Source organism: Neopsephotus bourkii, unplaced genomic scaffold, assembly GCF_033783945.1.
Source record: "Neopsephotus bourkii isolate Nb327-2 ecotype Australia unplaced genomic scaffold, CSIRO-AGI_Nbou_v1 NB_1016, whole genome shotgun sequence".
In the NCBI taxonomy this organism is placed as follows: Eukaryota; Metazoa; Chordata; class Aves; order Psittaciformes; family Psittacidae; genus Neopsephotus; species Neopsephotus bourkii.
In genome coordinates, this window is record NW_026901505.1 from 379636 (window position 1) to 451724 (window position 72089).

The 72089-nt window shown below is 43.5% G+C and overlaps 1 protein-coding gene across 2 annotated transcripts; it reads left to right on the forward strand.

The window, feature by feature from the left end:
* Positions 1–21201: 21201 nt before the first annotated feature.
* On the forward strand, positions 21202–59317 carry GLRA1 (glycine receptor alpha 1). Of its 2 annotated transcripts, none has more exons than XM_061360315.1 (9): positions 21202–21484; positions 36971–37101; positions 40846–40913; positions 49462–49685; positions 52125–52207; positions 52828–52965; positions 53489–53703; positions 54377–54523; positions 57771–59317. In XM_061360315.1, exons 1-9 carry the CDS (start codon positions 21429–21431, stop codon positions 58083–58085), a joined length of 1377 nt encoding a protein of 458 aa, XP_061216299.1. In that variant the 5' UTR covers positions 21202–21428; the 3' UTR covers positions 58086–59317. The 2 variants fall into 2 exon arrangements, with proteins under 2 accessions (XP_061216299.1, XP_061216300.1); XM_061360316.1 differs by having other exon boundaries at positions 57795–59317.
* Positions 59318–72089: the final 12772 nt, after the last annotated feature.

Consider the following 72089-nt stretch of genomic DNA (forward strand, 5'->3'; position numbering starts at 1 on the left):
GAGACATGCTCTTTCCCTTGCTGAATATTTAAGTATTACACATGAAGTACAACTACTGAAGTAGGAGTTCTCGCCTTCATTCACACACACAAAAACTCTGCCTACAACCTCATCGGTAGGGAAGACTTCAGTAAAACAATTAAAGCAGGTTTGAACCCATTCAGCCAAAGAAAAGGACCGAACTTAAGTCTCTCAAACCAGGGGGCTCTCATAAGTCTCTCATAGCTGGGGGGCTGTAAGGAAAAAGTGCTTTTTAAAGTAATCTTTTACAAGCATGAAGATAAATTCACAAGTAATTACCTAATGATCAAGGATGCATTTCACCATTTTTACTTTTCTTTAAAAGAGGATTTTGCCAAAACTGGAATTTTGTGTATTTGCATGAGCCTGTAAAAGTACACAGACATTTGGCCACAAGGATTTGACATTTGCTTCTACAGAACAGAAGAAAGCTCACTATGTATGTAATCCAGTTTCATATGCATTTTTGCTTTCTTTTCATTGTTTATTGCTGACCACAGGCAGTACCCTGCATGGACGGACCTGCAGGCTGTCTCTGTATAGCCATTTAGGTGTTCTTATATCAGCAGCAAACAGGATGGGTTGGGAAATAGCAGGGAAATTATATTCACTTTAGTTGGAAGATGGAGTTCATAAACCATGATCCTGTGACACAGCTATAGGGACATTTCTGTTGCTCACCCTTAACCAGACCAGAAGTACACAAAGCAATGTGGGCTCGTTTTAAGTTTCAGTAAGCAATATGAAATGACCATATGCAATTTTGAGAGGTACAAAGAGGATCTGCCACTGCTGCTGCTTGGATACAGGCCACCTACACCCCTCATTTTCACTGTGACAAAGAGGTAAATGTGGTTCCTCCCTCCTTTACACAGGGAAATAGAAAGCAGAAGATTAAAGTTATTACAACCACCTCTTGTTTGAAACCAAGTTCAAAGGCTTGTCTTCTTTAATCAATTTTCCAGCAGACTAACAGGGCTGTACATTTCACTTTCGTGGAACGAAAGCACTAGGGCTAAATCAGAGTTTTTCCCTCTGTTCCCTTTCTCAAAGCAAAGCACAAGCAAAGAGCTCAGATGAGAAAGTTAACTGAACTGACAGTGTAAGCCACACCATTTTCTCTGAAGAAAGCAAAAAAGCAAGAGGTAATAAAACATCTTGGCTCCGATACTATATGCTGGCAAAGCACTTCTGGCAGTCAGATATAATGATATTCTGCAGTCTTGGGGCGTTGTGGTATAGCAAAGTGCTTCTGTCAGGGGAGCCATTTCTGTGGGTGAGGTGAGAAAATAATGGATGTCCACTTGGCAGAAGTGGCCACAGACATGTTAACTTGGAGCACAAAGATCTCCTCCCTGGGTAGCGTCCTGATGGAGATTATTAATGAGTGCATTAATGAGTCTGTTTCCACTGCAACGCAGCAGGGAAGGAGCTTTTAACACGTGTTGCAAGTAAGCCTTGCAATTATAGATTCAAGAAAAAAAAATGAAGAGGAAAAAGGAAAAGGAACATTCACAAATTAGAGTAAGAGCAGAGACTTGTCTAAAAATATTGTGCTATTGAACAGCATCCACAAACATGCACAGAAATGCCTTTTTTTCCACAGAGCTAGTCACAGAGAGCAAAAAGCCTGCAAATGCACCCAGATAGTTTCAGAAGCATTGCTAGCATGAAGCCGTCTGAAATGCCTAATTTCTTTCACCATCTTCATAATAGCCCAGACATAATTTAGTCTGGATTTCTTCCAGACTAGATTCACTAATGATACCATGGACTTTAAATGGCCCCTCAAACATCAAGAATAATGGATAACAGAAGATCTGGCCAAAAAGAACAGTTTGCAAGAAATTCAGAGGTCTGTATAAAACTTAAGGGGATACTGTAACAATTTTGGACATTCATCAATTTATTTTTTTTTAATGCTTACCTCCACAAATTAAGAACTAAATTTGTTCTTTACATTGTCATGATTTAACTCTACACATTCATTTTATCCCTCCTTTTATTATGAACCCAAATGCCCCTCCAGCACAAAGCACTCCTCTAGCTCTTGAATTCCCAGAAGGACAAGGTATAGGTCATATGTGAATGGAGATTGAAGAGAATCTGTGTTTATTAGGCTCTGATAGGCTGCATTATGAATTTGATTAGAAAATAACAACTCTCACACAGTATTGGGCAGAAGTTTAACTCAGGGTCCTGTCTGGGACCCAAAGATACAAAATGCATCTGTTCCTAAAGAAAATCAAAGCATTCAGAGCTCAATCACCTTCTCCCCCTCTACATTATCACATCATCACTACAAATTTCCTGCCATCCCACTCTGTCCCTTACAATTCCTTTGCCCAGGGACTGCATGGCAGCCCTGCCTTTACTACTACAAGGTTCCAAGTGTTGGCTCACACTCATTTCTGGTGCACTGCCTTAAGCTGCAAATCCTTGCCTTCCAGAGGGTGAACAAGCCCCTTGACTACTGCAACATGGCCTCTCTGGATGCTTGACCCAGTAAACCCAAGAACAAATACTAGTTGCCCGAGAGACATTCAGCTCCACAAAAGTTCAGCACCCAATTGCTTCTGCCCCCTGCCCCACTAGTCTGTGGGACCATCTCATAACATGAGGAATTTAGCTTTGTTTGTATTGCACTGGGATTTTCTTTCTTCTTCCTTTCTTCTTGTATAAATCAGCTCTTAGCCTCATTTTTCTTAAAGGAAATATAAGAAATTACCGAGTCATGCTCTGCTTTCCTATAGGAGAAAGACATTTTCTGCATTACTCTCCTGTCAATTTTCAAGCATTGCACAGAACTGGACCAATAAAAACTGTCAGCTCAGGGATATTTGTAGAGTTACCAATAGCCATTACCAAGAAGAAACTTGTCTCCCTTCCCTCCCACCACTGTACTCTTGGAGCATCTCTGGAAACAGCTCAGTGCTACAGAAAGACGTGACTTCAGAGACCAAGTTGATTAGGAGTTTTGTGTTAAACCAAGGATGGAGAGGAGGTAAAGAGAGGCTGGAGGAAGCTGTATCCTTCTCCTGGTACCAGACAGACATCTGAGCCAGTGCTGCACCCAAACCCTGCAGTGGTGCCTCTGCAGAGCACCAGGTGAGTTCTACAATGCTGCAATCAGTCTGTCAAGCCTCCTGCTCAGCAGCTCCCTGTGGTACAGTCACATCTCCAAACAGAAAGATGTGTCCACCACCATGCCAACTCGATCTCACCAAGTCCTCTGAACATTTAGAAGCTAAGAAGCAGAGACAGAAAGCTTTTCCTTGCTTATACATTTGCTGAGCAGATATCCTGTGACAGAACTGAACTGCAAACTCAAGGTGTTAGAGTCAACCAAAGCACTAGGGAAGGGTTTCCATCTCTCAAGCCTGAAAATACCAGGGATGCACAAACTGAAAGACTTTCTCCACCAAGCACCACGTGGTCAGCACAGAGACCATTCCACAGAGATGTCCTTGAGTATGACTTACTTCATTTGCAACTGTCAGGCTAGAGGTACAACCTGTCTGTCCTATACACCAGAGGCTTAAACCTATCTGAGGACAAGGAAGACAGTTTCAAGCATGTGCAAGAGAACTCCTGTAAGGACCCTGGCATACCCATCTGTGCTTCAATGCTACCATTACCAATGCTATGGAGAACCACAAGAACTCGGGTAACATCTGCACAGCTTTGCTACACAGTCCTGCCTACAACAAGCTTGTGTTCTGGCAGACAGTGAACATGTACTACAGCCCTATTCACTGCCACAGGGTAGAGGCACTTAGAAAGGCACCCTAACATGCAAGCTATCGTGCAGCAGTTCTGTTAATGCAGCAGCATGGAGACTAGCACCAAACCACTGCAAGATGTCCAACAGCTACCAAGATCCAAGTAAGTTAATTTAAACCTATCTATGCTGCAGCACAGGCATATTCAGAGAAACAGCATCATAGGGAAGTGCACGCAGCATTGACACCATCTGACAGAGTAAATTCTCTCACATTTACACCCATAGAGACAGGTCGGTGTCTGTAAGTACAATATGCAACAGAAGAAGCACTGAGCTGTATGTCTGTCTTCATACAGTCAGGCTCAGTGGATGAGAGGCCAGGAAGCCAACTTCACTAGGAAGAGCAATAAGGTTTATGAACTCTATTTCTCTGTTGCACATACAGCCTGGTTATAGCAGGGGTTTTGTCAATCACTTTGAAGTCATGTCACCGTCTTCAGAATCCTGCACAATTTCTAGCATTTATCTGCTGAGAAAATCTATTACTTCAGTAGAGCTGAAGGAATTCAACTGCATATCAACATCTCTGTTGAAGTTGATACCTGCTACCATAATGTTTCTCTGAGGTGAGGAGTATCTCCATCATGTGGAGCTTTCAGAGGTACCCTCCAGTTACCAGGCTGGGCCTTGGGAGACTTGATGCACCCGAAGAAGTGAGGTAGAAGACTTTTTTATGCCACAATCATATTCTTCATGCCTGGAAAAAACTATTTTGTGAAAAAGGCAACTTCTGCCACACCTCTAGCATTTCCTGCAGTGGGCTGCAGGCCTCTGTGGGTCTCCTCTGAATGATACAAGAGATGTAAGAGGGCTGTATCAGATGCTGTGGAAGGCATTCAGCTGTGACAGCAATGGGAGCTATACAAGTGGAAAACACAGAGCTAATCGAGTAGCCTCATGGATATTTATTTCATCCATTAAGACCCACAAGCCTTAGTGATGGTGTCAAATCAGGCCAAAATTCCAGGGAGAGCAGAGTGAGAACTTCGCTCCTTTCCAGGCATGAGTGACTGGACAAGTGCATACATGTGTCCGGCATTTCATGGGAAACCAAGCTTTAATGGGTTGGGAGACAACTCTGTTCAACCTGCTGAACAGAGACATTCCCCTCCCTCCCCCCATGCAGAACACTGTGACACCTGGATGGAACTTTCCCCTCCTCCTTCCAACTACTCCATCAGAGCCAGTTGCTGCCACACAGGCTCTCTGCAGGTCAGACAGCAGCCACCTCCTGGTGAGGGGGCTCCAGAAGAGGAGGGAACATAGGACAAGAAAACTCCCAAGCTGTGTTTTTCAACACACTTTCTGCAATCTTGCTAAGCCTCCTGAGCCTCTGCACAGGAAATACCTAAGCAGCCTAGCACTCAGAAAAGAGCAGAGCAGGAGCATGGTATTTATAATATTGAGCAATGTAAAGAAGGAAATCGTTCACCATCTCTCCCAGCACAGTGATATCAGACCAGGAAGTGGCAGTTTCAAAGCAGACCAGAGCAGAATCTTCACATGGCACTTTGCTAAACCATGAAGGTGGCTGCCACAGGAGGTTCAGGATGCGAAAGGCTTTCCAGCATTCAGAAAGCAACTGGACAAGATTAGGGGGGGGGAAATATCCCACCAAGACAAAGATATTGCATCTGGTTCAAGCAGCTGCCAAGCTGCAAACTGCTGCAAACCCTTGCCCTGATCTCTCAACTCATCCAAAAGCATCCATTTCTGGTACTGTTGGAGTCCAGCACTTCATAGATGGACCTTATCCTGGCTCAGAATAACTACTGTAGGATCACCAAGGTGATTTGGGTTTCAAGTTGACAAACAGGTATTCTTTACTGTGGCACCGGGAGACACGGGGGATAGCTCCTCCTAATGTTTGTTCCCGTATTGCTATACAGGTCATCCTTATGTGGTCACTGAGCATATTACATCATTTTCCAGAAAGTTTCCTGCATGCATACAGAAATGTGATGGTGGTCTTCAAGGGTCGTTTTTCTCAACAGTCTTCATAACCAGCTTAATTAACATTACAGACATAGCAATCACCCTGTCCTTCTACTTATCAGTTAGTTTAACTGTGCCCATCCTGACATCTGCTAGTCCCAGATACTCCCCATCCCCAGGTCCTGCTTTTCTGTTCTGCTTTTCTTACACCTTTTGTACTAAGGTCCTAAGGACCTGAAACTATGTCAGCTACATTCAAGCACCACAGTTATTTTCCATTACAAAGCCATCAAACTTAACATTACTTAGAACTGATTACATTTTGTGCTTTTGTGTCTCCTTGTCTCAAAGAAAAAGAGAGGACCAGAGCAGGATGATTTCAAACCAGTCTCAGGACATCCACTGATGTTCAAACACACCAGGGAGAGCTTGCAGAGCTTTCAAACTGCTAAACTGATGGCTGACCATTGAGCTAGTGCTTCATGGAGAAGTAAATATGCTAGAAGTAAACATGTAAAGGGTGGTTAGAAATTGCCAGAAGGGTAGTGTGAGCTAGGTTTGCAAGACAAAGAGCACAGTGACATACGGATGGGAGATGTAGAAGAGGAATGATATCAGCTTAAGTTTTATCTTACTTGCTTTAAATGCATTTTAAACAGGCACTGCTAAACTCAAGACGACTTAAACTAAACTAAGCTGATTATACTGTTATCAATAATTTGCATTTTAAAGAAAAGGTCGCTTTAAAAGCCAGCTATGAAACTCCTCAGAGAGACACTTCTTTGACAAAAGCAGTTCAAGTTTGCGCCGTGGTTTTGATGTCCAGTCCACATCCTGGCACATAGAAGCCTTAAATATCTCTGATGTTTCCTCTCTGCTCAGGGGGTTTTGAATAACCCTGCCCCTAACAAACACACTCCAAACATGCTCTGCTCAGACTCCAAGCTGGGCACCTGCAGCTCAAACACACAACTCCTGGCACTTGAAAGAAACACACCAAAAAGCCCCTTTCAAAGAAAACCCTCCAGGCGGCTGTGTTTGAAGAAGCAGAGACAAAAGCTTTTGCAACTATTTCAGTCTTCAGAGACTCTTCCGGGCATGAGACTAAATGGTGGCTTGTCCCTGGGGAAAGCAATTTTTCTCCTCTCTGCATCACTTTCTGCAAAGGACAACTTTATTGGCAGCTCTTCCAGGACTCCTCAACTCAGGCAAATGAAACTCAAACACGTGCTCCCTGCTGTGGGAGGTTCTGCTCCTCTCCTTGCTGCTCCATACCAGGGCAGTCACTACAGGACACTAAGCACTCAACTGAAGTCCAGCAGATAAGGGTCTCGCTGGAAAACAGTGTGATATTCAGCATAGCTGCAGCTGAGGCTTGGGATCACTTCCACACAAGACTCTTTTTTCACTGAGGGTATTCAACACTGACCTCTGCCAGCTTCTAAATGATTCTCAGAGCTACTGTTGCGGCTAGGACCATAACTCAATGAAGATGGACCTACACTGCTGAGATGCACGTAACAAGTGCAATCTAAGAGTCAGCATACAAACATGCCCAGGCATTATTCCTCTCATCCGTCCTGCTCAGATTCCTTTAAACCTTCTCCCAGTGGTTCTAATCTACAACAGGCTGTAAGAAAAGCACAGGCTCTTTAGGTGAGGTAATAGCATTGTGATCTTATTCCCTCTGTGCAGATGTCACTTTTCAACTTGAGTAATTCAGCTTTGAATAGGCCACTTTTTCTCTCTCAGGCCCTGCTTGTACCACACTCCCTTCTGTTTTGCTCCTAATTATATAGAATAATAAATCCAGCTACACAGTGCTTTTCTGAAGAGCAATTAGGTTTGACTTTCCTCAGCACTAATGAGTTCACTAATAGAGGGATTTTCCCTCTCCCTCCCTTCTTCTGATTCTTTAAATAGCATCACACACATCAGCAGCTTTCCCATGCTGCAGCAGGTGATGCCTCCCTGACCCATCTTCTTCCCTTCTCCAAGGGAATGAGAGGCAGAGTACTGCACTTCCCAACCTTTTCCTTCTGTCAAAGGAGACGGAAAGCAAAGATGGTCAATAACTGTTTGTTAACTATCACCAGAAGGATCACTCATCAGCTCACAGACAGAAATGCTGCCTGCCTGATCAGAACCAGCTATAGGGTTTGGAAAGCAGTTGAATGCTGGGGAACCAGTTTAGCTGCTGGCCCAAACAGGACAAAGACAGCACAAAAAGCTTATAAAAATTTGGGGTTTTTTCACCAAAACAAAACTTTAAAGAATCTCATTTATCTGCCAAATTAAATCTTTCAAGTGGCCTAGGGGAAAAGTGTTCCACCTCAGTCTCTCCTGAGTAAAGGGAATGTCTTGAAGGGGTAGATGTTCTCAGAAGATTAACAGCCTCTGCCTGTCCCTTGTTCAATAAAAGCCCTGCCTGAAAAGGGGAAACACAGATTCATTTTTTTCTCTCAATTTGGAGAAATAAGAACTGTGTCTTCATACCTAAGCAAACAAAAACTTTGTGACTGTGGAAATCTCACCCCAATTTTTGTCCCGAGCAAATTTAACCAGCATTTGCAGGGACAGATGTTAAACTTGACAGTTATTATTAACCTGAATCTAAGAAGAATCCTACTTCAAAAGGTACTAGAGGGAAATCACTACATGGGTGACTTTGCCTGCACTGTCTCTACAACATGGATATCAGACCCAGGAATTCCAGATTCATTCCATTTCCATAGGAAAAAAAAAAAAAGGATCTTATTTTTCAACTTACAGGTGGGAGTTTTGTCAGGAAAAAATCTACAAATTTAATGCAAATTCATAGATAGTTTCAGTTCTCCTCACTCAGAGTATTTTCATGCCTGTCCTGGGTCTGGAGATATGCCCACTGACCTGAAGAACATACAGGGGATCTCTGGGTATTTCTCTTTTGGGGTCATTTGAAGTATAAATTTAACCTAAAATAGTAAGTCTGAGGTAAGGAGATACGGTCCTTGTGGTGAGGTGGGGTGTTCAAAAAGATAACAATGATTCTGAAGATTTCAGTTCTGACTTTGCACTCTACATTTTTTTGCCTTAAGTCCCTTATTTGACAAAATTATTTTCTCATATCTCTCTGCAGCCCATTTATTATCCTCTTCTATTAATAAACCTTCCTTCCCCAATGAATCACTGCAATTTATCATTAAATTAGAAGATGAAATGGGGCTTTTTTTTTCCTTTTTTTTTTTTTTTGACAAGGAGATTAACTACTACCAACAGGATATTTCTCCATTATAAAGATCCATCTTCCTCATCAAACGCAAAAGCAGTATGGTTTAAAGCAGGCCTAAGGGGACCCAAGGCAAGAGGGACAACCAGAAGGGTGGCATCTTGCTCTATAGGTATATAGACCAATCTGGAAATGACTGTGAAAGAAAACACATGGCATTATGACCACAATTTACTCTGGAGTTTTCTGATAGTACAACTGAAAAAGAAAAAAGCTTAACTCATACATAGACGAGGCCACCAGGAACTGATGTGACAAAGCACAACCTATATAACAAAAGCCATCTCTCCATGCATACACCAGTAATTAATCTCACAACAGAGGGTCCATCAGGAAAAGCATTCAACTAAATATGAAGCAAATTTGTGCTGGAAAGCTCATGCTAGCCTCTCATATCATTTTTGTATCCAGTGGTTCCAAAGAGTTGACAATTAACAGACCACCAAAATTCAACATCAGTGCAAGCAGAAAATGTGTCCTAGCTCTGCTGTGACCAAGCAAGCAGACTTGATCTTTGCAAGCTCCTCATGGGTACGATCTGTTGTATGAGGGTAGTGGCAAAGCCATAATGTTTCCTGGGGTCTGTTTATGTTCCAGAAATGGTGCCAAAGGAGGTAGATCAAAGCTTGAGAGGATGAGATCCCCTGCACACCACATGCTCCTCTCCAGGAAACCACTTCACTGCAAGTGCTACACTTGGCTGCCTGCCTTTCCTCCTACATCCAGCCACCTTTACTGCAAAGGACAGACTTGGTAGGGTGTAAAAGAAGTCAGTCAGCACTAGGCACTGTAGAAAACAAAGATCTCCAGTGTCATTCCCTACCAATCCCCAGATTCAGCCTCTTCACAGGCCTCGTCATTTGATCTCTATCTCCAGAACTTAGGAAGTTATTCTTTCATTCTTAGATGCTAAGAAGATAATCCATATCCTGTCCCTGCAGGTCTGCAGTACAGAAAGAAGAAAGGATTAGGTTTTTATGCCACTGCATCTCTGTGATGAACTTTATACTGTAAGGAACGCAGGCAAATCAGGGCAAAACCAGCCCTACTAGTACCCTTTCTATATGTTATTATTACACATCAGCACTCCCCTGCTCCAGATGTGATCTCTTCTGAAAAAACACACTCCGGCTGGGCTATTCACAGGCCTGCATCCGATTCCCAAGATGAAGGAATTTGTTAATTCTAAGTAGGAGCTCATTCTTCAAATAGCTGCTGATAAAATTGAACTGATAAAATGGAGGTAATTTAAAGGTCAGATGAAATACACTTCATGTTCATCCTACTTAAAAGGAAAATCACCAAGATGCTTCATCAACAAAAGGGCATTTATATGGTTTGGGTTTGTAGTGTGGGGGGGATTTGTTTTCTTTTGTTTTAAGAAAAATTGCTTATCTGCAACAGGGACTCTAAACATCTGATAGGAAACCTTCCCACATTAATCTACTCAACAGCTGGCATCCTGATGCCTGCCTGGGTGTCCCCTTCTGGAAATTAAATCTCCTATCAGCTTTTTATCGCAATTTGGAGAAAAGAAATGGGAATCAAATTCAGTGTTCACATGAGCGGCAGAAGCAACAGCTGAAACTGATAGGACTGCATTAATTCAAGCATACAAGAGATGAGCCTGAGACAAGATACTGCAACATTTGGACATATTCTCCCCTTTTGCTCTGTGCCAGCCTGGTTCAGCTGCTCACACCTCGCTTTGCTTGACACTGGGCCCACAAGGCACACAGACTGACCATGGAACAAAATGTCATGTATCTTTTACATCTGTGTTGCATTAGGTTACTAAATGAAAGTAAATAAATAATTTTCCTCCCTTTTTTCAGTAGATAAACTGTATTAGAGAAGAGCATTTTGTACTGTAACAGAAACAAGCATTTCATGGTAGGCATGAGCTGATGCCACCAAGAGATCTAAACTCAAAGGAGAAAATCTAGGGTATTAAATACATTGGACCAGAGCATTTCCCCCTCCTCAGTGCCCCATTTTCAGATCAGAACTGAAAGACATGACTGTTGGAAGGCAGCCACTTTCAGGGTATTTGGCTAACATTGCCAAATAGCCCATTGGAACCCTGAGGTAGTAATGAGCTGAAGAAGGCTCTTGGCACCCAGATGTGTCAGTGTAATTACACCAATGTAGCCTAAACTCCACGTGCACTGTTAAACTTACTGTCATTCCCATCATTTACACTTTTTGAACATCTAGAGGCAGCCTGTGTGCAATGTCAGGTTCCTGGGTGTTTGGTCACTTGGACAAGCCAGCTGACCCTCTTCGTTCCACCTTTTCTTTCCCCATTTACAGGCCAGCAATGTTCTAATCCCCACAACACTGCAACTGTTGACCATAACCTGGCAAAACCCTCTACTGTCCTGCAAAGACTTGAGTGGCTGATAGTCCTTAAATCCACCTTGACAATTGGACCTAAGCACAGTTAGGCTTTCTGGAAGCATTTGAACATACAAAACACTAGAAGCACTTGGACAAAGGATAAACAAGACCACAAAGAGAAGAGAGCTGCAAATTGATGCATCCTTGTGCAAAGTGCCCTGATGCAAATGAAAAACAGCAGAAAGCAGAGGGAAACAGCACAACAAAAGGGGCCAAGAGACAACGGTTGGTATCCCTTTGATCACAGGAATCACTGGGATTTTTGCCTTACACCCTTTAGCTTGTCACACCTTTCTCCAGAAATCCTGCAGGAGATTTCAGGCAGTACCTTGAAGTGATTGCCCACTTTATACTCTTCTGCCTTGGCATCCTCTATTGGCTCCTGATTGAGACAGAAGACTAGGCTAAAGTTCAACTTACTACAGTGCTTCCAAAGTGATACAGTTGAATATGTTGAGGTACACCAAAGCCCAAGTAAACAGGGACTTTCCATGCCATGAAATCCAACCAAAACAGTTTTCCTCATCTTTTAGACGCCCTATTATTTGCTAACTGGACTCAGCAGTCTCCAACAACCCCATCGGGAATACACAGGGAAACAGTTACTGTCTGCAGGCCATGAAGGTTCTCAGCTATTAGAGTTCAGCTGATATGAGATCCAGATAAACTCCCATCACTGACTGAAGAGATGGGGCTCGTCTGGCTGCTCTATTTACTACTACAGCAAGAGACTGTTGCCATTCAGCTGCTCCTTCCCTCCAGTCTATTCTCTGCCTCCATCCTTTCCTTGCTCCTCCCCAAATCGTTATAATTAATATTAAATGTTACAGTTTTGTCCTATTAACACAAATTGCCCTTTCTAGAGGCAGATTAAAGAGTTTCCACTAGGGATTTCTTCTCTCCTTTACAGTTTTGCTTCTGTGATCTGTGCTGTCTGTGTCTCTCACTAGCGCCTGGGGGAAAGGAGTGGGAGGGAAAGAGAAGACAAACACTTATTAGCAACTCCTTTGATGAGATGGAGATTGTGAATTAAACTGATTATTAACTCCCATCTTTACCAATGAGACAAGATTTCCCTTTTCTCCCTCCTTCTGCTCCTCCTGTGGGAATAGTAACTGGGAATTGCACAGATCTCACGCATGAACTTTCACCTAAGTCATTTACTAGGCAGCATGGCATACAGACATGCAAGTGCAGGGGTGCACACGCATTCCCATTTGTATAACCCTCGCAATTTAATTATTGGAACAGGAAAGAAATACATACGTTGGCCCTGAGTCAGCCCTAGTTACCTTCTGAGGTAGAGATATTTTATCCCTGAATTTTTAGAAGGCATTTAGGGACAGACCTGACTCATCACACACATCACCTGCACACAGCATCACAAGGGCTGGCAGAAAAAAAACATACTACCATCATTAGCACACATATCATCACACTGAGCCCTGTGTAACACCACAGCCAAACTGCTCCAAACCCTCACTTCAACTCCTCATTAACAGTAGTGTCCAGAGGTACCACAAATCCCAAAGAACAAGAAGTGCTGGTCCCTGTCAAAAAATCCCATTTACCACCAAATTCTTTGGCCACCTACAAATTCAGTAACCTATCAAACTCCCCACTCACATCACTTGTGCTTTTCCAGAGACAGCTGGAAGACAGCAGAGATTCTCCTTCCTAAAAGCATGAGCCCCAGGGGAGAGTCTGGCCAGTTGATGTCATTGAGGGCTAGAACAGAAAGTAAAACAATTCTGAACCTGTCAAGCCAAGTGAAAAGGATCATGCACATTATCTGGTTTATTAAAACACTCCATAAGTAAATGGCTATTTATGAGGCTGTGATGGTAAATGGATAACTGAATGTAGACACTCACATCACTACCAAGAAAATCTGGACAATGAAAATTCACTATGAGAGCTCAAACTAAAAACCACTATTATTATGAGATTTAAAATTTATGAGATACAACTCATGCTTACAGTAAATAAGCTATTGATAACCAAGATTAATTTATTTAATGTACAGCAACCCTGTTATAAAAACTGAATTAAATGCAGAACTATCTGTAGACACATAGCATATATTTGAAATAGAATATTTCAAAGAAGCTTTTTCAGCAAAGAGAACTTAATCAGTCCTTTGAGCTTTCCCTTCTGCTAGGACAAGGGAAGCGCAGCTGTATTGATTTCTAGCACTCAGCATTGCCACGTGAGCTGTTTTATTGGGCCAACAAAATGCTTAACTGACAAGGTCTCAGAAGTCTCAGGTTTTATAGAGGAGCATAGACACACCCTCTATAGAGAGCTGATGTAATGTTAACTTGAATTTACCAGGCAATACATCATATACACAGTGCCAGGAACAGAGCCTATACTTCAGACTGCCTGAAGTCTCTTGGTAGCACCCTTTTTCATTGTTTATTACTTTGTCCACTTTCTTCTGCTACAGAAATTTCTATAGTGGATTTCTCTTCGGATTTCCACTAAAATAGTGCAGATTTTTTGAGGAAAATATGTTGTTTTACCGATGCTAAAAAACATTAACCTGTTCCCAGGAATTCTGAGTGAAGATTTACATTCAGTAGGGCTAGGAGATGTGCCTCTTGCACTTCCCAATGAGGTCTGCCCAACTTATGGGCCAAGTTATGAGCCCTTGGGAAGTCTCAGTTCCTATAAGCTCAAAGTAGTTTGCACAAGTTTTTACTCAGCTGGAATTAGACAGCAGCTAAGGCACATTCTTAGGACATCAAAGTCACACTAGGATATAGACATTCCTGTAATTTTTAAATTCTTATATCCAAGACATTTGAGGCCTTCTGGAATGCCAAGACTTGCGAGAGATTTTTCTAGGATTCCCTGAATTTGCCAGGAATGCCAGTAAATAAGCTCTGGCACTTTGACAGAATTCTTCCACTTCAAATAATGTAAGTTGCACAAAGAGTGCAATATGAGAAACATTTCCAATGCTCTGCTCATACAGAAGTCTGGTGAATGTACCTCAGTTCTGTTTCTCCCTAATATTTACACTTCCACATGCAAGCAGAAATGTGTACGGTCAGGTTTCCACATCTGCCACATTCAGACAATGAGCCAAAGGAGAATGCAACATCACCAGCTTCTTTGGTTCCCACTGAAAGATGCTCATTGATTTGATTTACTGCCTTTTGTTTCCAGACAACAGCTTCATAGATTTGGTAATCAAGCAGCAAATGCAAAGTGAGGCCACGTCTGGTCATAGGCATGGAGATTTAATGAGAGGATTGCGATTCCCCATGTCTCAGCCAAGCTGTTTCTCAGTGTTCCATGTCTTCCCTGAAACCTAACAAAGCCTTTTCTCTCTTCGCAGCCTCCATAAATCACTTTTGTCCAATTCAATTGCCTTGGTAGAGAACTATTTTCATGGGGAGGGAAAGCTATATAAAAGAAAAATGTTGGCATGGTGCAACATCATGAATGGGCTGCAATTTATTTTCTGACTTGTCCAAAGGAAATGCATAATACTTCATTTTTTCCCATAAAGATCTGTATTGATGTTTGGGGGGAGTGATATCAGAACTAACATTTTTACCCAAAAAATCCATGTTGCATACACCCTGAGTTTTACACTTCCATTCCTTTTAATAAACACGGGTCACTGATGCTTACAGGAACTTGCAAAGGCTTTGCAACTTTCTCTTGCAGGCATGCAGCAGGCAAAGGCAGCAACAGTACAACACTGGAAAATTTGTAAGCAGTGATATTTTAGTGCTTTTCCATTAGCTGAACTATAGAGAGATCTTTCAGATGTCTGATGTACAAATATTTCCATTGCCAAAGCTTAAAAAATAAAAAAGAATAAAAAGTTGCACCTTGTTTCTTTGGCTCTAGAAGATAAATTGCTACTTGGTCTTATGAATTAACTGGGGCATGTAAAAGGATGTTTCAGTATCTAAATACAGACACTGAGAAGCCACTTCAGAACCACTGGCTGTTGTCTCCCGACTTGCTTTCTGAGCCTGCTGTTTGCAATCAAAGTTTTCCTCTAAAGGGTTCCACTTCATGGTGTCTCTCACATACAACCCTATTGAATTCACAAGACAAATGAAGCAATGAAAGCATGCAATGTAATTTTTTCCCCTCTTTTTCTTATGGTTTTTGGTTTATTGTTGATTTATTTTTTTTTTAGTCCATGACAACAGGAATGAAGAGGGTGACGTGAATAGCTCTAGGTCTGCCCTTGTATGCTTCTGCCTCTCTAAACATGTCACAAAACCTGGCATTTGCTCACCTCAAAACAAATAGATGGTTTCTTTCATTTACAAGTGAGGTAGAGTAGAAAAGTTCCATTTCCCACAGCACTTGAGGGCTGCTAAGGCAGGAGCAATGGGCTTTGCAAAAAAAAAGCTGAAATAGTTAACTCCAACAACTGCACAATGTTCAGCACCAGACAAGTTCTGGCAAGGCTGGCTGTAAAAGCAGCTTTAGCTTACTTTATATTCACACAATAATGCAACAAAAAAAAGTTTCATTGGCCAAGATCTTTGAAAGAAACAGTACTTCTGACTTCTCTGGGATTGCCTCCTAATTACTCTGTACAGGTCAGGAAATAATTAACTGATGACCTGCAAATCAAGCTTTTATTGAAAGCAGTGATGGGGTTTCTTAGGGCTATAAGGTCCATGAAGCTTACTTTCTTTTATACATAAATTATAATGATGACAAGGCTAGGATATTCAGCAAGGCTATTCACAGCTCAAGTCAGGTGTCATATGACATACGTAACATTGAAATTAGTTAATGCTATGGGGAAAATGACCATTTGTTCTTCTTTATTTCCTCTTCTTCAAGGATTACTGCCTTAACCTGATTAATGCACCTGACATGAGAGGCAAACAAGCATTCAGGGTTCAGGAAGACCCTAATGGTGCACTCAGCAAGTACTTCACTTGGCCTTCTGCACACATATAGTCACAGTCTGTCATGAAGTCATCCTAGCACAGGGCTTCACACCCCTCCCGAAGAGTCTACGATCATAGGTTGGGTACCACTAGACTCATGGGTACTGTATTTCCATCAACAAGAAATCAATGCATCCCCTAGTGTACTTGTCAAGAAATATATTGTCCAGGACCATGAAGGCCAATGACAATCTAAGTAACTGTTCTTTCTGCAGAAAAAGACATAGGGCATGAATCTTCATGTTTAACACATTCAGCTTACAGTGTATACATGCCCTTATATGAAGGAAAAATCTTATGTGTACTATTAGAAAAAGGGCAGCAAATTTCTATGCACCATGTAGGCACTTCAAATGAGTACCTGTACAGAAAGAGCAGGACGTGGAAACATCAGCACTTCTGTACGGGACACTTCCACTTGACTATTACACACATTTCCGAGAATGCAAATATTGTATATAGCAACAACACACCTTGGTGGATAGATGTGGGTGTGCATGGCTGTAGAAACCTTCCCTGGATCAAAGTATACCTCAGAGTTTTGCATCTCTCAGCATTTCTCATCCTGGGTGCAGCTCTTAAGAAAGGGTCCTTATGAAACCAGGAGATAATCTTATAAGGATATACCATGCATGATGGAGCACTTCATAACCAAGAAGTTCCAGCATATTGGCCAAATTTAGTTTTGTTCCTTTTTCTAAGACAAAGTTCTATTTCTATGGTTAGACCTATCATTATTTAAATAAATAGGGCTAAGGACTGTCAGAGATATTTGGTCTGAATTTCAGCCAAAAATATCAATCACCTACACTACAAATCCCTCAGCTCCTTTCCTAGTGGCCTTCTAACCTTAGTCTCCAAGTTCTGCTGCATTTCCTATGCAAAAAGCTCCAGCACTTGTTTTCTATGGATCGACTGCATATCAAAACAGAATTTAAAACTTTCAGGGTTCAATTTTAAACATACTTATAGAAATACAGATAAAATGAACCTTCACATTAGTTCCAGTGATTTCTCTTTCATCTGTGTATATTCCCAGTACAAAAAAATAATCTTCACTAAACACTTAACTTTACAAAACACTGCAGGTATATTTTATGGTGTTATTTTACCCATAGTTATTAAATAAGAGTGTCCCAGGTTCTCAAGTCTGTAAGAAAATTGTAAGAAAATTGTGCTTAGTTGAACAATCTTGTGAAAAAATTGCTTGCTACATATGGAAATTATCTAAATAGGAATTTACTTTATAGAATCTTTTGTAAAAATTCCCTGAACTTAACTTTAAATTAAAAATTGGTTTTCATTTGTCCAGTGTCAAAAAGCAAGTAGCGCTACTGGAGCAATTTGAATCTCTGTCTTGGGAAGCACAATCCACATTCTTGGGACACTGCTTCCTCATTAGCCATTCTCCAAAAACCAGACTGACAATAATGGATTTAGTATTCCCAAGATAAGCTGAGTGCACTTTCCTGCTATGCTAGCCACTTCTTCATTGAAAATCCTGTAGTTTATCTGGAGAAGGACAGCAGTGTGTGCACATGGCCAGCTTGGAAAAGCCTACTCCCATGTATGAATTTATTATCAGAATTTTAATTTTAAAGAGGCAACAAAAGAAACTAAAAATCACTTTACTTGCTATAAAACATGGAGATGAAAAACAGATTAAGAAGGAAATCAACTTGCAGCTGTGAATGAGGCTTTAGGTTAATTCTCAGCATAAGGTGCATGTTCAAAGATGACACAGAAGCTTCCAAGACCACTTCACCTACAGTGAGTTTTACAAGACTCATCTAGTTTGAAGCAAACTAATGACAACAAGGTTTATACACAGCAGGTAATTCTAATTTTAAGAGCCTCATTTGACATAATGATAAGTTATCTTCAACACTGTCATTTGTACAAGTGCACCAGAGAAAGATAAATCACCTTTCAAAACAATTTGTACTCAGCTTGAAAAACAAGAGACCTGCAATTGAACCCTTCCCACCTCTCCCCAGTAAATTAAATAAATAAATAAACAAACAAACACAGCTTAAAAAACAAGCAGAGAGTAAAACCCAATATATGGACAAGCCATGACAGAACCAGACAGAGGAGACCTGACAACCAATACCTGATGTCAAGAGTTATATTGTAATAACAGCAATAAAACTGACTTCCAGATGTTATTAGATCTCCAGACCTGATTTCTGGGTTATTTGCCTTTAGCTTCATAGAGAGGAAAATAAAACTAAAAATCAGGTAACACACAGAACCAAAACTGGTAACTTCACACAGATATCCCTATAGAGAGGTTTCAGTAGGACTGGTTGGATGTTTCTTGAGTCACCTGGGTTAAATTAGAGGATGGGAAATCCAAGAACCTGGATCCACCCCAGCCAAGCTCTGACACATGCAAGTAACACATACAGGGCACCATACCAAGGCAAGCAAGTAACAACTTCCTTAGCTCCAGGAAGAGATAGCAGATATTTGCCCCTAGAAAATATCACTTATTTCTTGATCTAACGGGCAGACACCCTGCTCTTCTAACCCAAGGAAGTTATGAGAACATGAGTTGGGACAAAATGAAACAAGTCCAGATTCCTTTGGTATAAAGCAGATTAAACTTATAGCCAGTGGAGAAATCACACGAGACAGTCGTTACCTTACACAGCCCATTTCTAAAGAAACCAGAAGGCTGACTAGCCTCCAGCTTTCACCTGCAGATGCCAAGAGATGATTTTGCCTCCTGGTCTTTGTCCTGCTCCCCAATAAAAATACAAGGAAACACTGTTTCTCTCTTGCTGTGCCTGTCCTGTTAACACACCCAGTGTGGAGCTCCTTCTCTGCTCTGTCAGCCCACTGGGGGCTGGAGAAGTACAGTAACAGAGGCTCATCATCCATGTGGGGATAACTATCAGGAGAGAAAGTACAGTGAGGGGCCAGCAAGCAGCAGGCAGGAAACACTGTGTGAAATCACGTCCCCAGGAATCTCCATGAATTGAAATCAGAGCCTGTTATTAACCTAGCTAGACACTGAGACCCAGTAGCTGGAGTAAATCAGATTAAACTCCTTCTGTATCAATGGCTAGAAGCCAAGCAGGTCTTTCGTCCCTTTTTTAATTGAATGATAACCCAAAGGATATTCCTGTCATCTTAGCTAAGGAAATATCCTGCTTTAAAACAAATAAAAACAGGCAATGAGAAACATGAGGTGAATTTTAGTATGGCAGGAAGGTCCTCCGAGATGCAACCCAGAGTGAGAAGAAAAACTTAATTATTTCCTAGTGTAGGGAAGTATGGTATTAGTGGAGCAAGCAGTCCATTTCACCTCCACCCACCCAACAACATGGGATGAGACAGGTCTTTGAACAGATTAAAAACAGCTAAAAAGGGGTTAAAAGCAAATCTTTCTTTGCCATGGGGAGTTTTGCAAAGCACAGGACAAGTGAACAGAACAGAACTTAAAAGCAAAACCCCCATTACACCAGAACAAGAGGAAATAAATCCTAGATTGTTTAGGAGTTTTAATTTCAGTTCTCAGAAGTTGAGGAGAAGCCGAGCAGAGTGACACGCTGACAAGGTGACTAAAGTGCCCATTCCTCCCCTCCTTCCCCCGGACCACCACACTCAGCACCCTGCGAGCACAGCTGGAGCTGAGATAAGAAACTGCTAAATGTTCCTTACCTTCCCTGACCTTGATGGCTCTGGTATGTGCCAAACTTCTCTGCAAAATCAAATACAAAAGGGAACAAAAATAATCAAATAAAACAAAGAAAAGAAAAAAAAAAGAAAAAACACCACACACAAAACAAACAAACAAAAAAGCCAACAACCTAGAGATGTTCCTTAAAAGCCAACAGCAACAAATATCAACTGCCAACCAAGCAGATCTTCCACGAGATGGAGACTTAAGGCAGGCTACGCTTGCCCTGTCAAGGGAGACAATTTCAGAGACTTCTTAAAAAGACAGCAATTCATGTAGGGAAAAAAAAATGAAATAAACCAAAACGTGTCAGCGCTTTAAAGGTTAACAGCTGCTGCCGAACAACATGCGTTTATCCAACCGCGTCCTAGAGTAGTTTTTTCAGCCCCGAGACCAATGAGCACAGCTAAGAGGAGGGCCTCGGGATGGTGGAGAGATCGAGCTCCCCCCTCCCCTCTGCCTTCCCTCTTCTCCTCCTCCTTCCCCCCCAATTTTTTTTTTTTTTTTTTTTTTTTTTAGTTTAGTAAATTAATGCAGCAAGAAACTCCCAAGATCTGGCGAGTCCTGGCAAGGGAGAGAGGGCAGAGGGGAAATGAGATGCATTAGGAGGACATTGAGCCACTTTCTTTCTGAACACAATGGGAGTGCTTCCCAAGAAACTTCCCCTTCGCTCCCCTCCGCTCTAGCCCTGAGCAATGGGACACCTACCCTACAGCAGCAATAACTTATCCGGGAGGAAAATAGCCCAGGAAGCAGGAATCAACAGCAGCCAAACGGCGGGCAGGAAAGCGCCACAACCGGGACTGCAGCACGGCTCCACACTGACAAATTCCTGTGGATGTAATTAGGAAGACACCCCGGCTAGCAGCGGAGATTAAAGCCCTGGGTTGTTAAGGGTTGTCGTCCACCCACCCCCTCCCATTTTACCCCCCGCCACCCTGATGGCAAACCAGCACCCCCTGCATCACTCCCTCTCGCCAGCCTGATGTCCGGAGCCAGATCCCGCTGAAGGGAGAATTCAGTGCGGGAAGCTTGGTCCTCCGGCCCCGAGCACCACTGCAGTGGCGGTGGCGGGGGCACCGCCGGAGCGGAGGGACGAGCCGAGGCAGCGCCGGAGCGGAGCCGCCGGCCTCGGAGCGGGGCGCACCGCCGCTGTCCAGGGTGCTGACCGGAGCCGCCCGCCAGACGCTGTCCAGGGTCCTGATCTCAGTTGCCCTCCCCCGATACTGCCCGAGGTGCTGAGCGGAGCCCTTGGCCTTCCCCTGCCCAGCCTGCCTCCGGAGGGGTGGCTCGTTTCCCCTACCAATTCTCCCAAGTGCCGGGTTACTTTATTGGCCAGCCCCACCGGCCCACCCCTCACGGAGTACAAAACAATCCACAGCGAGAGCTGGAAAAATGTGCAACGTCAACGCGCTCGGAGTCTACGTGTGGGAGACTATCGTTTTCTTCAGGTAAGGCTCGGCTTTACGGGAGGAGTGTGCGCGCACCGGGCGCTACCGGGCTGGACTGACGTGTCCACCCCGAGCTCGGGGCACAGACCCTAGGTAGAGCCTCAGGCTTAGGACAGCGGCTTTCTGCCTATCTTGAGGGGCCTTTCGCCTCCCCTCGGTTCCCCGAGGCTGTCTATCACACAGCCCCGGGCTCGGGACTTTCCGCGGCTTTGGGAGTTACTCTGTTTAATTAGCACCGCAATCTCTCTAACCGCAGTGCTGAAAACACCGACCCCGGCTGGTTGCAAAGTGACAGCTAGTGGTGGCTGGGAATGCTGCACTTGAATTTGCCCGGGTAAATATACCCACCTCGCCCCCTGCCCCATCCTCAGGTTGCAGGTTAAGGTGAGTTCCGTGGGATTCTTTCACTGCTTAGGTATGTTCACTTGAGAAATCGTGGGACTCCTTTTCAAAAAGGGCTCACCTTACCTCTTCAGCTTGCTATGCTGCAAGTCACATTAAGCAAGGAAATTCTTTCTTCCCAACTTTGTTCTTTCATATTGTTTTCAACCTTTCCCTTACAGAATCTAAATGAAAGCCAAAGGGGATATGGGGAACTTTTTGCAATTATATCCATTATCAATCACCTAGTTGTACATTGATTCTACTTTACATATGTTCAGTTTCCCATTAAGCCTAAGGTAGAAGAGGAACAGGTTTATCCTTAAAGAATATTTCTACTCCACTTCTCCCTGCACTGCTTTTATTAAACAGCCAAAAAAAAAAAACCACACACACAAAAACCAAACAAACAAAAAATACAAAACACCCACTATTGGAAGTTAGAAGCTCTTCTGTCTTTGCATTAATAATGAAGCCTGCTGTAGCAAGTGTTAGATGCAACTAGAAAAAAACCTTCTTTCATGACCTGAACGTGCTCAGTCTTTGACTTATTTCAGTGGCATGGCTCTTATTTCTGCATTTCTCTATTTTATCAAAGTCTCATATTTTAATGTGAAAGGACAAACATTATTTACACCAGCATCACTGCTACAATGCTTACTATTTTATGAAACATAGCAGCATACCTGCTGATACTGGTCAGACTTTTCTATCTAGCAGTCTCTTTCCTTTTGAACACCAAAGTCTTTTCAGGCCTACAAATTAAGATATCCCTACTTTTTTTGTAATTCCTCAGAAAAATCAAAAATAGCAAGATTGTGACATAAATTCAAAGCATTTAGATGTTTATCTGTTCGGTAAACCAGAAAGAAGTTCTAGAAAATGCTAAAGTCACCAGTATCTGAAAAAATAATGCACAACACCCAATAGTTTAGAGCCATCCTTTCCCATTTTAGTCAGCCACAACTGTACAGCAGCACTGCACAATACAGTGGGGTGGACTATTAGGAAGCATACGTATGTGCATTAAACTCTTTAGTTAAAGAATGTTGAAGCAGAGAGATTAAGAAACAAGATTAAACAAACAAATGCTCTGGAATGTTGTCCATAAATAAGCTAAAAGGCAAAAGGGAAATAGTGAAAATAAGGGGCATTTCCAGGCTTGAGTTTCCTATGGCCGTGGTACTAAAGCATCTGTCTGGCTTTCCTCTGAACTGCCTTAACAAGGGAAATTGATTGACGCTTATCTTGCTGACCCTGTTCTATGATGCACGCTTATGCGCCACAACACATGTGAGCACTTACAGATTCTCAGCACATCAATTAAAATCCTGGGCATTCAAAATCTTAGTAAACCAGTCAACTTCAGGTTCTAATTGTGATATTTATACTGTTACAAATTGTATACCTATACATACAGGTGCTATATACAATTATGTTATACTGAATATAAAAGCTATTTCTGGAAGAATAATTTTCCTCAAATTAAGAAAATTTGAAAATGCTTTAATTCAATTGTAGGGAGAAGTTGAAACCAAATTGTTTTCTATTTTGCAACTACTTTCCAAACAAGAAAAAAAAAAGAAAAAAGAAAAGAAAAGAAAAGAAACAACCAAAAACCCCAAAGCAGTAATTCCTGTTCAGAACTGACTAAGCAATGTTTTTCTTTTTACTCCCACTTTGTGTTATGTGTTCAGTTTATTACAGGCCAAAAAATCTACCAGCCTTTCTGATCCAGGAATAGCTTTGCTATTTCAGTTTCAGTAAGAGAAGTTTATTCATTAACAGTCATTCATAAATGTAGTGTGCCAATTCCTCCTGCACTCAATCATATAACACTTCAAAAACAATAAAAATCACACAAGCTGATAATCCAATAATCCACAAGAAAAGTCTGCATTGCTTTAAATTATGGTGTGTATCACACTACTGTCAGCCTGTCAAAAATATTATGGAAGGAGTATCCATTCCATTTTAGCGCATATGTCACAAAAATAAAGGGAAACCCAAAGTCCCAACAGAAAATGAGATACAGCTAATAGAGGAAATTACTAGATCTGTTGCTTTAAAAAAATAAATATAATAAAATAAATGTCCTTCACCAGGCTTTTATAAAACAAGACCCTATGGGAAAGAGTAACGGTTGGTCTGGGAATGCAAATGTTATGGCATTATCAATATATTTGTTTGTTACAGTTGGTGTGCTTTAGAAGGCATTTGCACTAAGAGGCTTATTCTGACATACCTTTATTTATGGAAGAGCATTTCCCATTTCGCTACGTGCTTTCTCAAACTGCAGTCACTTAGCTGTGACTAAGACATGTACTAAGACCCTGTATAGAGGCAGGATGGAAACTGGGTTTGGGTGGGAGATGAAGTGTCTTCTGACAGGCTGTTTGACCAGCCTTTGCTGACACATATCTATGTAAGGCAAAATGCTTTCTTGAGAATAAAAATAGCTTGTACATTGTTTACACAGGGACTTCCAGATGTCCTGCTTCTATCTGTGGAGACACACAAACCTTTTCCCAAAGTCTAACTACATACACTGCATGTTCATATCCTGTTTCAGTTGAGAATTCCTTCATGCAGAAACAAAAGCTATCCCTGCCCTGTGATGATCTTGCCTGGGTTTTCTGTTGTACCATCACATTTTAACAGCTGTAGTGGTCCAGAAACACCACTGCATAAGCCTGGGGGTAGGAATGCACCTTGTACAAGTTAGGAGATAAAAGATAGCCTAGAACTGGAATCTAACCCAAGTGAAGAATGTCTTCTGAGGCTTTGAATTTGCTTGGGTCTGATTCTTGTCCTAACTGCACTCCTGCATATCAGGAATCAGCAGCATGACCTTCACCAGATCAAGATCAGAGCTGGCCCCTCCTGAACAGCAATCTGTCAGCTAGGAGCAGTGATTCAAGGCTACTGCTCCAAGTGACTCAGAAACTAGAAGTTGCTGCCAGCCTCAGACCTTATTGGAATGCTCAGACTGGCATTTTCATATTCCCTCCTGTCAGTAACTTGATTCCTGTTTTTAAAACAATAAGATGCTATTGTTTATATGCCACCTTAACTTTTAGGAAAAAGTGTCTGTCTTTCCATAAAGAGATTTGACAAGCAGGTGCTGGGAAAGCTGCTGATTTCAGGCCCTTGCAAATAAAAGACAGAGGAAGAAGAAGGAGTAAAGTGCATCTTATCTCTAAACTTTCCGCTATAGTCTGCAGGGTTAGATAACATTAGAGGTACCTGTGAACAAAGCACTAATAAGAGACATTCAGAGCCAAAAGCTAAGCAAAGTAGCAGGTATTCTTCACAGTTAAAGAATATTTTCCTCACAGGAACTAAAAGCTACTGCAAGTTGTTCCTTTTGACCTGTTGTGCCTCTGCTGAGTCTGTCAGCTCCTCCACAAAATAACAAAGGCTTGGACAAGCTATCTATAAGGACACTCTTCAGCTTCTTTGGTCTACAACCTGTAATAACCCCATTAGAGACCCTGATGAAAGGGTTTCATATTCAAGGTTTGATAACATGATGAAGTAGACAATTCTACCTAAAAATCATCATTAAATTGTTCTGCAAAGAAAAATTAATTTTGTATCATGCCAGTAGAAGCACAAAATCTTTGGGATCCTGCTTTCTGCAGGGACTTTGGTACACGCTTCCATCCCTCCATCAACAACTCATTTGCATGTCAGGCAATTAAAGCAAAGCAATATAAAATATGCAAGACATTTTCTGACACAGTCTAATCTTAACCCTCCTTTCTAAAGCACTGCCTGCCTCCAGACCTGTAACTTGAATAGATCCGAACATAAGAAAGGCTCTACAAATGTTTAGACAAAAACCATTTCCCCACCTTACCCTGAGCCCAAGGAGCAGAGAACCCATAGATAATCACCTTGTTTAAAAACATCACAAATAACTATGCCATTTCTCATATGCACTAAAAAAAACACCCTTTGTCTCCAAGGCCGTGGTGCTGTGCAGATTTTAGGTAATACAGACTGGCTTTCCACCTTGATTCCCACTTAACATTGGTTTATACTGCAGCAAGTCCCACTGGCAGAACACTTGTTTACTGTTCAAATACCTGAAGGGATCTGCTTCTGGAAAGAGAACAATATGCAGGGGGTATAGTAGGGTCCTACCCTTATCTATAAGTGCATATGAGTTATCATGTAATCATATGAATTGTCTGCAGAGGCTTCTTCAAGAAGAAGAACTTAAGCAGGAAAACTTTCCCCTCTCATTCCTCTTCTCCCATGAAAGAGGTGTTGGACACCCCGATGTATGAAGCAAGTCAGTAGCAAAGAGCCCATTGACTCTGTTTCTCTGTTTTAAGTACCTCAGATTTAATAGCACAATCTAAAGCCTAAGAAGTTTATTCTGCTACTGACTAAGAGATTGAAGTCAAAAAGGAAGGCACTTCTAAGCAACAGCATACTGAAGTTCCCCTGGTCTTGGGCAAACACTTTCCCTCAGCTGCTTATGAAATTCATCTTACCAAATCCTCATGAGCTGACCTGGATAGAAAAGGATCCCAACACCTGAATTAAGATGTTAATCAATGCCCAAAATTAGATGACTTTATTATCTCAGCACCAACCAGTGATCATTCATCTGTGATAGAAAACCAGCAGAGAAGTCTGTTCTCATTTCATCCTAGCATGCAGGTTAAAAGGGCTCTCCAAATTCCAGTGCTGAGAACAAGATGTTACATCACCTAATGATTATAATTGCTATTTAGGTACTGATGAAAGACAAGGGTTAAAAAAAAAAAAAAAAAAAATCATACCTAAAAAAGGACAACATCCAAATCAAACCCACAACATTTAAATATGTCAAATCAACTAAAATCTATTCACTGTGTTTCACTTGCTCATTTTCTATAACCTGGAGCTTTTCCAGGAATCCTAAAGTGACTACAAGTATTAAGACGACAGACAGGCTGATAATGCGTTTTGACTTCTATCTGTTTTATTTGCCTGTATCAGCTCTCACTGTTGAGGCACATTAAATGAGGGTTTCACTATTTCCAGTAAATTACCCTTTCGCTACCATTACCTTGCATACTTTCTATTGACCTGTATCTGTCAGCAAAAGCAGAATGATTTCTATCATTATGAAGGATGGTTACACCTGTGCACCTCACACCCTTCAGTAAAAATGGCTCATCATATTCTTTCACATGCTTCCAGTGTAATTCCAGCACACCCTCCCCACCATGACTGGACTCAATTTGTTGATTGAAAGTCATTCCAAGCACTTGTGATCATTTCAGTTTGGAGAAAAATAAGAATTGGGATAAATGAAGCAAAAAAGAAGGAGAGAGAGAAGCAGGAATTGCTGCCACTGCTTCAGTGCAAGACACTGGAAAGATTGTTAGCAGCCATGACCAGACAACTCAACACCAGACAGTCTGGCTGCTGACTTCTAGACCTACTTGCACAGCCCAGAAAAGAGCAACTTTTACATTGCAGTCAGCATAAAATATTGCTCTTTCAGGAGGTCAGTTCCCCTTATACAGGGAAGAAAAAACCAAACCCCAGCACCTCTTCTGTTTCTCACCCTTGCCTCAAATTGTCCAAAAAATTTATGTCTGCATTTATAAAGTCAGACACAGAAACCATTTCCCTCAAAGGGAGGTGGCTTGCATTGTTATTTTTTAGCTAAGATGATGGTTTGTTCACAATTACATTACTCCCTTAATCTCTTGGGAAACTGCTGATGCAGTCTAGCTGATCTGGTCCTAGTGGTCTACATGCTTCGATCCCACTGGTGTTATAGATCAGATACACACCTCCACCTCCAAGCTACTCCTAAATCTCTGATACTTCAAGATACTGATGCACAGAAACTCAAAAAAACAAAATATAGCTTTTGTTCCCTCAGTAAGGCCAAAGCCCAGAGAGGGCCTGCAGAGAGCAGAAAGAGATGGAGACAGATGCACCCATCCTTTACACACACTGAGTGGTCCCCATTACGAGGACAATTATTTAATCCATATAATGCACCACAGTAAGCTGCTGATTTGGGGACTGCACCACATCTGGCTGGTACATAGACACAGTTGGCATCCTGTAAATACATCTCTGCTGGATCTAAGTGCCAGCCGAGAAAAACAGGAGAAACCTTAATTTACTGAACCCCATGAAATTTGGATTTTGAGAGGAAGGAGGAAAGAAAAGGATACCCTATTGCACCTGCTTTCCTTTTGATTTCTCCTTCTTCATCTTTCCACTGTGGCTCACAGCCTGCCAAGCTAAAAAATAGAAGGCAAAAAAAAAGACAGAACACCCAAACGCCTCAGCAGACAGCCAGGGAACTCTCTTGTTTTTATCAGTGCCTCATTACAGGGTGGGTGAGGAAGAAAAACACTACCAAAAGGTTGCCAAGACAAGGAGTGTCGCATGCATGGAACGGCAGGGCTTGCAGTGCAATCAATCATCGCACACACTGCCTTCAGCTGAATGCTGCCGACAGCAGCTCCCCTCACAAGCCTGCCTTGCAAGCGATGCCTGTCCCTGCAGCCACCCACCCAGCATGCGGATCCTGCCCCCAGCCCTAGTAGGGCTGGAGCAAACACACAAGTCAATAACAAAATCAAAACCAACAGCAACAGAAGTGGGATCGATGGTGGGTAGGACCATTATCGCATGCGCCTGGTTCAGCAGCAAGATGGAGCTGAGCCAGGAATCATGCAGAAAATACAACAGAATTTGTGACTTGTCTCTTTTACTCCATTTTCTTTGTATTTTTCCCATATCTTAGATGATGCAAGTAAGAAGATGCTTTGTACAAGGCTCCAAGCAAAAATCCCTCTTCCCCATTCTAATGGTATAGTTACAAAACCTGAAAAACGTGAGGGTCAGCTGTTATCAGCACCTTTTAAAAATGTCCTTAACTACAAATGTTCTTGTTGGTGCCCAAAAAAAAAACCCTATGCAAGATGAGCCAAGTCCCCCCTTCCAGCAGGACCTGTGCACCACATGTATTAGCACAGCTGGGATTAGGGATTCAGTGCTGTGACTCCCCAGGTGAGGCAGCCTATTCTTGTCTTGTAAAACCACAAAGGCTGTGAACAAAAAAAAAAGGTGACTTTTTCATGAGGTATCTTTACAGTATTATCCCTTTCTTCACTCTGTGTTTTCACCCTCAGGAAGCACTTCCTGAGCAGGGCAATAGCTCCTGGTATATCCACACACACAGAAATTTCCCCTCACCAGAGCTCCCAAGATCTGATTTACAGACCAAAATGTATTCATCCCACCTCTAATGCCACTACACGTACCTGAGAATTGCAAGCAACCTCCAGCTTCCAGCCCCATCCATCACACCCTGACATGGAGCTATGGGCTTAGAAATCATCTCCCAGCGGCATGGCTGACACAGAACAAGCTTCATCAAACAACCTACTCTCCCGCACCAACATGGGCCCTGCAGCACTGAGAGGGCTGAAGAAATAGGGGTTTTGTCAGGGAGTTGAAGAAATTAAAGTCAAAGGGCAGCTGGGGTGGGACAGAGAAAATTCATCCCAGGCAGATGTTTAGCCATTCCATTACATTCATTACATTACATAGCCATACATTAGATACATTCATTGCAGAGAGTTTAGCCATTTCATTATAGTTCACGAATAAACTGATAAATTACAGTGAGAATCAGACAGCACAGAGGGAACATACATCTCCAGCAGGGTATTTGCGTTGCAATGATAACTAATTCCATCAGAAAATATCATTTTACACAGCACAAAATACACACGGGGAACCTCGGTTTTACTGTGGGACCCACAATTTTGTAGGCAGACTGCGCACATCAACTCAGGACGCCTTTCAGAGGATCTACAGCAAAGAGTTTCATAAAATAAACCCCCACAACCACGCTGCACTGCATGTTCTAGCTCTCAGAAAAGAATTCTATTCATACAACCTCTGATTTATCACGAAAGAAAGAAGCAGTTACAATATTCATAGCCAATCTTAACAAGCAACATAAATCCTTAAACCAAAAACTAATTTTTAAAGAGCTGTTGCAGCAAGTTATTTAAGCTGATGAAAACACGACTGATAGTGCAACTGCAGAGCTATAGATAGAAGAGGATCCATGATCTCTCAGAGTTCTGACACTTCTCTGGTCTGTGATCTAAAAACCTCCTGAAGTCAATTGAGGTTCCCACCGCAGCTCTCCATCCAAACACTAAATCAAGAGCATGTCAGTGAAGAGAATATTACCCCCTTGAATAAGAAACCTCACCAACAAAGATTTCCCCCTCCCTTTGTTTACTGCATTCAGTAAGGCTGTTTATACACAACTTTAATTATCTGATTAGACCCCTTGACTTTAAAGGGAATATTCAGCATGTGTGACGCTAGACACACGCCTTTGTCTTTGTAGGGATTTTTCTCCTTTGTTTTTTCCAATGAAAAATGCATTTATAACTTTTTTCTTTTTAAACCCTTCAGTATATGCACATATAATAGTCAACACCAGTGTTTGCTGGATTTATTTCAAAGTGATTAAAACCTGAGCATTGACTTTCGCTTCTCTAATGTTTAAGTTGAGTTTTCAAACCTGTCTCAGTGGCTGAGGATCATACCTCTCTAGAAAGTCACGACTTGTGCTCCGAGAGCTGTAGATGCTTCTGGAAGAGGGATTAGTTGGGAATGTTGCTAGAGAATGCCTGCAGCTCAAAAAGGGGTTTAACACACACTTTTCTTTGTAAGTATGCAACAAGCAAGAGTGACCGTGCACCATAAGAGAGTTTTGAACAGTCCTTGTAAAAGCAGGATCTTGCAAGCAACTGAGCACTATTCCCATGCAATCTGTTGGTCTCCCTGTGCTCTTCCCATCTCAGCTATCCAAAATGGGCAGATTTCTCCCTCCCCATCCCCAGCTGTCTAGTCATTTATTATTTTCCTATTGCTCTGTTTAGGCAGCGTCAGCAATTGTTCCGAGTGCTGGTGTCTTTCCATAGAGTTAATCAGTGTAATTGGGATGTTTTATAGTTCTGGACAGGGTGTTTTGCCATATGGCATAGGATCCATGGGCTGCAGGAACGTGCCAGTGGAACAGACACCAGAATGCTGCAGTCTGAAGCAGAAGTCTTTTCCCCCCTCACTCTAGTGAAGTTGTTGAAGCTTTCTCTGGATGGGAATAACCACAGAGGGTTAATTCCCCAAGGCTCATGGAAAAGCACCTCCCAGCTCCTCTCATCTTGTACAGCCACAGGGACAAGCAGTAACATGTGCAGGATCTCAGAGTGTTGCAGGATCCTTTGGGTTAAAACATTAACTGATTACATTCTGCCACTACTGCAATGCAGTTACTTCTGGTGCAAAAGCTAGAATTGGTTTAAGCAGCTCACAGCAACAGAGCACAACCAGCCAGGACAGAGACAGCAACATTAACAAGCCTACTTTTTCTTTCCCATCCCTCTGCTCCCGCCACTAACAGAGATAAATCACAGCTTATTGCCCATTTCTTTCTCAGAGCAAGATCGCTTTCTCGCAGGTTCTCAGAGTCCGTATTTCACCAGTTTCACTGTAAATGATTGTTTTCCTATCCTATCCCAACAGCCAGCTCTGCTCCATGCTCCTTGCTGCATAAGATCTCAGATGAATTAAGAAAACCACCAAATCCAAATGTCCTCCCCACCTTTGAGAATTAGTTCTGCAAATCCACCCCTGTAGCACACCCCATAACCCCACTGCAGGGACAGTAATTACCAGCAGTTGAGCATGACCACATGGGCTGCAATCAGTTCTGTGCAACCAGCACATCTTTAACATTCAGAGCTCTTACTCTGCACCATGACAGGCCAAAAATTAAGTATCAGAGCTTTCTTCTCCCCATACACTTCCACTCTTTATGCTGTCTGCCTCTACCACTGTAGGACAGGAATTCAGATGTGGCAGAGAAACACACAGACAATGAGTTTCATCCTTTTTAATTGAATTGTGTATCAATATTGATTGTGCTATTAATTTTGATAGTAAATCTAATCATTTAAAAAAGCCTGCATGCAATCTGTGCCAAGCCTTCCCAGGCCAGAGTCTGACAGCGTTTCCCTCCAGGTAACACAATGTGCAGTCAGAAGTTACAGCCTGCACACAGAGTTTAGAGTTGCCCCTTTCCCTTGGAAAATCTCTCATTTGTCCCTCCTCCCTCTCTCTGCCTGCTGAGGACAAGATGGAGACAGGCAATATCTGCAGCAGTCAAATACAGAGTGGGCTCTGCTGAACAACATTCCCTACTCAGGGGGTTCCATGCCCAAGAGGCACCATCTCATCAACCAGGGAGATGATCAGGAAGAGTGGAGAGTTATCATGGTTAACACTCAGTCGTGGACAGCACAATGCCTTTCTATACCCAACCATCTGATGTTCTCTTTGTGACTACACCAAAACCTCTCAGTTTTAGTGACTCCAGCAGGCTCCAAGTTGATTAATTCTCTTGTGTCCCCAAGATCTCATGCTGCTCTAGCCTGGCTTTGAGGGTAATGGGAGAAACAGTTATGCCAGTTCCCTCAGCCTGCCTCAAAGGCTTGATGATGGCTAATCCTCTCCCCTGGGATACCTGCTTACAGAAAGCATCACACTTGAAGAATGCTACTCCCAACAGATCCTGCCAAGATTTTTGGCTTGAATTGCATTTCAAAAATAAACCAACCACTCCAGAAAACTTTGCTGAGCAGCACTGAACAAGGGTGAAGCAATCAGGTATCTATTTCCCAACATACAAAGAACCTGAGCACAGGAATAACTCAGTGTTGTTCTCAAGTAACTGATGCTGCATCAGTTTACCTTCACAGGGACCTGAGCCTTCCACACTTTGCAGAGAGACATTTCCTCTGCAAACACTTGTTTTCCAGCAGTCTGTGCTTCTGCTGCCAGACATCATTTTTCACCCTCAGAATTAATGATTAACAATTTAAATTATTTGACAGGGGAATAGAGGCCCCGTGCTAATTAAATTCCTTCATCATTCCTCTTTGAAAAGAAAGAAAACTTAGTATGTCTCAGTATCAGCATTCCACCAGAACAGGGCAGTTTGTGATGTTTGACTTAAGTAGATGGACAACCATGGGCACAGCAAAAAAAAGGCATGAAAATATTGCACAGGAGCCATACAAATAGGGGAAGGAGGCACAAACAGACAGCTGGGGAGCTGGGAACCAAGCAAACCAACATGTCCATACTGCAGAGCAGCTACTTTCTAAGCCAAATAACTTGTAATAAGAATAACATGTCTGTTTAGCTGAAGCAAAAATAAACAGTGCCTCTATAGGGTGGGAGAAACCAGGAATAAATGTCCTGCAAAGCTTGACTTCTCCATTTTAAGGAAAGCAGTTCTGAGTAGCTGGGGTGTTCATCTCCACTGGCTTTCACATTCACATGCCTGCTAGCGGGCTGGACCTCCTAGAGGCTCAGCAGTACCTGCCAGCATTAATACCACAGAAGATTATGATAGTTCATCAACCCTTTGAAGAGATCCTCCCCATTGTTGTTGCTGTGATGATTGCCCGATAGCACTTTCTCCGCCAGATCCACTAGGGATTACACCAGCATAAATAAGATAAGCCGCTGTGCGGCTGCAACTGAAATGTGCCAAGAGGCTCTTGGCTCTGACAACACTCTTGCACCAATGCAAACTACATCCTCAGTGGTTTTGTTGCATGGTTTGCCTCCTTTTGCTTATTCAGAGAACAAATTTTCTCTCTGAAAAGCACAACTCACCCTAAAGCTCCAATTCTCTCTTACTGCAAGTAATTTTCGAATCACTTGGTAATTTCCCTTGTCTCTGCTGGGCCAGGAGATGAACACTCCTATGGGAAGTTCAAAGGTGCTTCTGTAAGAGCTAAGGGATGTAGAAAACCCCAGAAAGCTCCCAAGGCAGCACATTCAGGTCTGTCTTGACCTGCTGTAAGAGAGCAGTAGCCGATAGCTTTTTTTGGGTGCTGCCTTACCTAAACTGCTGTAACAAAGCTCAGTTGTCACTGCTGGAGTGAACATTTCAGGGTTGTGCTAGGTGCAATCCATTCCCCCTGAAGCATAGTGTGGGACAGCCTCCCTGTAGCATTTCCTACTCTTAATTCTGAGCTAAAAGGTAGGTACATCTGCCTGCTGCTGGAAAGGCTTTGCTATCCCCTCACCCCCTGCTTTCTTGCCTTTTCTTGTTAAATCTAGGGAGGAACTTAACTGCTAGTTTTAGGAAAACATTTACTAACTAAATAGAAACTGGAAGAAACTCTGAACTCATCATTCCTAGGTCACAGGTAAAAACACACAGCAGCCAGAGCTTCTAAAACGTGCACCAGGAGAGAGGAAACCACATCTGACAGTTGCAGCATATTCCCAAAGGTGCTCACAGAAACTGTTCAAGGGATGGGTGTGAATATGCAGAAAGTAGTGGGGCTGTGAGAGGGTGGTCCTCTCCCAGATGCTTATGGGATTCATTTATCCAAGTATATACTTTCACATAGGAACTGAGCCCATGAAATTCATTCACTTTCAACTTCAATGCAGAAAGAATCGGAAAATGGCATCCAAGAAACATCAGACTCATTGGGGCTGAAGGGAACCTATTCAGGACAGCTTTTAAGACTGAATTTACAGGAAGGATGAGCACCAATTTTTACTTTTAAAATGAATGCCAGGGAAATTGCAGTTTCTAATTATCTTGTTGCACTTAATGCTCGTTAGAGTTGTACTGCCTCTCCCCCCCCCACTTTTCCACTTCCATATACTTCCTCCCGTCTACAGTTAATAAGAAATCAGTGTACTGCACTATCTGGCATCTTGCTGCTGGAGTGGCAAGAGTCTGGTTACCAAGTCATTTGCTGCTTAATTGAAAACTTTTCTCTGGACTCATTGCCATGCAGACACTCTATTGGAATGCAGTAGTCAAGCCTAGTATTGATTGTCCTCCCACTCCCAGCTTTCTTCTTCTGAGTTTGCAAATCAATTGCACCCTGTTGTTTTCCTTCTAAGAGGAAAAAAACCCCAAACAAACACATCACCCATTCCTCAGCCCCATTTGCCCCTGAAACACAGCGGTTTGGCTTTGCACAGTTTCTTAATGAAGAGATGGGGACAAGAAAAGAAATGGCACATTGCTACAGTAAAAACTACATTCATACCATGTCAGATCACCTCCAAGTATGAGTGTGCACCAGCCAGGTCCAGTGTGGGAGTGGATTGTGAACATATAAAGGGTGAATGAAATCTCAGTTTTACGCTCTCACTGGAAGTGATCTGGAATTTATTTCCTTTCCTGTTGCAGAAATTAAGCCATTTGAAACAGTTAAAAGTCAAGTAATCAAAGAACCTCAATGCAGTTGGAGCTTGCAAAAGCAGCCAGACTGCAGTTGTGAGTTTGCAGGATTGAAAACCAAGGCTTGGCAAGCCACCACTGCTCATGCTAGCGGAGAGACTCAATGCAATACAGGTTACTACAGACTCATGATTTTCAAATTATGGTTCCCAAGTGTGTTTGAATCCCACCCATTTCTAAAGTCCTGAGGAACCTGGTGGATTAAAATGCTCTTGTATAGGTAATATTTGTCTCAGCTAAAGCTTGCACTGTACGAACAGGTTTTTGAGGGCAAGGCCACATCAAGGCCATGCACAGTAACCACCCCCAAATTCTTCCTGGGAGACACCTTATGTCAGTACTTAACACTACTCTTCTGAAAGACAGCAGGTTTGACTACTGCAGCCTCTTGAGATAAGAAACGCAGAGGTTCAAGATGACATCCTCGTGCTGCAAGAAGACTCGGTGGTGTCATCATTTGTGATAACATGCGTAGCTAAATATATTGTGCCCATTGTAAACATGCTTAGGCCTCTCAGCTGCACTGCCACAGTGGTTTCTCACCATTCCCACACAGCCTTTGTACTTTAAAAGAACTCAGGAGGGTTGCAAAGTGTGAATCAATAAGCATCACTTCCTCCTGAGCAGCTTCCTCTGGCTAACACATTTGCATTGCAACAAGGCTTGTAGACTTTAACTGTGAGCAGCCACCTGAACCCACAAGTAGAGACAGTTCTTGTCCTAAGCACATTGCATGTCACTTACAGGGACATTGATTTTGCTAATCTAGGCAATTCACACTATACTTTCAGCCTGGGAGCAGATCTGTGTTTGAGTAGAAGCCATATAACCATAGTGAAAGTACTGAATAGTGCCTATTCCTGTCTTGAAAATCAAATCTTTCTGCAAAGCTGAGAATGAGCACCTAGCACCAGAGGCCACTTATTCCTGCATGGATGGCAACAACCGAGACTTCCTAAGCCCAAATCATCACCCTGTAGCTCTTGTGGAATCCCACAAAGTCAGAAGGCACATTGCCAGCCTCAGATTTTCATCTTCTGCAGATAAATTGGTAATTTCACTCTTTCTGCAACAGAGGCCATGCAGGTCCCCAGAAGGTTTTATTTCCTTTCACCCTCAACCCAACAGGAATAACATTTCAGGGTCACACTCCAGACACCTCCTAGTCCAGAGACCATGCTGCTGTATTGAACGCAGACCCCTGCATTGCAGGTACCAACAGCAAATGCTGGAACGCCCAGCAAGAGGGAAGCAAAAACACATCTATCCCCTACAGACCCACAGGCTCTGCAGGAGCTATACAGTCACATGACACTCATTTAAGCCTTGAATTCCAGATTGCTCTGATCCTACCTGCCTTTGGGAAAATTGGGCTGTCAGGATACCAAATATGCTCCTTGCTATTTGCCATGTAATTAAGCAGAACTTGCCTCCCAAGGCTAATCTCAGAGTGTATTTTACCTGCGGGGCTCAGTGCCAGAGTTCAGATTTGTAATTTAGTGGCATGCCAAGGAGCTATACCTGAACTCACGAAAGGATTTTCTCCACTCATCCTCTCTCTGTTACTTCAGTGGCAGCTGGGATTCTGTATTCAGAGATGTTTGGGCTGGGCAAACAAATTAGCAGAGACCAGCTTCATTAGGAATTCACATGGGTACCCATCTTGCCTCACAGCAGGAATGAGATGCTGACTGCTCTGTTTCTGGACCCCAAACCCTCCCCAGTATGGGATGTACACTAAAAATCTCCTCTTTCTTTCTACTACACAGCCTGGCAGCCTCTAAAGAAGCTGAAGCAGCAGCACGATCTGCCCCCAAACCCATGTCTCCTTCCGATTTCTTGGATAAGTTGATGGGGCGAACTTCAGGATATGATGCCAGGATCAGGCCAAATTTTAAAGGTACGCATAAAAACCTGCTTTGTGGCTTTGTTTCAACTTAGGACTGAAAAGAGCATGCAATCATCATTAGTGCCTCTTTAGCTGTATATAGAATATGAACAATCTTAATTCATATGAAATACGTATGTTAATGAGGGATTTGGCACATGTATATCCTAGATGTCTGGTAAGGCGCTTGACTTCTACTCAGAATGGAAACAACCTTGTAACAACTTTACATGCAGGAAAATCTCCAATATAGAGATCAGGGATCCTGCCAAACCAAGCAGTGACTGTCAGGGAGCTGAACACCTCAGATAAGGGGAAAGTTGAAGTATTCCTCATACAGTCACTGCTCACAGCACCTTCTAATAGAGGGCAATGCTCCCCACTTAGACCCACTGAAGCCAGAAGGAGTCTCTCCCAGAAGAGTTCATTAAGATGCTGGGGCAGCTCTGATACACCACAATCCCCATAGTAAAAGGGCTGTAAGTTAGCACCCACAGCTCCATTTCATACCTGGATTCCCCAGTTCACCCTACACTCACTGGCAGCCAAGCACCATAGAAACAGACCCTCGGAAAGGCAACAGAGCCTCTTTTTCCTCCCCAAAACACCTCTTCTAACAGGGTTGGGTTTAGGGACTTGTTTTGGTGGGGTTTTCCACTTGGTCTAGTGGAAGGTGCCCCTGCCCATAGCAGGGGCTTGGAACTCAAGGATCTTCAGGGTCTCTTTACAACCCACACCATTCCCTGGGGTTTTGCTGTTTTCTTTATCTGAGCCCATTTTTCCAGAGCTATTTGCCTTTGAATGGCACCCAGGTATAAAGTGGGACCTGCCCCCTCTCAGTCACTGTCCAGCCCTCTTCAGTGCTCATCTCATTCACTTCTTTCCTACTACAATTCCTCCTCCCCCGAGAGCCACAGGCAGAGCTAACATAAGACTCCTAGGACCTATTAATCCCAATAACAACACCTGCTACGCAGCTGCAAACAACAAGCTCTATACTGGGATTTTAAACCCAAATACAGGTGGAATTCTTATATCTTAGAAATCAACAAGGCAACAAACACTGCTGGTCTTAACCAAAGCCACAAAGAGTTAAAAAACCCACCCTGTAAACCTGCCTACCACTAAATTATGCACACACAGAAGAAACTCAACTTTAATATTTAATGCAATGTATACATTATCTTCCTGCTGAAGCAGCTGTATTGCATTTTTATTTGAGATAATTTAATTTCAGTTTTATTTCAATGAACCACACCTTCCCCACAGGGCAGTTTTGCTGGCATAGCCTCCCACACATAAATCAGGCTCCAATTTATATAGGAGGCATAGGAGGTGTTTTACAGAGCTTGGGGTTGTAGTTCTCAAAGCACATCATTTCAATTAACTGCAGTAACTCATAAGGGCATTTTAATGGCTTACTTCTAAATGAAAATAATACCAAAGTTCCACATCACATTGATTTTTGGGGAGGGGAAGTTTAACATAAAGACTGCAGTTTTTCCTTAAATGCTGCAAGGTCTGGACTAGCTGTGGGTTCACATTCTGAGAGCAAGGAAGAAGCATTTGGGCTTTGCTTTAGGTTGGAGGAGGAAGGCAGCAACTCAGACAGGGAGAGGGCTGAATCCAGTAGGGGTGGACAGTGGACCTCTCACCCAGGCTGTACTCTTAACCCCACTGCTGGTAAACTACATTGCTTCACAGCTGCATCCTGCTGCAGAGCTGGCATGCTTCAGTGGTCAGCAGGGAAGTTTGTAGAGCCTCACACAACCAACCAAACCCTGCAGAATCCTCATTGCGTCCCCTTGGACACAATGGGAAGGGTGCAGTGCCTCAACAAGAGGTGGCCCAAAGAGAGCCTTCTTCAGCATGCACTGGGCCAGCCCTATCCCACACTCAGCTTCACATCAGCACAAGATCAGGAGCAAGACAGCCAAAATCCTACACACATGTCAGCCATGAGCACATGCAGTCACCCAGGAGCTCAGCTCAGTATTCTGGATAAACATTTCAGAGAAGACAAGCTGGTGAAGGGAGTGATAGAAAAGGCATCATTTTGTATCTGATATTTTAGCCCATGCCTACATTTAAGTTTGAACAGAGCTGCTGCTGAGTTGGCAAATGGCTGGCTGGGAGCTGGTTAGGCAGAAGCCTGCCTGGCTTGCCTGGGACTCACACCAAGAAAATCCCAGCCATAGAGTGTCACTGTTGGTACATGGCTGCAATCCTACTCCCGCAGAGGACAGGCACAAAGTTTCAGAAGAGGCCAAACCAGGAGAGAAGGAAAAGGAAATGCAGAGGAACAAACCAAGCTCCAAACATTGCTTAGTCATCAGGAAATTCCATTAATTTCCACACAGGAGGAAGTTTGCACTGATTAGAGGCACAAGCCTCTCATTAAAGCCATTCCCCCCCCACACACACACAGTATTTTATCTTGCAGCAACTGCCAGACTGCAGATGTGGCCTCACAACTGTCAAGCATCACTCTCCCAGCCAGGCTGAGCCATCAGACTGTTTGAAATGCAGACATCATCCCTGTTTCCAGAAAGGATGGGGGAATAATCTAAATATCCACACTTGCTGCTTCCATAGATGTTATCTTCCCAGAAGCATCTGTCACAGGGACGATAGGAGATTAATTCCCTCAGCATTAAATGGGGACCTTGGTTCCCGGGGGCGGGGGGGGTGCTGTCTGCCTGGGCTGTCTTCCCCCACCACACACTGGGCAGCACAGAGACCCCTTTTGCTTCTCCCCTCTAAGGCTCTATAAATCTTCTCATTATATGTGGGCAAGACACTGTTTTACCAGGCACCTGACATGGCTCTACTTCCAGAACCTTCTCCAGCTTCCTGTGCTGAGCTGCAGCTCTTAGCATCATCCTCTGTGCAAATGCAATATTTTCAGCTCAGATTCACTAGGCAATGTTGTGATCCACTTCCAGTCATAACAGTACCTGTGGCCACCAGCATCACATGAGCAGACTAACCCCCATGCCCTCTAACCACAGTCTTTTAATTCCTTAATCTCCACTCCCCTCCTTTGGTAGCCCCTTAACTTTCCCCAGTATGAGCAGGCTAAGCAAAGCTTCTGTCTGAAAGAAAATAAAGCCCAGGAGAAGCATGGTCTAAAGCCTGGGAGTTCCTACTCCCAAAACAGGACAGCCAGAGGACTTCCACTGGCAGAGCCCTGAAACCTCCTATCCAGCTGTGAGACTTAGCAGACGACACTATTACTATATGGGGTACTTATGCCTTTACCCAGCCTGAACCCTACAACACAGGCTTCTGTACTGACTCTGAAGGGAGCATATAGTCCTAGTTCAGGATCATTTAGATGATTTATGTGAGCATTTTAAAAGTATAGAGCTCTAAACAAGAGGGTCTGACAATAGCCCCTCATCTCCTTTCTGGGTTATATTGCTATTGTGTTCAAGGTGAGCTTGCCACACATACAGCAATGCCAAGACAGCTAGAAAGCTGTCTCGCCTGGCTGCGATCTATTCCTTTTCATCAAAACAAGTCACAGAACAGATATATAAGCACTATCCCAAACAAGGGAACAGAGGTGAAACAAAAGCATTATTTGTTGTCAAATTGGCATCAGAACCAAGTAAGCTGGGTCATCCAGATCGCATTCTCATACTCAACCCTCACAGTCACCCTGTTCCCACAACAGGTTTTAACACTACAGAGTGGAAATATTTTGTCTTCTAAGCACACAGTAAACTGTTCCAATCTGTATTTGTCATGCAGGCCCACCAGTGAATGTCAGCTGCAACATTTTCATCAACAGCTTTGGTTCAATTGCAGAAACAACTATGGTAAGTACAAATCACAGCACAGCTGCTCAGCTACTGGCTCAGCCTCATTGCACTCCTAGCTAATGCAGCATCACCCTCTTCTTTATTGTGACCAGAGGAAAACATTGCCCCAGTGTTTCCAAGTTTACCTAAACTTAGAATAAATTAATGGTCAACACAAAAGACTCTCATTGCATGGAGCTGAGGATCACAGTCTGTACCTGCATCTCTACAAAAACACCATATACGCAAAGTAAAAGGGTGAGAAAAGGAAACAAAGAGTCTTTTCTGAAAATGTGCTTCTGAAAAATCTTCTGAAAAAGATTTCCTAAGGCTCCAAGCTCAGACATTTGCAGGCACTTTTTGTTGAAATGCCCAAAAATCCACAAGTATGAATCAACACTGTGTGAAGGGAAATCAGCTGAGCTCAGATTCAGTCTGCACCAGATTCCCAGAGACCACAAGAATTACTGGGTTACTTTCTTGAAGAAACTTTCCTGTAGACAGTGATGTTTTTAATCAAAAATAAGAACCCCCAATATTTGCAAGTTAAGGCTCACTTCAGACAAAAACCAGTGAACTTGGCTAAAGGCTGTATCTAATTGGCAAGACCTTTGGAGCAGAGGACCACTAGAACAGGAGATAATTGCTCCATCTGTAAACTATTAAAGATTGGTTGTGACATAACCAGTGAACAGCAAAGGAAAAACTCTGGAGGTAGAGTGCCTTACCTCTGTGCTAATGAAAGTTAATCCAGAAAGATGATGTTCAATTACTCTTTGGTAATTCTTTTTCTAGAAAGATGTTGAATTAAGAATGCAAGACTTCAGGTGTTTTGTGCTTTCAGGCAGGATATTACAGGCTTTACATATAGATCACACCCCTAGACCAGAACAAGTTATTTGTCATGCATGCCACTGTCAGAGGAGTAAACAGCTATATATCTGGGCTTGTAAGTCTTCTATGACACAAAATCCTTCTTCTGGAAATTGTTTGGGGTTGGGGATAGCTCAGTTAGAAGAGTAGAAAAAAAGCTGTTACTCTGCCCAAGCACAGAGAAACACATTTTCACAGTTGGATTGCAGTGTTCATAGAGGAGAAATATATTCATTTGTATATAAAGCAAAAAAGAACAAACTAGAACCAAAATACACATCTATTCCTAATGTACTGTTTTATTGGATACCCCCTTTGGTGTTACAGGCAGTAAATACTCTGTTCCTGCACAATCCAGCAGATATGATCCAGAGTGCAAGGGAGAGAGGCAGGACTATGAGGGATCCCTGGGTAACATACAGAGCACACTACATGTTTTTTAATATATCTGTTCTACATTGCAAGATGCATTGGAGCACTCATACAAAGGCACCATAGGATCCCTGTAAACAAGATGCTTCTTAAAATCAGCATAGACTAGCACGAGAAAGATACGCAGTTCACCTCCAAGACACGCTGCAGGGACTTGCTATCCTCACCAGATGCCACTCATTTCATAGTCTATCTTCCATAGAAAAATTCCCATGGGAACCCAGAAACACCCTGTGGGCACATTGCTTTGTCTAGAAATACCCAAGCCAGCTCCAACAAGCTAGTCCAGATGTCAGGCTGACACAGCATTGCACACAACCTAATATAATGCACTTCTTTGGGGACAGCAATTCCGCTTGTAAACACTCACAAGAGCACAAGCAACACAAGTATTGAAACATCTAAAAATGAGAGCTCAGCAAGTTAAAGCAGTCTCTGGGATTTGTTAACCTGGGATTTGCTCTGCGAAGAAGCCAGTCCCTCCTCAGTGTTTGAGGATGCATCGGGACAAACAGGCAGCATCAGCTCCCACCATATTCTAGGAAGGCAGAATGTCCTGCCATGAGGGGAGACAGACCTGACTACTTTGAATTCAAACAAGTGATCAAATATCTAGGGGGAGTGATGGAATGAGGGCAGCTGGGGAGGGGGGAAAGAGGCAATTCAACATTTTACCCTGAAGAAAGCAGTACTCTGTGATTGACCCCTGAGACTGATTGTAACCTTCCACAGCTGCTTCACTGGCCAGAAGAGCAAGAACAACATTATGGTTTAAGCCTCAACCATTAGGCATCCTAAGCTTGGCCAGGTTCAGGTTCATCTTATACTTCGTTATTGTTGCACTGCTCCCTGCAGGAGAAGAATCTTAGGTTTTTAAGGATATCACACATGCAATTAGAGAAGGCTTTAATATGTCTCTCTAGTGAGGCTGTTAGTTCTACAGAAAATACCACCATTACCATTTATGTTCACACTGCCTAAATCTTGCAAATCAGTGTAAATCATGGAGGTTACCATGCAGAGGGTTAGAGAAACTGAAGGTGAATGCTAACTTACAGCTTGAAGCATCATGGAAGGTAGAAGAAGAAACTATGAGAAAATAGAGCAAAGAGGCACTTAACGGAGCCACTTGGGCCTACAAATCTCAGAAGGGAGAATAATGAGGACTGAGAGAAGGCATAGACATCCCAGAGTGGTGAGAAAGCTGATGTGTGCTTCATAAATGTTCAAAATGGATAAGGAAAAAAAAATTGAGATCTAGAACTGCCACAGAGTTAAACAAAGTCATCCACCAAACTGAATTCCCCCAAGCAGAGCTGGCTGAAAGCAAGGGAAGTAAACTCCTTTAAGCATCCTGCAGAACTGGAGACCCAACATAAAAGCCTCTAGTAGTGCACATAATTGATTGGACATTTATGTTAGATTGCAGCTCATAGCTTTATCCATCAGCCTCACTTGCAATCAGCTCCAAGGACAAGAGAAGCTACAAATGGGAACACATCCTCATGAACCCAGTGAATCCTTCAAGGGGAAGGAGACTACCAACTACCAGACAAGCACAGACAGCCTCCTTCCATCCTAAAGCATTACTGCAATAGTGCAAACAGCAGCAAGGAATTCCAGAGGACAAACACAAGATGCATCCATTCTACCTGCCTCTTTTTAGGAACACCAAGCAAACCCTAATCACAAGTTGTTAAATTCCTTTTTGCTCTTCAAAAGCATAAACACCTTCCCCACCAAGTCTATCAGAGTATGAAACCTATAGCAAAACTACAAACACTATTCAACATGAAACAGAAATCATGCTCCTATGGAAGAGGGGTTTGGTTTAAACTGAATAAACTGCACCAGCTTTGGTTTGTCTTTGTATCATGACACAACTAATAGCATTACTTGAGCATTTTATCTAACAGATTTCCTGCTATAACAGCAAGTTTGAAACTAAGCAATGTCCTCAATCTCTATTCTAATGGAAGCTGCAGTTTCATGGCACTCTCACTACCTTAGACAGTCATATGGAAGCATTTGTATAGAGAAGGCGTACAGAGGAGTATTCTTTTATACCATCACCTAGACTGCGAAGAGCTGAACTCAGTGATCAAGATGGCTCCTCCTATAGTCTCATGTCTTAAAAAGCATCTACACACAACAAACAAGAGCATAAAAGGAAGAACACCACAAAACAGTCAGCACAGGCTCCCCTGGACACACTGCATACGTGCAAGTTTGGTTTTGGTGCTTTCATGCCATAGTCACCCCCTCCGAGAGGAGCAAACTGAATGCGACCTTCCAGCCAGCTGCAACACAGCTACAATTGGTCTCGCAGCATCTCCTAAGGACAAGAGGAGCTGGAAGCTGCAACTGTCCAAATGTTAAATACTTTTTTAGAGACATCTGCATGTGATATTTACAATGAGATAAACCACCCTGCAAAACAGACTGAGCAGCTCACTCCAGCCTCACAAGCCACAGCACAGCAAATAGCAAGTATGACTGATTGAGCATATGGGTTACACATTTAACACTGGACCCACAGACCCCAAGACACAAAGATGCACAATCAATGCAGAAAGCCTGCTACAAAGGGTAGGTTTTGAGCTCAGTTTTCTGCAGTCAGTCATTCTTAAAACCAACCATCAGTCTTGCAGAGATGATGAGCACATAACAAGTCACGCAACACAAAATGAAAAGGTTTTTCACAACATTGCACAGTCTGCTACAATTTCAATATTAGACCTGCAGTGTTTTTACTACCCATGCTCTTAGAGCTTAGTTTTGCAGTGAATGGAGAAAGGAAAAAATATAACAACAAACCATAATTCAAATACACACAAAAAAGCTGAAGACCAAGACCTCAATAGCAGATTCCTGAACTTCAAATTCAGGATGCTGACTACAGCCCACCCCCAGCAACCCCATCCTTGGCCCAAAAATATATACTTTCCCCTCCTTTTTTAGGGAGGCCTTGAAAACATCCCCCTTTTGGGTTCCCAGCACAAAACCCTACATCTACTAAACACCAGAATACTACTCCCACCCCTCAACACATGCAAGCATACCTGCATGGCTTCCTCAAGCACCAGCCTTCTTCCTCCTCACCAGCAGCACCTTCAACACAACTGCTATTCATGACACCTTCTCCCCTGCCCAGCTGTAGCTTTTACACCAGGCTGCAAATTGGCTTCTTGGCTACAGCTGTGACAGGGTAACGAGGTCCCTTATTAACCCTTCCAAACCCTTAATATGCTCCTGGTGTGTTTGGGCTTTGTTTGTGGGGTTTTTGTGGGGGGAAGGATTGGTGGGTGTTTGCTGTTTTTTTCCCCAGCCAGTCTCTTGTAGTGCTCTTTTGCAAGGCAAGTAGCCTTAAAAATGTTGCTGTTCCCTTTCTAGAGAATTAACTCAATGCTAATAAAGCCCCTTGTGCTCCACTGTCCAGGTAGGTAACAGAATTCCCACCTGAAGGAGTTCAGTCTTTACCCTGGTATTTCCCATCAGCAAGATGTAGGTGTATCAAAGTGCAGCCTCTCATCAAAACTGTTCAGAGCAGAATCTGACAGAACCCATGAGTCAGGAGCTGGAACCTGTTGAGTTTCCTGACAGCCTCCATCCCTTCCTCACAGTGCTACCCCCAGCCCACTGCTGCTCTCACCAGCTCACACCTCATCAGATGCCAAGACTGTGGTGTCTTGGGAAGGGAAGGTCTCAAATGATCTTCCATTCCCTCACTCCTTGCGAGGTCACTAAGCAGAGTTTCATCTCAGCATTATCAAGCTGAACTACTTTGATCACTTCAGTCACTTTCTTCCTACCCTCCAGCATTTCACCCTGGGGAGTGAAATGCCTTTGTGCCAAATTGCAAAGCTCCTGAATGCCTTCACAACACAGAGCTGCTGTTCTTCACCCCCAAGCCAGCCAGAGGAACAGGCTGCACAAGATAATCAATGCCTGGATGTGATTGGCACACAAATGAGGAACGCAAGTAATAAGGATATAGAGAAAGAGATTTTATTTTTGCTGAGTTTGCAGCCCCAGTAAATCCTTTTTTATTTTTTTCTTTTTATCTAGAAAGTTCACATCAGAAATTGGTCCATTCTGTCCATCATTTAGGAATAACCGTCAATTTCTTGGTGATGCCAATTAAGATCTCATAAAATAGCATCCAGGAGAAATGCCATATATCTCCAGGTAGCCAACAGATGAATGTTTGTTTGGCTCATCACTTTTCAGCTTGATTGCAATGCCTAGGCACACAGCTTTCAACACTCAGGATCCTTTAGCTAGTACAGAATACTGTGACCCTTATCTTAGGCAATGGCACAGCCACTGACATACCCCATTTGCTCTCCATGTCTTCTGCTGGCTCCTAAGCAGTGGCACATCCAGTTTGCTGTCACATGCTTGTATTTACAATTATGTTCAAATAAGCCTGGACACAAAAAACCTGAAAGGCTGCTCAGCACCTTCAATCCTGCAGTGCAATGCAGCTGTTTGTCATAAAGGAAAAGGCATCTGGGAGAAAACAACCGTTCTTAGTGACCAGGCTAGGACTGTGGAATAAACCCACTGAGAAGGAAGCTCTTCATAAACACACATTCACACAGGTGAAATATTAATGTTGTAAAACGGAAAACCAGAGTATTGCATTCAGTCCATGTATTCTGTTTCTTTGTCCTTGCCTTTTTTTATATCACAACATAAATGCTCAGTTGTCTGTATTCCAAAGTAAAACATACCCACTGCAAACACTTGCCTGTAAAGGAAGAGCACAAAGAGCAGCATGCACCAGTTACTCACCACACTGCTGAGCATCTCCTGGACCAGGGTAGTGCAGTCTCTCACACCATACAATCATGACATGCCCCTGGACATGAGTACAGGACGCTTGGTCTCTGGAGATGAGTTAGGAGGAGCCTTCTCACACCCATCTACTGTGAGAAGTTAATCTTCATTTGTCCCACAAGCACATGATTAAGATCCCTCATCACAGTGGCAAAGACTATGGCAGTCATTCTGTCCGTGGCCTCTTATGCCTGCTGTGTTAGCAACGTAAACCACCCTACACCTCCCTTCTACCCTTTCCTTTCAGCAAGGTTTGGAGCTGAAGCAGTGGATTTACTCCAGCAACAAAGGTTATCTGCATCAACACAGGCTATTGCAGGGAGACTGGCTCCATTTTCCCCTGCTTCCAACACTCTCTCAGGCTGAGAACACTTTTGGGCAGCTACCACTGAAGTTTCTTCCAAACATGAGATTAATTTGTGTTGTACATGACATAAGCCCCCATCTGGAGCTGACCTGCTAGCATCTAGCTGAATAAACATAGCAACCTTTTGCTTTCTACCTGTTAGGTCAGTAACATGGATTTCCCTTGACTGCAGTGGAGGCAGATCTTAACACACAGAAAAGGGATGTTGCTCATGGAGCTGCTGTGTGCCATGGGAGCTGGAAAGTCAGGGTTGCTTTCCTTTTTTCAGATCTGTGGGACTTGCCAGTCCTGCACTAAGGCACTGGTTCCTGTCCGCAGCTATTCACATTTTCTCAAGACACATTATGCAGGGTCAGCAGAGATGAATAATTAAGTCAGAGAAATGCACTTATGAAGGTGACATTTAGAATATCAGCAGGAGAGAGTGTTGCAACTCTTTTTCATTTTCAGAGGTTTGCTCCTTTTAGCATCAAGTTGTTGGTCCATTTGTTGTTGTCACAACCATTAATGTCATTAGCAGCTTCTGTGCTCCAAGGGTGCAGATGGCACTAGGTGGCCTGAAATATATTCTAGACCATGGGCTTGGCTATGGACTGCCCCATCCAAAACACATGTCAAGACACAATCCGCTCCCAGCCTTCCAGTGGACTCCACAAGAGTCAGATCCTCTTGGATAAAAGGCTGCAGGTTCATAGTCAAAAGAGTACTTGAGGCGGCAACATCAGAAAGACTCTCCTCTCCATGCACCTTTGCAACCCCAGAGCTTTGTGTTCTCCAGATGGAAAGGACAGACCTGATGGCAGAATCGGGGATATCCTCTCAGAAGTGCCAAATAATCTCACTGAAAGAAAGGTCCTGGTGCCTACAGCAAGTATTAGATACCAGCAGGCATGTGAAACACCTTCCATTAACCGTCTCATAATAAAAGTCTTCAAAGTACATTACTATTAGAAAGACATCAAAGAAACTCTTCATCATGACAGCAACTATTAGTTTGGGCCAGGGCAGTGAAATTGGTTTATTATATGCTGCTCTTCAGACACAGTCTGCCTCTATACTTGGTAAATGTCAATTAATTTATTGACATGGAGCCTTTATCCCTCTCCTGATAGCTGGCACGTCCTCTTCCCATTTAATTCTGTTGGTTCACTTTCTTATGTGAAAGTCAGCAGAAAAGGGGCATGCAGGTCACCCTGGGAAGCTATTGGCCAGACAGGGAGAAAAGAATCTACCTTTAATTATCCAGGAGAGTGTCTGATCTCAACCTCAGCAGCCAGCCTTGGCCTGGGGAGCTCTGAGGAGCTGTAAGACACATGGTTATGAGACAGATATCATTTTGCATAGTGCTAGGGGACCAGCTTCAATTAAAGATGGCCATCTTATAAAATCTGTAGCATTTATGGCAGTTTGACATTAGAGAGGGAATCCAGAACACTCACTTAGGATTAGGAGAGCAGACTTCATCCACATCTCTCTCAAGTTCACATATGTTCACCAAGGTTAGCTGCTCCCACTAGTTCATATAAGTTACCCTTATATTAGTGGTCACACAGGGAATACCCCTTCCATGGACTGCCTGTCTCACTGTGCCTTTTCACAAGTCTAAAGGAAACAAAGACAGAGACAATAGACACAATATGGGATGGTTCAACACTGAAAGGAAGTTGCCTTCGGTCTCCTTTTCCCCTTAATCCTCTGCAACAGTTTTCTTGCTGACACCAGCCTTTACAACCTCTGCAACTGAGCATCGCTTCTCCAGCCCCAGGGTTCAGACTAGAGGTCTTGACACTTCACACACAGCTGACAATTACTGTGACAGGGGGATGCAAGGGTAGGCAGCTGCTCCTGCTATGAGATAGCTGTAAGCTACAAAGCTAAAAACAGCAGCTCCTTGAGAAACAATGCCCAAAATGCTTGCCATAGCTTGAGAACATAGGCCTAAACATGGTTTGGTTTTGACAATGATTTTAGTACATGTTCCTCAGCTCTCAGCACTTCCAGCTTGCTCTGAGCACTAACAGCGTTTCTCTGCTCCCTGCTTACACTGCACAGGATTACAGGGTGAACATCTTCCTGCGACAGCAATGGAATGACCCACGGCTGGCGTACAATGAATACCCTGATGACTCCCTGGACCTGGACCCCTCTATGCTGGACTCCATCTGGAAACCTGACTTGTTCTTTGCTAATGAGAAAGGGGCCCATTTCCATGAGATTACCACAGACAACAAGCTTCTGAGGATTTCCAGAAATGGCAATGTCCTCTACAGCATCAGGTGAGATGACTCCATGAGAAGAGCTCCACCAAGGTAGGGAGGGCAGAGCTAAACTCTCACTGTTCAAGCCTAAAATGAGAACATGGACTTTGAGCATGCCATTGGGTAAAAAAAAATGAGGTCTTTTAAAAATAGGAAATCATACAGTTAGCAGTACCATAGCAACATGGTGGGAAGGGGCCCTCTGGAGGTCTCCCATCTAACCTCATCCTGATGACTGACAACAGACCAAGTAAGCCGCAGCTTTCTCTGGCCAGATTGAAATACTTCACTTCCAACCCCATTCACTCGTTATTTTAAACCAATGAAATGAAGAACAAACTTCATGAGCCTAAAGATGGAAAGTTTAAGTCTATGTCAAAGATTCTCTTCACCTCTTGTATAACATAAATTTGTCTGAGGTACACACAGCCCCTCTCACAGTGCAGCTCCCAGCAGCACCCGTGGGGAATCGAAAACAGCATGGAGCTGTAAAATGGGAAGTAGACAGCTTAATGCTGCAATGTAGACAGCCTCCATCAAACACCAAGGTGGTTCCAGCACAAAGACCACCTGATGGCCAAAGCAGTAAGAGATTGCCATGCACGTTGGCTGAATGTGGAAACCTCACATTTCTTCATTTCTAAAATCAGGCAGGCAGTAAAACTGACATCACCAGCTTGGCAGTGAGCGTGGCACAGGGTCCTGTTCCAGGTGGGTTTGCAGCAGCACAGAGGGAGAATACTGGGTCACCCCAATGCTGGGAATGTTCTGCAAAACAGGGCAATAACTCAGTAGGGCACATGGGGCAATGTGGTTGATCCTCACTTTCAAGGCAAAAACTTCAAAACCCTTTGGTTCTTGTTTAAAATAAATGAACTTTCCCATCTCCCTCATTTCCAGATGAATATATAGGTTTCTTTTTAAGGACATTTCCCTCTGAAAACCAAAAAGAATGAGGACATTCATGGTGGAAGAGCACAATGCAAATGCAGAGTTTCTAAAAGGAAAAGCAGTCTTTCCCTTTTAAAAAAACGTTTCCATCTCAAGTGCTCTGCAATTTTCTAACTGGCTTTTTGTTGCTACTATTTGCAATACTCAAACTCTAGTCAAGGCATGTACAAGAAGGTGGACTTTGTCCTGTGGACCCAGGGCTCAGCTTGTTCAGAACTGAATTCACCCCAAATCATCCTTGAGGGTTTCACTCTTTAACCCCTTCTCAGCACACACTTGTCCAGCATGTGCTCAGTACCTCAAGACCTTGCCATAGCCACAGTCACCCATTGCACATCTAGCAGTACATTTACAGTAAATGCTTCTCAAGTCTCTTGCCTGAGGATGTAATGGAAGGCTTCTCTCTCTGATGGATCAGAGGTGGAGTCCCCTGCCAGAGATATGATGAGAAAAACAAAGTGGGCAAAGGCTGGTGGTGACTCCATGCTAAGGTGTTTGTTTAAATACAGTGCAGTTGCTTAAAGAGGAAACTGAAGCAGATTGATTTTTTCTGCTGTCACATCTTCTGTCCCAACATGCCTCTAAACTCAAGCAGAGAATTTCTTCCAACATTAGGATTCAAGTTAAAGTACCTTTCCCTCCTGCTAAGTTCCTCGTAAGTCTGGTGATAGAAAAGTTGAGTTCCTGTTCCCCCCCAGCTGATTCCCCTATTTCTACATCAAGGCAAAGAGCTGAAAAATCTCAACGCTTCAGAGAACAGCATTTTCAGTATTATGAAACCAAATAGTCTAGCAATCTGAATCGAATCATTTAATATCAGCTTGTTGAACCAAACAAACACTTTGAGTACAGATCATGATACAGGGCAGCACAGCAATATACCACAGAAAATGCAGCCTGCACCTAGTGGAAAATGGAGCTTGAGAGAAAAAAATTGGGGTTGCAAGATGCACGGCAGGAATTCAGGAAGATACACAGGTTCTTATGGACTTACCACAGGGCATTTTCCCTGCAGAAAAGCCTTTCCCACTGAAGTCTCTCTTTTCCCCCAGAGCAATGTGTGATTTTGACCAAACTTCTCTGCTTTTTCTGACACAGAAATGTTCTGTTCAAAGGTTTTGAAACAGTCCCAATCTCTAGAAACACATCTGGGGTGTCCAGGGAATGGGTTTAGGCTTGATGCTAATCCAGGCAGTTGTGAACCTAAGGCAAGGAATGAAGACCAAAGCAGCAAAACTGGTGTGGGAACTCTTTGTTCTGCACAACATTACAATGAAATGCCATCTGCAGCAGGTGACTCTGATGGCACTTATATCACAGACCCAAACGCTCAGCATTCCTGATGCTTTCCAACAACACATGTGAAAACACAGGCAGGGAAGAGGTGAATGATCAGTCATTCCTGAAGCACACCAGTGTGTCTTGGGCAAGGTACCTGTGTGTAGCACTGGGTGTTCCAGAAGGTTCACTCCCCCATCAGTACCACAAACTGTCTTCTCTCCTCAGGATCACGCTGACTCTGGCCTGCCCCATGGACCTGAAGAACTTCCCCATGGATGTACAGACATGCATCATGCAGTTAGAAAGCTGTGAGTTCTGAGCACATCTCCATCCCTGCTATCTCCCTCCCCAGCTGCAACCCATTCCCAGTTCAGCCTTCACTGGAGGTTTGCTCAGGATTTTCCATTCATTCAGCACATGTGACATTTCCTAAGGAAGCCAAACCTTAAAAGATCCCACATGAGGCGCCCTGGCTTGCTGCTATTTACATTAACCTTTCACTTTGGAGGAAAAAGGGGAAAGTGCTTTCAGCTGCAAACAGGATTTTTTCTCTCTGGGTGAACATTTGCCCCTTGTACATGTTGCTTATCCCAAAGGAGGGAAAGATGATGAGCAACTTCTTTCAGAGAATGAGGTCAAGCTGGAAAAAAATAGCAAACAGCTCAAAAAGCCAGATTCAAGAAGAAATGTGATTTGTTGCAGATGATTCATTGCACACCATCTCAGCTCCAGTGCAGGTCATTACCCTGGCTTTTATCACATGCACAAGCAGTTTTCCCTCAACCCAAATGCTGTTCATCACAGCATTGCCAAAGAAGGCCAGGACAGGTCCCTGCCTCCAAGCATAGTTCTCTTGTACAAGCCTGACCCTTTCCAGATCAGTGTTTAATATGTGTTTCACATGGTATATGTCTCCTCCTCTCAACAGTTGGCTACACAATGAATGATCTCATATTTGAGTGGCAAGAAAAAGGAGCCGTGCAAGTTGCTGATGGGCTGACATTGCCTCAGTTTATCCTCAAAGAAGAAAAAGACTTGAGATACTGCACAAAACACTACAACACAGGTCAGTGCTGGTTACCTTTAGCTGCTGGGTTCATCAGAATGGAACTTGGGACTGCATTTACCAGAGTCTCTTGCTATGTTTGATGGCACTCCAGTGATATAAGCCTTGTCCTACACAGCTACATGCATATAAACACACATAGATACATTGCCAGTGTGTGTATATATATATATGTATGTAGCAAATAAGCTAACAGACGCAAGTGTGTGGAACTCTCTTGTCCTCAGGAATATCCGCATCAGTTCAAGGGTGTTTGGCCTGGACCTTCTCTCCCAGCACCTTCTTTAGTCTTTGATGTAAGGGAGCAAATGAAACTTAAGTGACAAAGGACATACTGCCAAGAACTATTTGCTGTGATGATGTTGTACATTGACAGTCCAGAACTGGGCAACAGCTGTTAATTTCCTCCTTTAACAAGATTCCAATTCTAGGCAATGCAAGGAAAGTCCCCAGACAATAGTGGAAAACAGGAGGCTCACCATGCTTTATCAGTAATCTTCCATGTATCTCCCATCCTTCCCAGGCAAGTTCACCTGTATAGAAGCTCGTTTCCACCTGGAGCGGCAGATGGGCTATTACTTGATCCAGATGTACATTCCCAGCCTCCTTATTGTCATTCTGTCCTGGATTTCCTTCTGGATCAATATGGATGCTGCACCTGCTCGTGTTGGCCTGGGGATCACCACAGTGCTCACTATGACCACGCAGAGCTCTGGTTCTCGAGCATCACTGCCCAAGGTGGGGAACACATTTATCTTTGCAGGAGGGCAAAATGTCCGTTTCATGGGGGCAGCACACAAATATGCACACAGATCCTCCTGCTCAACCCACAAGACATTTAGCTGCCATTGCTCTATTCCAGTTTAAGGGCAAGCAGAACAAATTCCAGGCTTCTCCTGCAATTTTAGCAATGTTTCTCTGTCTAGCAGCAAAACATCCCTTAAGATTCAGCATTCACCCCAAGATCCACCACAGCTCTCAGTAGCCAAGAGATCTGTACCTTGCAAACCCCTGCAACAACCACACATGGATATGCACTCTGCATTCTTGCTTTTTACTCACTTGACCATCACACTTTTAAAACAGAATTGAATTTACCTATTATGAAGCACTTCTGGTATGATCAGATTGGATTACTATTTTCCTTACAAATAAAGCATCACAATGAAGACCAGGATAAATTAAAAACTAAGGAATTATTGTTATTTAAGATCCCAGAAGCAGTTTCTATGGCTTGATAATACATTCATAGTAAACGAGCTAAACTTTGGTATAGAAGAGCAGCTGCCAACCGTATCATATCTTGATCAACTCCCTCCCAGAGCTCTTGGGAGTAACATGTAAAAAGGCAAGCAAAAAGGCATTTTGGTGAAAAAGCCACCCTACATCAGTCTCTCTCTCTGGCTCCTAGGTATCCTACGTGAAGGCCATAGACATCTGGATGGCCGTGTGCTTGCTGTTTGTGTTCTCTGCACTGCTGGAGTATGCTGCTGTCAACTTTGTGTCTCGGCAGCACAAAGAGCTGCTCAGGTTCAGAAGGAAGAGGAGGCATCATAAGGTAATACATAAAGCATGAAGGACACTGCTGAAATCTGTCCCAGCAGAACATCCCTACGTGGTCAATTGAACCAAGGCTCTAGCTCCCGGGGGAGTCCTTAGTATATGCTCAGGTGCTAAAGAGAGTCACACATCAAAAACAAGGCTACCTCAATGAATTGTGTCTGTTCTAACAGTCTGCTGACCCCAGCAGCTGGTTTTTGTTAGCCAGCCAGGTGGCCTGAGCCAAAACGGTTGTTCTCAACTGACCAGTTTTCACACAGCAATGTACCCATCTGAGCTCCCCTTAGAAGGCTCAGAGAGGGCTGGGGGGAGGTGGGCAGGGAGATGCGAAGGATGTCTATCAGAGAGAGAACAGCATTCCCCAAGACGGCCTGCATTAGCCTGGAGGTAAGTGACACCTCTTTTGTCTCTATCATCTCTGCGTTCAAAATCAGACTGCTTCTCAGACTGACTGCAAATTCCTTTCGGAAGAAAAAAGCATTATTCTCAGGCTTAGCCTTCTCCATGCTTACTCACCATGACCGATGGCAACCCACGCATGCATGCCTCACATAGACGCACATCTCCTGCAGCCAGTACTCTACTAGCTTTAGACTGTGGTACCACAGCAAAGATTTCACCTCACAGGGTGCACTAGAAAGGAACATAAAGGTGACTGTGATGACAAGACCAAAGACACTTAAAAATTGTCCTTAATTAACTAGTAGAATCAGGTAGGTGGTATCACATTTTCTGCACCAGGCTGAGGGGCTGCCCTCAAGCTGGCATGAAAGAAACAGTAAAATTGCTAAGGGAAAAAATGATGGAAAATTTTGGTGATGAGACTATCAAGAGAGCCCCTAGGAGACTGCCAGGGCCTGCCTAAAATATTCCTCATAGGTATTTGTCTACCCTCTATTGTAAAGAGTTCTCTATGATCCATCCCATTCCAAGACCTCCCCATCCCATGGCTTCACAGTCCCAGCCATTAAAAGTCTTTCCCAGGCTCTAACTTGTTCCACAGCAGTTCACGGTGTGTGCTTGGAAAGCAAGTCAAGGAGCAGGAGTCCCTGTCTCTTTATAGATTTGCCTCTCTCTGCTTCAGTTATCCTATCTGCAAAGCAGGAGATAACTGTTCACTTGTATCCAACCCAGTCAGGAGCAGGGATGAAAAGTGTCAGACAAACTCAAGGGAAAAGAAGCAACAGATGAGACCATCAGCATCCTGCCATCTCAAAACCAGCTGAGGCAGTTTTGGTTCTGAAGATGAAGCCTGTTTAATAGAGCCAAAGTAAAACCACCCAACAGAGGTGCCTCATAGTGCTTCTATCTCTTAATCTAGACTCAAGTATCCTGTCTCTGGAGCTATGCTGTTGTATGCAGATCAATCTGTTGATACAACAGTAAGAAGAGAAAAAAACACTAATACACAAATGAGTGTAAAAGGTCTTTGCCAGAGATGTTCCCTCAAACACAAGGCTGCTATTACAATCCCTGCTCAATCTCACAGCAATATAATTGAAACGAAGCATAAACAAAAGCACTTGCAAGAGCAAAAGGAACAAGATTTGCAGGCTTATCAGAAAACTAGGAGCTGGCTGCAAATATGCAAATGGATTAGTGCAGCTGCCAAAGAACCTAATTGCTCTGTCCTGATGTCCTCACTTGTCTGGGTATCTCTGCCTGGTTTAGGCATGATGTGCCAGGCTGAAAACAAATGAGAAGTTGCAGTACTCCATGCTGATGGAGGTAGCTGGGGAGAGGAACAGCTCATGCCCGCATTTATTAGGTCTGTCCAAATCTAATCCTACTAGCCATTCTTCACAGCTCAGTGTGCTCGACAATGTGCCATGGTCTGGCATTAATACAAGTGAAACCAGACAAAGGTGTTTCTTAGTTTCCTCAGACTCAGATGTAAGCTGATAGCTTATTGTCATCATTAAGAGTCTTTTTTCCTCTCTAAAAACCAAAACTCAAATCAATGAAGGTTTGTTGTCAGGTTTCAATTGACCCTTTCCATTCCTGAGCTACCTCTTGTCTCCTTCCGTCTGGAAGGGCACAACCAGAGCAGGGAAGAATTATCCAAACACCTGCAAAATCGTCTCAGCCAGGACTCAGAAACATGAAGCCAGTGGGTAGATCACACAACTCACCCAAAAAATACAAGAAAAAGAAGGCTTGTTTGTATTTGGGTTGTCTTGCTTTGCTCAGATATGTCAGCGTGCTCTCCATTCTGCTCCTGCCCCCAGCACAGTGCCTCCATTCCATGCAGCTACCTGCTTGATATAGGGGCCATCCAGAAAAGACCTTGCAAAGGAGAGCAAAAGGGGCAGCAGAGCATGTTGGGCAAGCAGGTTACGAGGAATGGGACCAGTAGGTCAGTGTTGAGGGCCTTCTCAGCAGTTCATTAGTGCCACTGGTCTAACGGTTAGCCTCGGTGACATGTAGAGCTTTGGGTTGCTCACCCTGCCTATGCAACTCATTGGTTGTGCTACTTTGGCCAGACTCTGTTTTCCCTGTGATTACATCCCCATGTTCAATAAAACAGGGCTAAAATCATTGTGAGAAGCCCGCAAGGCCTCCACCAACACAGCAATATCATTTGCCATCAGACTGGGAAGTAAATTAGTTTTTTCTCTAAAACTGGAATTAGCACAAGCAGCCACATCTTACCATTGCCTTGCTGAAGGGCACTTCGGGTCCTTACCTAAAAGATGGCTTGTGGGGAAGTACTGTGGTGTTTGAGGTGTCCCACGGCTGCAAGCAGAGGGCTGGTGGTACACTGCCTTCAGAGGTCTTTTCCTGGACAGGTCTCGGCGCCTGCACAATCCATGTAACTCTGTAGGAAGTCTCATGCTGCAGCTTCACCTATGTGAGTTACATGGAGCCCACTCCTTCTGGGCAAGCTGGTACAGCACAGGCAATGCAAAGAAGGTGTTGACAGGAGCAGGGGTGGGGGGGAAAGGCAGAAGCAAAACAGGGGATGCAACTGGAAAAATAAAAGCAGTACCATGAACCCTTCAAGTATGTCAAAGGCTGGGGTGGAAGTCGGTCCAGTTCTTCATGGGGTGCCTGAATCCCCTGATTTGCATCTGTGCATAACACAGCTGGCACCCCTCTATAAGGCTGATCTCCCAAGAGCAGAGGGTTTGGCCAAGGGTGCTGAGACGGGGGCATGAGGGAGGCATCTTTCCCTTGCAGAGCAGGAAGCTGTCAGTGGAGAGCCTTATAGCGAGGGTGCACTGTCTATATCTCATTTTAAGTAGAGTCCCATGCTGAATCTGTTTCAGGAGGACGAAGCTGGCGAAGGCAGGTTCAACTTCACTGCCTACGGCATGGGACCAGCTTGCTTACAAGCCAAGGATGGCATCTCCGTCAAGGGTGCCAACAACAACAACACAGCCAACCCAGTTCCCCCACCGTCCCGCTCCCCCGAGGAGATGCGGAAGCTCTTCATTCAGCGAGCCAAGAAGATTGACAAGATCTCCCGCATCGCCTTCCCCATGGCATTCCTCATCTTCAACATTTTCTACTGGATCATCTACAAGATCGTCCGCAGAGAGGATGTGCACAACCAGTGAGGGAAGGGGAGCAGCTGGGAGGGAGTGAGCAATCCTCTATATATGTGCAATAGCAATGCAGCAATGCATGAATTTAAGAATGCGGCAATATCTACTAAAACAAAAGGGGGGAGGGAGGCTGGGAGGGACTTTTAACCATGTGAACTGAGGATAACAGGCACAGGGAGGAGAAAAAAACGAGCTCTTGATCTTGGGAGTGCAGGGTGGGGGTTAGTTTTGCAGCATAGGAAGGTTTGGATTGCTCCAGCTGCAATCCAAGCAGTGTAATATATTAATATATATTCATGCTTAATTATAATGCAAAGAGAAAACAATCAAAAAAAAGATAACAAAAAAAATCCTTTTTTTTAGCCTATTAACAGCTTAGATCCTCAAGTCACTGGAATGATTCATGATTCCATGTGCAGAAGTGACTGCAACTACGCTTTATCAGACTTTTGCTATAGAAAGGCCATATCAGTCAAGCACGTGGGGAAAGAAAGCCCTAATGAAAGGAAAAAAAACCAGGAAAATCATCCTATGCTTCTCTAGGTTTTGCACTTTGAAAACTGGAAACTTAAGAAAGAGGCTGTGGGTTGTTTATTTTATATATTTACTCCTTTAGTCACGGGTTTGCCGATCAAACACTTTGTGACTTTTGGATAGAGGAAAGCAAATACATCACCTCTCTCATCCCCATCAGAGAGCATCCAATGGGAAACCCGAGAAGGACATCAGGGCCTTCATCAGAAATTGCAGGTAGCTTCTGTCCTTTTAAATGTCCTGGCAGGATTTGAGTCCCAGGAAGCAGAAATGCTGTTCAGAACATAAGAAAAGATGACTGGGAATGATGAAGGATTTTGAAAACAGCTCTTTCTTTCTTTACGTTTTTCCACCCCCCTTTCTGCCATGTTTGCTTACAATTGGGGGTGGAAATGATTATATTTAAAATATAAAGAAAAGAGGCATATTCCTGCCTTGTTGCAACAGGGCCGGGCAAGTGGCAATAGGGTCAGTAAGCGGGGAGGGGGGGGGAGAGGTGTGTATAGAGAGAGCAGTTCTTATTTTCAGACATTTCATAGCAGTAATATTAATAGCAAAGCTGGGCCAATGGGCCCAAAACTCTATTTTTGTATCTATTTTGGTGCTGCATTTAGCTTTAATGCAGATAGGAAGATAGAGCAGCTGCTTTGCCCTCTCTGCTACCCAGCAGAGCCCTAGGGGAGGCTGGCACAGTTTGGTGGGGATAGGGAATGGGGGGAGGGAGATGGGAATGGGTGAGCAAAGGGGTTGGTTCCCCTTTGACCACACGGTAGCACAGGTTGGTGTTAGATTTTGGGGCGGGGGGGACACCCCAAATGCCTCCAGGGTGTTATTTGGAAGCCTGGCTTGGGGCTGGCATGGGCAAGTCAGGGGCTTGATGTCACACTTGCCTCTCCATCACCCAGGGGGTTTCAGTCGTGTTTGCACTTTAGCAAGGGAGGTAAAAGACAGCATGAAGGAAGAGACAATCAGTCTGCACTGAAGCACTTGGGGTCAGGTCTGGATTAGGCAGTAGAAGGCGAAGAGATAAACGGTACCCAAAGGTTGCTTCCACTTTCCCATCTCCTGCTCAGCACCAGGCCACAGCTGACCTAGGCTGTAGCTTTGATGCTTGTGTTGGGAACAGACAAGCTCCTGCATCCTCCACGGCAGCGGGAACAGCTCAAAGTACAGGTCCAGTCTGGGCCAGGCCAGCAGGGGCCAAGCCTGGGACAGGAGGTGGGAGTTTATGCTCAGCCACAGGTGTCCCAGGCAGCGCAGGAAGAGGCAGCTATGGGAGAGGGTAGGAGAGCACAGGGACCTGTGAGGTCTCTTAGCACAGGGTTAGTGCCAAGAGAAAAAAGCCCAGGGCTTTCCTGGGCCGGGTAGAGGGACACCCATCTCCACAGCTGCCAATTCAGCACCTTTCACCAGCACTAAATACACTTTATTTAAAGAAAAATATAATGTAAAGAAAGTAACCAAGGATAAGAACAAAAAGTTAAAAAAAAAAAAAGGAAGGAAACAGAAAAAAGTGGTGGACATGGTGTGGACTAGGGCAAATGGCAGTTATTTCCTAATGCTTTGGCAAAGGCCACTTAGTTTTGAGTCCCGTTGCACTGCTGAGACAGGGGAAGGTCATGCGATACCAGCGTGACCCAATACATCAGCCCCTTCCCTCTACTCAAGGAGCAGAAAACCCAAGGATTGCTTCTTCCCCTGGCAGACAGTGCTTCCCCAAGCAGGGAGATCTCAAGCTGAGGAACAGAGGTGTTACCTGCTGCTGGGACAACTTCCTGAGCCCTGGCTGTGGCCCAGGGCTGCTGCTGGCTCTGGTTTTGCTTGCTGAATTATTGAACCCCCTGTGCGCAACAGTCGGTCGTGCCAACCGTGCCTTGTGCAACTGCTCTCAACGGCTCGGCTTGTCCTTGTCTGAGATGAAAGGCAAATCCAGGGAATTCCCCTCCCTGCCCAGCAGCAGGGATTGGCTTGGCAGCCCATGCACCACAGATCCCTGCTCATGCAAGGCTGGTATTTGGGAGAGGTCCTGCTTCAGTGCCCAAACATTGGAATCAGGCAGTTGGGTTGTGGTCCACACGACTTTTCAGTCTCCCAGGCCACCTGGGATAGCTCATGGGGCACAGCCAGCTGCAGGGCTGGGGGTTTGCTTCCTAACGGGAGCTGCTTTAAGGATTTGACTGTGAATTGTTAATCCCATGCAGCATCCTCCCCCCAAGTACTTTTTGACCCTACATCCCAAGGGCAAGCTCAGAGCAAGGAGAATACATTCCCACTTCACTTAATCCTGCTCCAGCTTAGAGAAGGGCTTTGAAACTAAAAAAGAAGCCTATGCTCATCCTAGATCTACTGCTTGGAGATGTAGATAAACTCATAGCTACTGCTTCACTAAAGCTCAAGCGTCATTTTTTGGCAAGGAGTAAGGCCAGAGGAAGTCAAGTTTGGGACTAGAGAACATCAGAAAGATGCTTGTGGTTCCTGCTAGTGGAGCCCATGGGAGGTTAGGAACTGAATTAAGAATCCTTACGACTTACCATCCTTCCTTTGCATCAACTACAACCCTGCCAACCACTGGGCACGTTTGATGCTCACCATAGGCTGTGTTGTTTTCTCTTCATTAAGCAGCCAGTTTCCATTCTGCTGTTTTCCAGCCCCAGGGCTGCCTGCATGGTGACAGTAAGCAGCACACACATCCCAGCATGAAACGTGCTGGGGTCTTGGCAAGGGTCTGGTGGTGCTAAGATTGCTGTCCCACAGATGCCCTGCCAGACAGTTCCACCACATAGGCAAGACCTTAGACTCTCCTAGGAGGCTCTGGAAAACCTGTGCTGTTTTCAAACACTCTTCTCCATCTGTACTAGGCTGTGTTTAGTCTCTGTAGTGAAACAGAGCTTGCTTTGATAACCTATCTCATCTTCAAAGCAGGCTGCTTTAACAGTGCCAGCAATTATATTCATTAGCAAGAACATAAAGGATTTAATATTGCAGGATAGCTTCCAGGCATATTGTGATGGAATTTAATGCAGTAATTGTTAGCTTTTGTTAAGAGCAAGACTCAGAAGCAAAACTTCTGATCAAGAGACAGCAGTTGGCCTGGCAGCAAAGAGAGAAAGTAGGGTCCTAATTCACTTAGATTATTTGAAAAAACAGAGTTTTATCACATGCAGTATTATTTCCAGGTGTTGCTGGAAATGTATCACTTCATGAGCAGGAATTATTTTTCCTTATATATAACTGAAAAAAAAAAAAAAGGATAAAATTATTTTTTTGGTAGATGAATGTTTCCCACTAATTTTTTATTAAAGTGGCTTTCCATCTGGGATCCCAGTAGCATGGAAATCCAAGAGAGATCCTGAAGAGGGTCCAGGATAGATCAGGAAGCACATGGTCTGCTACAGACTGCATGGCTGAGCCTTGACCCTGGCCAAGCACCAGCTTGCCTTTATACTAAAGGCAGGGTCATTGGCTTCACAGGCCTGGTAGGGCTTTTGTTCTTGTCCTAGAGGATGGGGAATGCAGAACTCTGCTCCTTAAAGCATTAAACAACCCCAGATACTGAATATTCTCTTGTCGTGCAAACAGGAAACTTCTTGCTTTGGTCGTTATTTTCCCCAGATTTTTCTAGAAGTTTTTTTTTCTTCTGTCTCTTCTGAGGATCTTTAATTTTAAGGCAAATTCAAGACAATTCAAATCACACTATTGGTTGTCCTTTATCTCGACTGTCATTTGATGACCTTGTTTGGTTTCCTAATACTGGTGGAAAAAAGGTTAGAAGTACTTAAAATATATATTTTTAAAAAAGAAAGGAATATATGAAAGTAGCAAAGACTTATAAATGGTGCCATATTTTTTCCACAGATTTTATACAATCATATTTTTGTACTGTACTACCATTCCTTAATAAAACATAGTTGTTATCCCTGTGCCAAAGACAGACAATCTCTTTCAATACTCCATTCCTTACCACAAAACCTTGCTACAGGCAGCAATGAATGAAGTAATATGGATCTCTTCTCCTTCAAAACCCAATGCTACCAGTGCAGCCGGAGGTCTGCCTGTCCACAGACATTGCGCATCTCCTGTCTGGGTACCTGTGAGCAGCACATCCTGCCCTGCTGGAGCATCCCATAGGCTCAGTTCAGCAAAAGAAGTATCAGGTGCTTCCCTGTTAGGAAGCACCTGATGCTCTCCTGTCTTGCTCCCAGTAAGGGATATCTTGTGCTGCTCCTGCTTCAATAGATTTTCATCACTTTCCATCCATCAGAAAATTGAGATACTTGATCATTCTTCAGGGTGCTAGGATGAGCACCAAAGCAGAAGCTAATATTCATTAATTTTAGCATCTTCAAAATTACTCAAGGTACTTTTAGGTCTTCTCATCCATTTCTCTCTTCCTTAATGATTTCTAATGGCAGTTGTTCATCTCTTATTCAAATGAATTTGCACAAGTCTCTTCCCTCATTCAAGTACACTGCATTTTTCTCCTTTCACCATCTGAACTTTCATTTCTATGGGGCTAAGTGCCTCTGCTCTGCAGTCTTTGAAGGGGCTGGTAGAGACAAGTGTCTTGGGAAACACAGGGCAAAATACATGAAGGGCAGGGTAACAGAGTTCCCAGGGAAGCACTTTCACAGCAAAGCATGCATGAAGAGAACTGGGGAATGCAAGGGTGGACATGAGGTTTTTTTGCCTGTGTGCAAAAGCAAGGCAGCATAAGTCAGAAAGAAGGCAGACGTTTTGGCTGTTGTCCTTGTAGGGCTCCACGTTTTTCAGTGATCCAGCTATATAGAAGTTGTTTATTGGAAATCAGGTTCTTATATTCCCAATCTCCTTCTAGTGTGGTGTGCAGTAGAGGGCCCCAAAAGGAATAATCTGTTGTGAAGTAGGAAACATGTAAGGAGTTGTTGCATGTTTTGCACAGGGCTTGTGCTCAGAGTTACTCCACCTACAGCTAATGGGGAGATGCTGGTTCTTGCACTAGGTGAGTCATTCTCTTCTGAGAACTACTGCATGGGCAGCCCTGGGGTGATGTCCTCAGGTGATCCCACACTGCAGGAGCATGGAAGTGTACAGCCCAGACTAGTAACACTGGAGTTAGCTTGGGAATAGGAAGCACAGGCTGAGCTGAGGAACCACTGAACTCCCATGCACAGGAAGAACAAACCAAACCAACCTTCTCATTGGAGCTTTCCAGGTTCATCCCTAGCTTCACTCACCCTATCATGTTGTCCCAGCATCATGCTGCTAGCAAAGGACCAAAGCTCCTAGTACTGTAACATAGCAAAGGATACAAACCCCATGGCAATCTATAGAGGGATGACTTCAGCACCCTGCAGAGGAAGTCAGTGGTTAAATTACCAAATGAGGATCCTGGCAGAGAAGGAAAAGCAATAGGAAAGGTTTGCTAGCATGCCACATCACTGTTTTCCCCTGGCATCCAGGGCAGACAGTGCTAACAAGTATGATGCAAGAGTCAAAGCTAGCAGGAGGAGTTAAGAGATTGTATCAAGTAATTGTGACCATTAAGTCTAGCAAACCTAAGTTACAGTCCTCATGCACTTTACTGTCAAGCTTCTGAGTGGAAATGGTAAGGGAATCGGGTTTGTGATATTCCTGCTCCTGGGTCTATCACACACAGCATGCTGAAGCCCATCCTGGGATGAGGCAGGCTCCCAGCAGTGCTGGAGATGGGTTAGTCAGGGGCTGATCCAGGCCACATACGAGGATAGTATATGGACTGGGAAAAGATTCAGTGAAAGGGGATGTTGCCACTTAAGGGGAAGGCAGGGACAGCTTCGTGTTGGCTTAATCCTATCTGCACCCAAAGCATCACTGCTAGGGCATGCAAGCTGTGCTTGGTGATGCCACTGCTCCTAACAACAGTAAGAAACTAACAAAAAAAAGCACAAGGGAGAGGGACCTCAGCAGCTCCCCAACACTAGTTCTCAGCAAGAAGAGAGAATACAACACCCTAGTAGCTGTTCCCAGCCTGAGGCTCAAGTATGCTGGTACTTTCAGTATAGTCATCCACCTTTGCCTGGGCATAGGATAATACCATCATAAATAAGCCATCAGCGTGGCTTGAAATTAGCTTTTATTTACAGGTTTGCCACTTGAATTGATAAGTAGCTTAAGCCAAACAAGAACACCCTATGTCACCTACCCAGGGAATATGGCTGAGCCTGGCTGGGGCACAAGGTATCATCATTAACTATGTGCACTGATTTAGAGCTACAAGTGTGTCATTGCTATGCAGGCGAGTCAAGCTTGGCACAAGCAGGGACAGGTAGAGCTGGCCTGGAGCTGTCAGGTCTGAGGAGCACAGAGCTCTCAAGTAGCTTTCAGTGCATGAGTCAAGCTTCAGGCTGCAGCCAGCTGAGCCAGCTGGCTCAGGTTTAGAGCACCACAGAATTTGGGCACTAAATTACAGTGCCAAGTTCAAGCCTGGATCAATGTTATAGTGAAGACACACTCAGTCACTATCACAGTGGAGGCTTGATAGTAGTATTGCTCAAATCAGCATTGCCATAGCCCTGTGCAGATCAACAGGCCCTTATTTCCAACTGTATCAGGATTGGGGCTTAGGCTTCAGTGTTTCTTGCTTGCCACTTAATCCCCAAACACTGACATTTATTGAACTAAAACTATGCAATATTGAAGAGATTGTGCCAGGGGGGTGCCTCAGTCACCTCCCCTGGATGTCCACTTGCACATTTCTAAAGGCATCCCTCATCACAGTTCTTGTGATGGGGTAAAGAACCAACATACGAGCCCCTGAGGAGCAGGGCCAGCTTGGGAGTGGAATCAGAGTGGATCAAGACTAACACAGGGTACAGGACAGTGTAGTACTTACTTCTCACTGCAGCAAGTGCACTGACACTTTAATGTGCTCAATGTGCATACAAGCAGCATTAAAACTGCAATCCCAGCCCATGTGGTCCTCCTGGGAGTTAAGGTTTTAAACACTGCTGCTTGTTCTTTGAGGGGTTGGAAAGAGAAGTCACAAAGCTTGACTTGTCCCATAGAGGAAAAGATATAGTACAGCATGGGCAGCATCACCTCTAACAAAGCTCAAGAAACCAGAAAACAAAGAAAGGAAGTGGAGAAGCGGCAGCACTGCAACATCAGAATAGTGCTGGCAAGCATCTCGCTGATCAGCTGCAGCAGCTAAGTTGAGGGACACCTGTAGGTCCTTCACAGGCATTAAATATAATGAACAGCCTTTACTTGCCATCATTCCCACTTTTTAATCAGGAAAAAATCACCACCAAAAGAAAACCCAAACCAGAAAACTAACCACTAGTGAGTTATTCTGTTGTTATATCCTCTCATAATTGCATTAAGTAACCATGGCCGGTGCTAGGGGTCACAGCAGTAGAGTTCAGCTCTACAAGAAACACTCAACTAGAGGCTGACACAACACTCTTAGCAGAAAGGAGCACAAGTTCCTTTACCTTATGCTTGCCTAGGCTGGGAAAACAGCTTAGAAAGAGTTTTGAAACACTCTGCTCTGCCCTTACCTACCACAGAACTTGCACTGTTTCCTTTCTGTCCCTATCTTCCAAGATGCATTTATTTTTATGTCCAAAACACTTGTATTCTTTCACTTAGATCAAAAACAAGAAGGGAGAATCAGCATGGACCAAGCTGACAAATGCCTAAGTTAACCTGCTCAAAGCAGAGAACTGTAAAAGCAGCACCTCCTGCAAAGGCTGATGATCCCTTCACAGTGCTCTAGCACTAATGAGGGTTACTAAACTGGACAGGGTGGCTGAAAGACACATGCATCTCAAAGGTATGGTTGATAAATCCCTCCTTAAATCAGGTCGAGAGAGCAGGTTCATTTGGGGATCTGTCAGCTGCAGGAGTATCCAAAATGGAGTATTTGTGAAATAAACACTAAGGTCCAAACAATGATGTTATGTGAGAATGAGAGACAGGTTTGTGATCCAGCTTCTACTTGCTGGGAAGAGTGGCCTGTTGTGCTTGAACTCTGCATTTGAGCTCCATCTTTCTGCTCACTGCAACATCAGAGCATCTCACCATACAGTCAGCACTGCACTCCCTGCAATGACTGATGCAGCAGGCCAGGAGACAAGCAGACTCCAGAGGCATGTGAGATGACAGACAGACATTAAGGCATAAAGGCCAAGTGACTCACCACATGCATGTGGAACTGAGTATCTTGAAAAAACAATAAAATGCTTCACCTGGAGCATCTCAAGCCTCCTGTGAAATGGAATTCATACATAAGAAGACAAGTTTTGTGTGGTTATAGACTCTGGCCATGACGTACTGACAGCACAGATCATGGCCAGAGCTCACCTCTTCTTTCATGGACTTACCAAGCTGCAGTGAAGAGATGAGTGCTCCAGAAGAGCTGAAATAGATGGCAACTATGCTAAAAGCCATTCACACATGCATAGAGTAGAACTTCAGTGAATTAAGAGATCTAGAAAGATGTAAAGATGAAGCAACACATTAAAGACTTCACCTGAAAATGGCCTGACAGGCAAAGGTCACCGCGTTTCATTGCAGTTTCCCATCCCTGCAGCATTGGTGAACACCACTCTGGAAGCAGCCTTTGAATCCTGAAGATGCACAAGCCTGTCCAAGCAGCTGTTTGTAACCACCAAACAAGATCAAACAACAGCCATAAGCAGGCTAACATCATTGTGGACTGTGACATTGTACGGACTGCGTTGTCTACTCACATCCTACCATGGTGTACAGCTTATCATGCTTATTATATTAAAACTGAGATGAGGAGTAATGAAAAACTTACACTAAAATGGTATAAAAAAGGAGGGGAGGATCCAGGAATTTCTCCCTTCCAATAAACGCACACCCATTTACATTGTTTTGTAAATGAATTTGTCTTTAGAAGAAAAATAAAGATACTTAAGCAATTTCTCTTCAGGACAGCCATTGCACATTTGGTTTTACTTTGGAGGGGAGATAAAACACACACACCAGGAATATTTTCTAGTTGGAAACATACAAAACAAATAGAAGTGGGAATAGTTCAGCACCTAGAGAGTGGTTCCTTATGTCCTTGATAAGCATTGTCTCTGTTTTGCAGAAGTATCCCCCTCACTGGTCAAACTCCCCAAAATCTGGTCCCTACAAAGAATACCTCCCAAAAGACTTTGAAAAAAGGCTATTAAGTAGTGTCTTTGTTTTATCCTATTTTCTGTCTCTCCCATCTGTAAGCCATTTGTATGAAGAAAATCTTTGTCTTCAAAGCACTACTTAAAGCTCATTTGTTCCAAAATACAACAGCGCCTTGATGCTGTTTGTGTCAGGGACAGCCAAAGGCTCTGACAAACCAGCTGGGCTGGGGTTAGCAGACACAGTATGAGATGTTACAGGCTGCCCCATCCCTCTATCAGCAGTCACTGTTCCCCAGAAAGGGCAATACGTGGCACCCTACACTCTATAGGGTAGCTCAGGGTAAAAACATGGGGTTTGCCAACAGATAGATCCTCCTGCAGAGGACTATACCCTCTTGACATACCCATCCAGAGCCCATTATCACTATTCTTCTGTAAATATTAAATCTAGATTTAAATTGCTTTCACATATTGTGTGCTTGTTAAAAACGTGTCAGGATAGATACCTCTCAAGCTTGTTCATCGGGACAGGATAGGCAACAAAGAGCATTTTCCTTCTTCAATCTTACTGACACCTCAGAAGGAAGCAGCAGCATTAAAACTGCCCCAGGCTGAACAACTCTCAAGCATAGGAAAAAGCTGCTAAGGGGACAACTCACCTCCCTTTAGATTCAAATTAGCTTCTTTAAAGCAGGCACTGAAGTAGTTCATATTCACCTGGTTTTCTGCCTTACAGACGGGTGCCAAAATATCAGCATCTCACAGAAGATAATTGGAAAAGTATTCACAGAACAAGAATTAATCACTGGAGTTAAGAATAGAGTGGGTACCTCAAGTGCTCTCAGAGTACCTCTACTGGTTCATTAAGACAGGTCTGAAAAAATAATGGGAAAAGTCAATGTTTATTAATTTTCATACTTCTTTCCCCTAAAGAACAGAAGAGAGACTAGAGAAAGAACATGAAGTGTACCCATGCTTAAAACTTCAGATGTAAAACCCGTCAAAGAGAATCAACTAGCTTAATCAGGAAGTGTTCATGTCTATTCTCGCTACTCCCCTTCAAAAGGCATCTCCCTGTCTTTTCTATATGGATTTATAATACATACATATACAAAGTCAGTATGGCCTTACACTCCATTGAAGGATATTTTGCTACATTGGTTAGAGTGCAAAGCAACTACTTCCTTAAAAGCAGCGTTTTTACATCATGAAACAAACCTGTAACCTACACACTTTGCATGACCACACAACCAGTGGCAGATTATTTTTCTGTCTTGTAAAAAATTTTAAAGGAAAAGTTTATTTCAGCAGTTTGAAGATGGAATGTAAAGTTTCTGCTGTTATATGTACATAAAATCTATTTATTGAATCATACATTCATGCTGATTCCAATAAAATAAATGATTTTTCTGAAGTTCTCATGGGTTTTCAGTGCCAGAGGTTCCACACTCAGCCCACACTGCTCATGCATTTGTGCTAACGTAACGTTTCCTGGAAATAAGGCAAAAGATCACTTTTACTGTTAAGCCTCTTATTCTGAAGAATAATATCTCCCATCTGTGACCTCCTGAGTTCCACCCCACATAGGAATTCCTACAGCAGCAGCAAATGTATTCAGACTCCTGACCTGCTCCCTAGTGTTTCAGACTCTGGCAAGGTTAACACATTTAGCTAACACACTGTTAGCCATCCTCCCCAGAATTCAAGATCAAGTCCAGGCAGCAGAAGCAAATTCCTCCCCAGCCAAGAGGGACATATCACATCTCTAGTCTCTAACACCTCTTAAATTACTCTGGCCTTTCAAACAATGACAGGCACCTGAACAGAAAGCTCTGTTTGTGTTGTCTTTCCAATACCCTGGATTTTAAAGTCAGACACACATGAACAGCAACACTTTCAAAAGAGCCAAAATATGCCTTAAATTCTCATGCAAACTGGAAGAGGTTCCAGCAAGGACCTTAGCTGCTTGGTTGCAGGGTCCACATAAAGAACAGAAGGTATTTCAGGTACCGTTTTTCAAGCTATGACATGGCCTTATTTATACATAGCCTTAAAATTCTTTGGTAGATGAACTGACCTTCAGACACACACAATGACATTTCAGAATGTTAAAGGACAGCCACTCACACTGAATCGCAAAGATGGACATAATAAGGTGGTTTTGCTTCCACAGTCAGGTGCTTTGTCAAGTTGTCAGTGGAACAGCAGATCCCACTTGGCTTGGGAAAGTGGCATTTTGTAACAGAAAACAGTAGGGCACCATCCCTCCCTCCGTATCTATTCCAAGAACACACCATTACCCTAAAATCCGCTGTCCTTGAGGAACGGAGTTTGAGAACATTCTACTCAATTGTGATAAGCTGTTAACAGCCCCCCTTGTCCCACCTTCTATACAACATGCGAGAGATTATCCAGACCTTAGGAGAGTTTTTCAAGTTACTAGCCACACTAAGAATGGTACTGGTGGGAGATGAAACAACCACCAAGATAATGATTTCCTGCTAAAGCACACAGAACTTAAACCTGTTTGTGTGCTCTTAGCCCCAGACAGCATGGACGGAAACAGTTAAATATGTTTTGTTAAAAAAAGCCTTGTTCCTCCATGACATGTGGAACCAGCAGCTACAGAGATGACCTCAAGTCTTCGTACCTGCACCCAGAACCATCCTTTCCACCAAGGAAAACAAACTCGCACATCTAAAGGGCATCATTTCCGTGTGGCACTGCTGAAGAATGTTTCTCATTCAGATTCAAGTCAGAGTTCACTGTTAATAACAGATGCTGTTTCCTACTTCAGGATGAGACCCTTTCTGCAAAGCAATTTCCAACAGCATGGCCACCACCAGCATACTGTATATGGCTGGTGTACAGCCGGGAACACTAGAGCTTCAGCTCCGAGTATATTAAGGAAGAAAAACCTGTAAAGAGCACTCTGAAGAGCAAGAACGTGATCCCTTGCCTGAATCCTCAACTTCACAACAAGTACCTGCAGTCCTGATCACACAATCATTTCAGCTTTAAACAGGAGCACCCTGCAAGTCTGCTGGCACCAACGAGTACTCCAGGAGTCTCCCCCTGCCCAATAAACTAAGCCTTTAACCAAACACAAGGCAGCATGGCTTCTAGTTCTGGTTCAGCTGGTATGAAATACTGTTGTAAGTGAAATAGTGTAAGAGAAGTAGAAATAAGACTATCAAGATCAGCCAGATCACTGCCATATATAAGCCTTCCCTGTGCTCCCAAAAGGGCAGATTATTAAGGCATAAGGGTCACTAAGGTTGTTCCCTACATTGCCCAGGTGGATTTTGATGATGGGTCTGACCAACCTTTCTCCACTTCCTACTACCCGCAGAGCACTGGGACATCAAAAACACTTCAGCAACCACCACCTCAGTCTTGACTAAAGTGGAGGTGCTAGCAGGGAGACCACACTAAATCTCAGTCATTTGAAACTTTTCTGTAGTAATTCTTTCTAGAAAGAATTATGACTACCTTGGTTATTAGAGATTGGGCATCCTGTAATTATTTAACTTGCTGCAGCCAGCTGAGACAAATCAAATCATGACTTCTTTATAGTCGTCTTTCACCATTAATGCATGCAAAGCATTTAAGACCTCAAACAAGAGATACTGAGGTTTTAGCACAGCAATCAGGAAACAAAGGGCTCCAGGCTTAAACAAAAAAGGCAACGTGACATTTTACAGTCTACTTGGTTATTAACTAGTCACAGAACAACCAAAATGCAAATACTGAGTCACTACATTTTGTGCAAGATGTTTCCAACGGAACTTGCTTTTGAAAAGTATTTCTTTACAAGACATTCCAAGAAAATTTTCTGTAAATATTTTATTTTGCCTGTCATCTTGGACAAGGACATCACTTTCTGGGTCAACATATTGAGAGTATGATTCGTACGAAAATAAGCATACACTTCACCTCATAGGCTTCTCAGTTCTTCACTGACATTCCTCAGCTCCTTCTTAAACCAGTGAGCCAGAACTGCCCAGCTCCCACTACAGAAATGGTGTTTCAGGCTTACGGGTGCTTTTGCAGATTTGTTAAGAGCTAAAAAAGCTTGCATTAATAGCACTTTGGTAAGTCTGAAGTGCAACCTGTTACTGCAGTCTTGGATTTAACATCAGGAAGACTGGAGAGCCAACATATGAGAAGGAAAAAAACATCACAAACAAGGACTGAGATTCAGTGAAAGACTTGCACTGCATAGCTTCACCTCACAGTCATTCCTGATACAACAAATGCAGAGCTTTTTAATTAATACCAGTTACTACCACAAGAGGAAGCAGTATGTATTTCCAGTTTGCTGGCTGTGAGAGCATACCACAGCTACTGCTGTCACACTTTGCTCTTCTCC

Bases quoted from the DNA above. Each gene is read 5' to 3' on its own strand.
- GLRA1 (XM_061360315.1), top strand. From the start codon at position 21,429: ATGTGCAACGTCAACGCGCTCGGAGTCTACGTGTGGGAGACTATCGTT. The intron at 40,914-49,461 runs GTAAGTACAAAT...TACACTGCACAG, and splicing joins CAATTGCAGAAACAACTATG to GATTACAGGGTGAACATCTT. The intron at 49,686-52,124 runs GTGAGATGACTC...TTCTCTCCTCAG, and splicing joins AATGTCCTCTACAGCATCAG to GATCACGCTGACTCTGGCCT.